At 44.5% G+C, this 72,089-nt stretch overlaps 2 protein-coding genes and 1 pseudogene across 3 annotated transcripts; 2 read left to right on the plus strand and 1 right to left on the minus strand.

Annotated features, from left to right (window-relative positions):
- Positions 1 to 13,246: 13,246 nt before the first annotated feature.
- On the plus strand, positions 13,247 to 18,070 carry LOC123450886 (annotated as a pseudogene).
- A 521-nt stretch (positions 18,071 to 18,591) lies between these two features.
- LOC123450887 lies at positions 18,592 to 19,338 on the plus strand. The gene is made up of 4 exons (XM_045127934.1): positions 18,592 to 18,720; positions 18,881 to 18,959; positions 19,069 to 19,133; positions 19,270 to 19,338. Exons 1-4 carry the CDS (start codon positions 18,607 to 18,609, stop codon positions 19,336 to 19,338), a joined length of 327 nt encoding a protein of 108 aa, XP_044983869.1. The 5' UTR covers positions 18,592 to 18,606.
- An 846-nt stretch (positions 19,339 to 20,184) lies between these two features.
- LOC123447449 lies at positions 20,185 to 21,332 on the minus strand. Of its 2 annotated transcripts, none has more exons than XM_045124053.1 (3): positions 21,078 to 21,332; positions 20,820 to 20,888; positions 20,185 to 20,719 (listed from the first exon to the last, which is right to left on the minus strand). In XM_045124053.1, the coding sequence occupies exon 3, from the start codon at positions 20,702 to 20,704 to the stop codon at positions 20,378 to 20,380; it is 327 nt and encodes a 108-aa protein (XP_044979988.1). In that variant the 5' UTR covers positions 20,705 to 20,719; positions 20,820 to 20,888; positions 21,078 to 21,332; the 3' UTR covers positions 20,185 to 20,377. The 2 variants fall into 2 exon arrangements, with proteins under 2 accessions (XP_044979988.1, XP_044979987.1); XM_045124052.1 differs by having other exon boundaries at positions 20,185 to 20,706; positions 21,078 to 21,330.
- Between the last annotated feature and the right edge of the window lie 50,757 nt (positions 21,333 to 72,089).

Here is a 72,089-nt window from a genome sequence, read left to right on the forward strand (position 1 = left end):
CCTTCGACTTTCTCGCACATGCTATGTGGGTGAAATGATGATACCATGCCAACTTGGAACCTTTTCAGAGTTTATTTCAAATGCTTTTCAATTTCATGGTCTTATAGCTCAAAATAATCAATAAATGCATGAAAAATAACAAATTAAGTCAGAAAGGGTTGTAAATTGATGAAGTGGCTTTGAATGGTGCATTTTGAACACAGAAAAACTATGGAGTTCAAATAAGTTCAAAAAAATGAAATCCCCTTGTAACAGGCGAGTTTCCGTATGAAACCCTGATACTTTGAAAGAGATTGTCCGTTTTGTACACGAAGTGCATCCAGTTTTTGCCGTAACCCTCACAACTTTCTCGCACATGCTATATGGGTGAAATGATGATACCATGCCAACTTGGAACCTTTTCAGAGTTCATTTCAAATGCTTTTCAATTTCATGGTCTTATAGCTCAAAATAATCAGTAAATGCATGAAAAATAACAAATAAGTTAGAAAGGGTTGTAAATTGATGATGTGGCTTTGAATGGTGCATTTTGAACACAAAAAACTATGGAGTTCAAATAAGTTCAAAAAAATTAAATCCCTTTGTAATAGACGAATTTCCATATGAAACTCTGATACCTCGAAAGAGATTGTCTGTTTTGTACACGAAGTGCATCCAGTTTTTTCCGTAACCCTGTCAACTTTCTCGCACATGCTATGTGGGTGAAATGATGATACCATGCCAACTTGGAACCTTTTCAGAGTTCATTTCAAATGCTTTTCAATTTCATGGTCTTATAGCTCAAAATAATGAGTAAATGCATGAAAAATAACAAATGAAGTCAGAAAGGGTTGTAAATTGATGATGTGGTTTTGAATGGTGCATTTTGAACACAGAAAAACAATGGAGTTCAAATAAGTTCAAAAAAATGAAATCCCTTTGTAACAGACGAGTTTCCGTATGAAACTGTGATACTTCGAAAGAGATTGTCCGTTTTGTACACGAAGTGCATCCAATTTTTGCCGTAACCCTCTCAACTTTCTCGCACATGCTATGTGGGTGAAATGATGATACCATGCCAACTTGGAACCTTTTAAGAGTTCATTTCAATTGCTTTTCAATTTCATGGTATTATAACTCAAAATAATGAGTAAATGCATGAAAATTAACAAATGAAGTCAGAAAGGGTTGTAAATTGATGATGTGGCTTTGAATGGTGCATTTTGAACACAGAAAAACTATGGAGTTCAAATAAGTTCAAAAAAATGAAATTCCTTTATAACAAACGAGTTTCCGTATGAAACCGTGATACTTCCAAAGATTGTCCGTTTTATACACGAAGTGCATCCAGTTTTTGCCGTAACCCTCTCAACTTTCTCGCACATGCTATGTGGGTGAAATGATGATACCATGCCAACTTGGAACCTTTTCAGAGTTCATTTCAAATGCTTTTCAATTTCATGGTATTATAACTCAAAATAATGAGTAAATGCATGAAAATTAACAAATGAAGTCAGAAAGAGTTGTAAATTGATGATGTGGTTTTGAATGGTGCATTTTGAACACAGAAAAACTATGGAGTTCAAATAAGTTTAAAAAAAATGAAATTCCTTTATAACAAACGAGTTTCCGTATGAAACCGTGATACTTCCAAAGAGATTGTCCGTTTTATACACGAAGTGCATCCAGTTTTTGCCGTAACCCTCTCAACTTTCTCGCACATGCCATGTGGGTGAAATGATGATACCATGCCAACTTGGAACCTTTTCAGAGTTTATTTCAAATGCTTTTCAATTTCCTGGTCTTGTAGCTCAAAATAATGAGTAAATGCATAAAAAATAACAAATGAAGTCAGAAAGGGTTGTAAATTGATGATGTGGCTTTGAATGGTGCATTTTGAACACAGAAAAACTATGAAGTTCAAATAAGTTCAAAAAAATGAAATTCCTTTGTAACAAACGAGTTTCCGTATGAAACCGTGATACTTCCAAAGAGATTGTCCGTTTTGTACACGAAGTGCATCTAGTTTTTACCTCTAGTATTATTGAAACTAAAATTATATAGAATGTTGTTACAAACTTTAATAGCAAAAAGAATTATCATAAAAGAAAATAAATAAGTAATTAGAATTTTGTTCAAAACATTAAAAGCAAAAAGAATTATCATAAAAGAAAATAAATAAGTAATTAGAATTTTGTTACAAACTTTAATAGCAAAAAGAATTATCGTAAAAGAAAATAAATAAGTAATTAGAAATAAAAAAGAAAGCAAAAAACAGGAATTTTTTTTTAAAAACAGTGCCACCTACAGGGCCACCACGACCTGCATACGACTAGAAACCCATTACTAGGGCCAGGATGCAGGCCCGCTATAGGCCCAATAGGCCCACAAGCACAGAGAGTGATTTCAGGCCCGTAAGCCTGCAGTAGAGAGGAGCTCGAAGTGGTTGGTTCGGCAGAGCTTATAAACCACGCCGAGCCCTCTCGGCTAGCGAGGTGGGACTAAACATAGCACCGCACCGCGCAAGGCCTTTGGTCATGGTTGGTGGCACCAATCGGGACTAAAGGGAGGCATTGATACCGGTTTGTGCCACCAACCGGTACCAATGCCTCTGCTTCCCGCCCTTTGGACTGCTGAAAAGAGACCTTTGGTCCCGGTTTGTGCCACCAACCGGTACCAATGCCTCTACTTCCCGCCCTTTGGGCTGCTGAAAAGAGACCTTTGGTGGGGCTATATAAGCGTCAGTTTAGAAATTTTGATCACTCCCCCTCTCTCCATTCGATCCCGACGCCGCCACGCTGCCCGTCTCGCCGTCGACGTCGTCGTCGTCGCCCCGCGCCATCCCGCGCCGCCCCGCCCCGACGCCGTCCCGCGCTGCACCTCGCCGTCGCCGTCGCCGTCCCCGACACCGTCGCCGTGAGCACATATTTTTTTTTTCAAAAATAAGGTCAACTCAGATAGGCCCGGTGCTCTTTGTATGTTAACTCAGGTAGCAGATCAATCTTCAGAGTAGATGTAGGTCAACACAGGTTTACTTTTATGGTCCGTGCATGGTATAGATTTAGGGTGCTCAATGTTTATGGTTGATATATTAAATAAATTGACTACAATTTGAGATTTAGTTTAAAATTTATGCTTCTGGCTACATTATGTTTCTCTATTATTGTGTCTCAAGGTACTTTAATGCTTATCCCGCCAAAAAGTACTTAAATACTTTATTTATGGATATATTTTTTTATTTTTTTGCAAACGCTATTTTTGAAATATAGCACGTTATTAGCGCGCTATAACTTGTGTAGCATTTGGAGAAGGGCCTTGCTATATTTTGTAGCATGCTATTTTTTTCGCTGATATATATGCAAAGATCGAATATGTCAAATTTTTAAGATTTTTTTTTCTGTTCATAGAAATTTTATGATTTTTTTCTGTGGTAATTTTGTTCATAGAATTTTAATGATTTTTTTGTTCATAGTATTTTCTTTGTCAATTTATGTATATGTTCATATTGTGTATGTATAGGAAAATTGTGCATGATCAAAGTCATTTATGAATATGTTCATATTTAGAATAGAGGAAAAAGGAAAAAATAAGAAGAGAAAGTGTTTAATACAATTAGTTAGAAAAATAATAGAACTATAGTTAAACTAGTTTATTTTTAGTAAGTACTACTTTATTTTATTTATAGTAAGTGCTTCATATATAGTTGAACTAGCTAGTTGATTTAATAAACTACTTTATTTTACTATATATAGAAGTAGTTTGTTTTTAGTAAGTACTACTTTATTTATTTATAGTAAGTGCTTAGTAGTTGAACTAGTTGATTTAATTAATAAAACTACTTTATTTAACTATATATAGAAGTAGTTCCCGCGTCGACGTCAACTTGTTGTTATATATAATCGTGACACACTTTATTTAACTATGTATGATGATGATTAATTAGTAGGACTTGTTGTTATATATGATGATGGATGATTCGAGCATGAAGAGTTATTATATATAGATGTTCAATTCTTTCGATATATATAGGGTGTCACGATTATATTGTTGTGTACACACATTTACCACATTAAAACAGGAAATGTCTAATATTGGATATTGGGAGTGTGAATATTGTGGCGACTCTCGGGGTATGTGCGACATGCCTCACCTGCGAGACGATAGGGTCTTCCGCATGAAGCTTGACGAGAACGGCGATATGTACCTCCCTTGCCATGCAAGAAGATATGTGTTGGAGAGGCTCGATTTCGAAGACCACGAGAGAATTGAGACGAGGAGCGCTAAGCTGAGGACTATACATGGTCACACATTTGTTATCCAAGTATTTAATTCAGTTTTTCAAACAGAATTTGAGTGCCCAAAGTGGGAAGATCTTTGCAAGACATATGGATTTCAGAAGGGAATGGAAATCACCTTCGATCTTCGTCCTGAAGATAATATGCGAGACAACATCGACATTTGGGTGGTTGTCGATGATATGCTTCCTGTTTTACCTCCATGTGAGTTTCTCAACCATATTTGTCAAGTAATTTGCATTTATATTTATAAATAGTTGGTGTAGTCAACCTGTTTTCCTCTCGCAATTTACATGTCATGTGGTGTTCATCGTCTATTAAAACTTTGGCCTCACGTTGCAGGTTCCTAATTATTGGGCCATAGTTATAATTATATCATGTTACATGTTGTACAAACAACAACAACCCAAATTGTCCTTTGAATGATCGTAGCACATGTGGTTGTTTTGAATGGTTTATATAATGCCCACATCTTGTGTACAATTACAAAATTTCTAAGTATTTTTGAAACATTAAATTATTACAAAATTTGGGTGGTTGTCGATGATATGCTTCCTGTTTTACCTCCACGTGAAGTAATTTGCATTTATATTTAGAAATAGTTGGTGTTCATCTATATACTAAATTTGTTAAATTATAATTTACAGCTTATTTCATTGCTTCGACTGAATTACGAAAATTAATTGACATGACACACTACACGTATGGATCACATCTAACTTGGAAGGAGAAGGATGATCTTCTCCACTTTCTTGTTGCTGGTGTTCTGACTTCTAGGGATACCTTCCCTATCATTTTGGAATTGGCCAAAATTATTCATTTTACATGCCACTAGTGCATAAGTTGAGTCCAGATGACATTCGCCGAAATGTCTTGGTAAGAGTTTCCTAATTAAGTACGCTCCACTATTGCATAAATGGTGTTGATTACATTGCTAACTAGGTTATTATTATGTTCTTCAACAGTAACTGCCACATGATGTAGTGCCTCCGTTAATGGACCCAGAAGGTAAAATGAGAATTAGAAGCCCGCTGAGGGCTGAGTTCTATGGTCCATACTTGATTAACTTCAAATCAAGATAAAAAAGACTCCAAATTGAAGCATGGAGAGAAATAAAGAAGGTTCGCAAGCCACAAGCTAGAGACCGTTGGATCTCTGTGATTCATCATGGAGCCATAGGTATTATTCTGTTTTATGACATTATATCTAAGAGCGAGGACTAGGTCTTATGAGAGACAAATTATTCTAGTTTATATTATTACTTGACATGATCGATTAATTAGGATGCATGATGCATATGATGACTATATATATATTATGATGTTTCTCTGTTTTATTTTATGTGTATCATATGATAACTTGGTATATGATTAATTTGATGATGAGTTGTTAGATAATCAATTAGAATACTATTGTCATTCGAAAATGATATGAAATGATATAGTGTAAAAAAGATGCATATATGTGCATGTAACTCGTGTCTACATTTTGTAAATATGTTCGACAAAGCACGACGGATGACCAAGCACGGAGATATATAAGAGAGGACACTTTTCTCTATTAGCTAGCTAATAACGACCTAAATTAACCCCTAACCAGCCCCTTTAAAAAAAACCTCAGCTCCAGCGAGGTGCTGACGCGTGGATGCCTTTTAGTCCCGGTTGGTGTCATCAACCGGGACTACAGGCCCCCTGCCTGGCCTGGCCGCAGCGGGCACGTGGAGGCCCACCTGTCCCGGTTCGTGTAAGAACCGGGACTAAAGGCAAAGGCCATTAGTAACGACCTTTTTGTTCCAGTTCCAAAACCGGGACAGAAGGCCCTTATGAACCGGTACAAAAGGCCCTTTTTCTACTAGTGGTGTGTGTCTCTTTCTTCACATAACATGAGAAATCCAATTTCTTTTTCCCCTGTGAGGTTTGGTAGGCGTGCATGAGAGGTTATAGATGGTTTCTTTATTCTCCAATATGGTTTTGCTTAGGTGTTGATTTCCACTCCGAATATACACCCGTACGAAAAAAGACAAATCATGCATTATTTATTGATACCACGTGACCAAAGATCAAAAACACTGAAAGAAGTGTCAAAAACTACATCTACATACTTGCATTCACTCTTCCCCGCTAACCCTTGACTTTCACTTTACTTATAAGATCTTTGTAGGAGTGTGCTACTAAGTGATGAAAATGATTCTGGTCTTTTGTTTTTTAAGTTGTTTTGTGCTAGTGCTGGTGAAGGTTGATTCCATTTTTTTTAGATTACGTCGGTTCCATTTCATGAATAAGGGTGGCTAATGTTTTGAGACCATTTATGTTATCTGTTTCATACCCATGAAAATGATTAAAAAGATGATCCCCACTGATTTATTTATCTTTACATGCAAATATGCCACCTCAACATGCGATCATTCATGGAAGAAGGTTCATCTCAACATGTAACCATGCATGGAAAATGCACACACCAATGGATGGAAAATGCACACACCAATGGTGTGGCGAATCTTAGAAGAAAATGAAGGGGGTGCTCAAAGTTAACAGCGAGTTGAAAGAGTAAAAGACTCTCAATCCTTTAGTCCAAATAAGGTCAAAATTACAATATGAATACGACTAGTTTTTCTTTTCCAATTTCTGAAGGGGGGTTCGAGCCTGTAGAAGCCCCCGCGTAGATTCGCCATTGCACCAATGCAACCATGCATGAGAAAAAACACTCATTCTATTATGATACTTATATTCAACAAATGTTTTAAAGCTATATAAAAATTAAAATACAACAAATCATTAGTATTTGCAGTTTTCTTTCTAACATTACTATTCTAATATTCATGTTCCATACAATTGTATCCCACCGAACTAATATATCGTTATCAATTTCTGCAATAATGCATGGGTATGACAGTCCTTGGGTGTCCCTTCGTGCAGCCATGAGTCCCGCCCATGACTCTTGGTGGACCGTGTAATTCCCATGAACATATGCAGGATGGACCATGCATACCCACTACAATTGAAGCATGCATGCATGTCACTCCCTTTGTTTCTAAATATAGGTCTTTATACAGATTTCACTATGGGTTAGAAAATCTACAAGCGGGCCTTAAAAATCCGGCCCCTCGAACATCCGTGGACGCGCCCGGTGAGTTACCGGACGTGTCCCCTATTTATCCTTCCGTACAACCACACTCCTTATTTTTTTTATGTCCGGTCACTTACACTTGATTGGTGGACTTACACTTGATTGGTGGACAGGAAGAGAGAGAAAGAAAAAAAAATAGAAAAAGTAAAGAAAAAGGTGGTCCAAACTTGGGTCGCGTCTATGTGGCGTACTGACCGGACGTGTCCGGGCGCGTCCGCGAACCCAAATATCCTTCCCATATTTGAGATGAATATGAGGGTTCGCGGACAGCCCGGACATATATGGACGATGTGAGAGTCCGGTTAGATCAGTTTTTTTCTTCTCTTTCCTGTCAGTCACTGACCGGACGCGTCCGTGAACATATGAGGGGTTATTTGAGGAATCCGGTTGTAGATGTTCTTATATACAGAGTAAAATTGATGAATCTACACTTTAAAGAATGTCTCTATATATCTATGTGTAGTTCGTAGTGGAATGACTAAAAAGATTTATATTTAGGGACGGAGGAGTTTTATTATATGTTCGATTTTAGGATATGTTTTAGGGATGTGGCATTAGTCACAAGATCTTTGTAGGGGAGTGGTTGTTTTTGCTTTGTATGATAAAAGTGGGGAATGTTTCAGGACCACCTGTGCCATCAGTTCCATATATAGCCAGGAAAGAGATACTATTGCTTGTTTGCTACACATATTTACTACATATGGCCCCTAGGCGGTGCCCTTCTGCCATGACTACACTGCATGCATGAGGCACGGCCGGCGTACTCGGCCGTCCGTTGCTGCAGCCATGACTGCTGAGTGCTCAACTGCTGATGAGCCGCGTAATTTCCATACATGTGCAGATAGACCACGCATAGCATAGCCACTAGTCGGTCGATCGAGTTATGTACCAGTGGATCAGGAACTCTGTTCATTCGAGCGTCCGGTAGATTTTGTGCCAGGCGATCGGCAACGACGACGTACGGACCGGGGATCGATCGAGGTGACTAGCTCACTGATCCCAATATTAATCACCGTACCGCCATAACGACCTAACTGGCATATATGCTCGATCAGTACGACGTAGAGAGACAGGGAAGCCGCCGTGCATGCATAAATCTCTGCAACGCGCACTGCCTGTGCCTCTACTACGCGGCTAGCTCCAACTCATCCAAGAGTATGGTGGTCACCGACGTGCACGCGCTGGGGGAGGAGGCGATCGCCGTGGTGCGGCAGGCGGTGAGCCTGGCGACGGGGCGGGGGCACGCGCAGGTCACCCCGCTCCACATCGCCAACGCCATTCTCTCCGCCAAAGCCTCGGCCCCGGCAGGCATCCTCCGCGCCGCCTGTGTCCGATCACAATCCCACCCGCTGCAGCACAACCTGCTCGACCTATGCCTGGACCTCGCGCTCGGCCGCCCGGCATGGTGGCGACCCGGTGCCGTCCAACGCATTCGTTGCCGCGCTGAAGAGGGCGCAGGGGCATCCGCACCGGCGCACGGGCGGGGCCGGGGGAATGCTCCAGCTCGGGAAGCTAATCGTCTCCGTCCTTGACGACCCCAGCGTCGACCGCGTCATGCGCGCCGCCGGCTTCTCGAGCTCCCAGGTCAGGGCCAGCGTCGTCGCTTCGTTGGAGCAATCATCTAGGGCAGGTTGCGACGTCGCCGTGACTTCTCCAAATCCGGCTGGAGCTGGAGCTAGAGCTAGAGGTGGACAACCATCTCCCCAGACCGTCCCGGGTGGAAGGTAGTACATGCATGCTGGCATTGGCGTTTATTGATCTGATTGGCGTCTTGTTTTGTGTAGACGAATGTTTAGCTTTGGTTCCCTCTTCTTACCTAGCTAGGGCATGCATGGTGTGTTCTGCTGTCATGGTGGCGCCAAATGTGGTACAAGAAATAAGCTGAAATATAATTAAGTTATTAATTATATATAACTCGCATGACTGAAAAATTGTGTATCAAAACTATCAATATCGATGTGACTGACATTTTGTTCTGTGTAGATGAATTTTAGTTTGTTTATCTCTTCTTAACTAGGACATGGTGTTCCCTTTCTATGGCCATGATGATAACACCTAGGCTAGGCTGAAGGTCTTAACAACACAAAACCTCCACCCTTCCTTGCGCACACGCACACATGGTTTTAAAAACATCACATGCGCACATACACTGATTATCAATTTTGATATAAAAGTTAATTATTGCTTGCCTGCCTTTTTAAAAAAAATATATGAAACTTTTAGTGAATCTCTTTCATTTTCCTCTTAGCATCGTTGCTGTCTCTCGCCTGTTATGTTTGACAACACTCCACTGGATAAAAGCCTTCTCTATACACCTCACCTCCATTCCCCTCTCACGGCTTAGGTGAAATGCCCTAACCTGAACTTGGACTTGCCCTAACCCTAGCTTGTTACGTCTAGTAGCGGTTTTGAGGACTATGCAAATGTCAAGGAAAAACGTTTATGTGGCCTTATCCTTTAGAAAAAAGTTTTCTCTTACAACAACAACAATAATAGCAATTATTTCCCTTGGGAAGATAAACACCCACTTCATGTGTAAATAAATATTCTTTCTGCTATTGGCATTTGTCTTCAAGATGCATATTGGGCAGTTATATTTGATAACTAGTATATGTTAGCTACTCTTTTTATGATATGAATGTATGAATGTTTTATGAAATATCTCTTTTTATGATAGACCTAGTGGTATTATTTTCACTTTGCCATTGTAAATATGTTCATATAGTTGAAAAGTTTTTGCACACACTTTGTACAGCATCCGTGGTGCACCTAGGCATGCATAAGCCAAGGAGGACGTTATCAAAGGTTAGCAAGGGTTGCCTCACAAAAAAAGTGGGGTGGGGGTGGGGGTGGGGGGAGATTAGGAAGGGCTGATTTTGAGAATTTTTTTATAAATCTACAATAAAATCGATTGTTATAAGAAACAAATGTGTGTTCCCTGTCTGCTTGCCCCGATGTGATCTTTCCATCTGCTTGGGCTGCACGGTTCCCTTGCATACAAGAAACACATTTCTGTCTTCCATTTGCATTCCACACACACACACAAAAAAAAAGGATTCCATTAGCATGCAAAGAGAGTCACATCATCCTACCAAAAAAGCTGACTTTGTAAAGCTAAAATATATTGTAGCTTACAATGTTTCTCCAGTGATAATTCGTTTTCACTGTTGGCTTTACATCGGCAAGGGCTACAAAACAGGATTCCCTTTAATCTGAAGAAAATAAAATCCCACTTTGGTATGTTCCATAAAAAAGTCTGAACCCTTTTGTCACAACAGTCGGTTAATAATTCGTCAACTGTAGGTTCAAGCTAGCATGCATGCAGATTCATTATTTTAACATCTCCAAGAAGTTCGCTGGAAGGTAAACATCTGGACGCACGCACGCTAATTTTCCCTGTGCCATTTTTGCAGTGAGTGCCAAACTAGCAAAGGGAAATCAGGAGCAGGGCGGCCGGCCACCTTTGGTGGGACCAAGCTAGACGCAGCGACGTCGGCGAGCATTCCTCCATGGTTCCTCCTCTACAGAGATACTAGTACAGCATACTGTGGAACCAGTCTGCAAGCAGACGTACGTATAACAGATTTGCAGATAGATGCATCATACTCCTCAAGTAATGCTACGACTAATTAATTACCCTGGCATGACGCATGCAGGCTGCTTGCCGCCGGCCCAAGTTCACGGAGCTCACCGCGACAAATCTCAAGATCATGTGCGACGCGCTCGAGCTGCGCGCTCCGTGGCACAGGAGCATCGTCCCCGGCATATCGAGCACGGTGCTCCGGTGCCGGTCCGGCGTGGCGAGGAGGAGGACGTCAAGCTCGTCGTCGTTGACGGCAGCGACCTGGCTGCTCTTCCTAGGAAGCGACGTCGGCGGCATGATGGCGGTTGCTCGGGAGCTCGCGAGGCTCGTGTTTGGCTCCTACGCCGAGTTCACCGCCCTGCAGGTGCAGTGTGACACCGACATTCCCGCACGCAGTGGCAAGCTCGACCTCAAGAGGCAGAGATCACGGGACAACGGCGATGGTGGCGACGTCGGGGCGAGGCTGTTCGAAGCGGTTGCGGAGAACCCTCACCGCGTTATGCTGATCGACGGCGTCGACCGGCTGGATCGTGATTCAGAGATGCGCTTCAAGAACGCCATGGCGGGGGGAGGAATGGTGAGGGGATGCAACGGCGACGTTGTTGGTTTGGAGGATGCCATCGTAGTGTTGAGCGCCTCTGGCCTGTTGGACTCAAGGTACGTGGATTCATCTTCCTCCCCGCGGGTGAAGCGACGCCTTAACGAACAAAACCGTGACGAAGGTGACGCCGCGGAGATGGAAGGAAGATCTCGTCTTCGCCATAGCTGGGATCTGAACGCCTGTGCAATGGATGGGGAAGGGGAGCTGGAAGACGGTTTGGTTGGAGATGAGGGGATCATGGATGCCGTGGGTGGTATTTTCCTTTTCAATCAGTAGAGATTATTTTTGCAGAAATGATAAATCCTGTACGTTTGGATTTTAAGTATGACAATCCGAACATTTTTCATGGCAACTTTAATTCATGTGAGGTTGAAAAACACGACAATTTTCTGATAAAAAAATAAACTGAAACAAAATTATCGTGTTTTGACAATTAAAATTGCCACCTCGCGTCCACTAAAACTGCCATGAAAAGCCATTCGGTATGACATGCTAAAAATCCGAACGTTTGGGATTTATCGGGGTCCTATTTTTATACAATTCTAGGTATTTTGAATGGTTTTGAATTGTTGGTTTCATCTTTGGAATTTTTAATTTCAATTTAAAGCGACTTCCTTTTTAAAAGGCCAGTAATGGGTTTCGGCGCGTCGGCCGCAGCGCGACCGTCGGATCTGCGAGGGACACCGTTAGATCTATCCATGCAGCAATTTTTTCTCGATGCAACAAATTTTGTTCACGATGCAACAATTTTGTCAACGGTTGCAAAATAAAAGTTGTAGGAAAAATAATATCTACGTGATCGTAGCAAAAAAAACGAAGCTGATGATGCGTGGTAGCAACATAAAAAAAAGGGTTGTAGCAAAACAATCCGATGAACTCGGCTTGCAACTCTGCAAACGTGTATGCAACTTTTTAGTGAACGGTTTCAGCAAAAAATAATACCGGTTGTAGCAAAAATCAAAAAACACCCGTTGTAGCGAAAAAACCGACGAAGTCAAGTTGCAACCAAATGTGAATGCAACTTTTTAATGGACAGATGTAACAAATGGAAAACACTAGTAGCATATTTAAACACTAGTTGCAGCAAATTTACACGGAATAAAAGTTGCATACCCTGACCAGCGAAGCGTGCGCGTGCGAAAAATGTTGCATAGCCCGCGCGAGACAACGAGCGACCGGCGCGTCGGTTCCGCCGGCGCGCCGAAGGGAAACGTGTCCCTTTTTAAAAGGAACGAAAAGGTGTGACCGCTTTCGAACGTAGCCACACTACTTATCTAATTTTCATTTAAGAAGATCAAGAAAAAACAATGTTTTACATGGAGCCATATATGCTAGAGTTGCCTGATCCCTTTATTGCTTTCAATTACTTTTATCTACACCCTTGGATCAACATCCAATGGCCCTTTTTCTACTTACTTCCTACCTACATACCACCTCGTTCCTGAATATAAGACATTTTAGCGTACAAATCTGTAAAATGTCTTATATTTAGGAACGGAGGGAGTATTTTGCTTCTTTATTCTTGCATCACAAATATTTCTTCGAGGACTTATACCCCAGCTAAAGCGAAACTGTTTACTACCATCAGTCGTGGCCAATCTCTCCCTAATAATAAAGCATGGCCAATCTCAGCGAAGTTTCCCTTCCGCCTCACCAGATCGAGAAAAGGCAGGCCGGAATCGATAGTTAGGTCGACCGCGATGGCGCCCGGGCCACTTAACCTTGTGACGGTCATGGAGCAGTTCCATGTCTCGCCGTCGCCGTCACCACCGGCCGAGATGCCACGGGCGCTGCCGCTCACCTTCTTCGACCTCGTACTCTGGGACGTCCCGTCCGTGCAGTGCCTCTTCTTCTACGACAACGCCGACCTCCTCGGTGCCCCCGAGTTCCTCCTCCACGAGCTGCCTCTGTTCAAGAAGTCCCTGGCCGCCGCGCTGCACCACTTCTACCCCTTGTCCGGGACGCTGGTCCGCAGCATACCGGAGGCGGGACGCCCGAGGTCGTTTTCTCAGAAGGCCACTCTGTCCGCCTGATGCTTGCGGTCGGCGGCGACGACTTCCAGGACCTCGCCGGCGACCACGCGCGCGACACCGCGAGGCTCCATCCGCTGCTGCCTTTCCTGCGGGGACATGGCCACGGCGGTGGTTCTCGGTGCAGCACTCAGGACGTCTTTGCCGTCCAGCTCACCCTGTTCCCTCACGCCGGTTTGTGCATTGGCACAACGCTACACCACGCCGTGGCCGACGGTTCCAGTTATGTGCACTTCATGAGGACGTGGGCAGCCATCCACCGCCTCGGCCCCGAGTGCGGCGGGAAGTGGGCCGTGCCCCCGCTGCTCGACCGTAGCGTCGTCCGAGACGACAACGGGCTTCGCTAGGTGTTTCTCTGCGACCACCGAACTCTCGCGGCGGCCGGCGGCAAGCGGCCCCACGACTAGGACCTCAGTAAACGTCCGGGCGCCGCTGACCTCGCGACGTTCCGGTTCACGGACAAGCTGCTCCGTGGGCTCGGAAGGCAGGCGGAGTCCGAGACCTCGGCACGGCGGTGCTCGGCCTACGCGCTGGCGTGCGGTGCGGCGTGGGCAGGCATCGTGCACGCGCGCGGCAGCAACGCCAGCTTCGGGTTCGTGACGGGGTGCAAGCCCCGCGTGACCCCGCCGGTACCGGGAAACTACTTCCGCAACTCCCTCGGGCTCTGCCGCGTGAAGGAGGCGAAGGTGAACGGCGACCTCACCGCGGCCACGACCGCGGCGGCGATCTGGCGGGCGATCGAGGGGCTCCAGGAGCAGGGGCGGGTGTTCCAGGACGCGCGCGGGTGGGTGTGGCTGGTGCGGGAGTACGCGTCCGCGCGCGCGGTAACCGTGGTCGGGTCGCCGAAGCTGGGCGTGTACGCGGCGACGGATCTCGGAGCGCCATGGGGACGGCCCCGGGGGGTGGAGATCGTCTCGGTGGAGCGGACGGGCGCGCTGGCGCTGGCAGAGAGCGGCCACGATGGGGACGGTGGCATCGAGGTCCATCGTTGTCTGTCGGACAGCTACCGGAGCCGTGACGTTTGCTGGGGCAGTAATCTTTTTAAATTTTTCTCTCACTAATAATAAAGAAGAGTTGAGAGAGTACAACAATGGTGCTTGCTCGAACTGGGTCTGAAGGAGGGGTTGCGTCCTGTTTTGCCCCGCATGCCGGCCGGCTAAGGAGAGAGAGAGGTAGAGGGCATGTGGTCAAAATGTCCTCGGTCCTTTCGTGCACCATCTCCATGCATGTGGCTACAGGCTACTCCCCTCCCTCGTACCATCTCCCCTCAAGTTCTGTATGTCCTAATCCTGATCTTGTTCAAGCCCTCATGATGGTGTCAAGGGAAGTAGCCGCACATGCAAACTCTGAAATTTATCTCATACATGTTGCAATGCACGGGCTCTTTTACTAAAATGTTAGCTTTTATTAAAAAAGAAATTCCCACTTTAACCATATTATCAATGTTTATTAAAAATAAATAAAAGAATACTGCACAATGACATATGAAACAGGTTATGTTTATTTTTTCGTCGGATGCAACGCACGGGCATTTGTACTACAATCCATCCCTCCTCAAGCGGCCACCTCCTCCTCTCTGCCGCCTTTACTGGTCATCCCATTGACCCCCACCCCTTCCTTCCCTATCCCCACCGACCTCATCACTCTTTTTTCTTGGTGACAGCTTTCCATCCTGCACCCCGAACCATCAACTTCCGATTTCCCCTCCATCACGAACGTTGTTGCTACATTATACTCCGCGTCGGTCGCTCACATGGCTTCACCGACGATATCATGGCTCATTAGTAGCTCGCCGTAGTGCCTCCGTGTTTTTCTCAGGGCTTTGCGCTAATTGGCGGGTACGTCAAAATATTGCAAGCAACTAGACTGTATTTGGTTCAGTTTTTTTACCAACTTATGTTTTAAAAAGCTAAAAGCTAACCAAAGAGATAAATGCTCAAAGCAGCTTTTGAGAATCTGTAGCTTCTTTCGAGTGTAAATTTTAGCTGAGGTATCCAACTTTTCAACTTTGAGCTTTTTCATAATAACTTTTTTACAGCAACTTTTTTAGAATCTGCAGCTCAACCAAACACAGTCTAAAAAATAGCAAAATTGATTTAACAGTAATCACATTCACGCACTCGACAACACATATGTTTCCAAGTAAAGTTCTGGGGAAACCACTTCGACTCAGCAGCCGAGCAGCCATCTTATTACACACCCTCAGCACGACAAACGTACTTTAAACGAAGACATCCACCTGAGTGCCAGCAACATATAATCACCTTACACCAATAACATTGTTAGCCCCAGCGTCGACTCTTGGTTAAGAAATTAGTCGCCATATTAGAAACCAGCCTGATCAACCCAGTAGTACAAAACTTTTTTTCAAAACAGTGGCATAAACTTTGAGTGATCTATGAGCTAAGAGCATCTCCAACAGGCGTCCAAAAACTGCACCGCGCGTTAAAAGATTCATTTTTTGGCGCCGGACTGCTCCAGCAGAAATTGTAAAACGCTGCGCACCCTAAAAACTTCTGAGCGCGCGCTTAAAAACGCTATCGCGCGCAGCATATTTGGTGCGCTGGCTTGCGCGCGCAGCAAACTCTGAGCGGATGCAGATGGGACCGCTGGATCGGACTGGATTGAGCGCCGCACTAGCGCGCGTCTGTTGGAGATGCTCCGTTCCCCGCGCTTCAAAACTGCTACAGTAACGCGCTAAAAAATTTATTTGGCACGGATTTTTTGCGCTGACGTTGGAGATGCTCTAATGTTGCGAATATACAGCCCACGTTCATTCCCATTCAGAATTTACACGAACGCTTGGTTTGCGCGAGCGCGCACCCGTACGGCTATGTACCGCCAACTGCGAGGCACACCGTTGCGAGAGCTTCTGTTCGCCGCTTCACGCACCAAGAAAGCTCCCTGGCGCCCCACACCGGTGCTGGTTAGACGGCCCATGTACCGCTTCACATTTATTTAAGGAAAAAATCGCCGAAAAACGAATATTTTGTGAATTGAAAAAAATCTCTTATTTCGAAAAAACATCATGAACCTGAAAAAAACTGCATTTTTTTAAAAGTTCATTGAATTTTGAAAATTTCATCGAATATAAAACAATGAAGCATGTTTAAAAAATGCCCATAAATTTTTATATAAGTTTACCAAATTGATAATTAATTTCATATATTTTGAAGAATTTTCTTTAAAATTCATCGATTTTTATAAACAAAATAGCTATTTTTAAACAATTTCATCAAATCCTGTCAAAAGTTCACAATTTTGAAAAATTCCATTAAGATAACTTCACCGATTTGGAATAATTTCACGAAATTTAAGTAAAGAAAGAATAAAAAAATAAATTAATACAAAATAGATAACAGTCCGACACAGCTTGGAGGGTTCAGACGACAGTTTGCAAAATGCGAGGTAACGGACGTGTCTGAAGCGTCAAATAGGATATACCCACCACTGCCTAGCCTACAGGGCGCGGTGATGGGCTGAGCCAGCAGGATGGGCTCGTAGATGCATCATACCTACGTCATTCGAATATTCAAATTATCTCCCTCCGTCTCAAAATTCTTGTCTTCAGTTTGTTAAGAAATAGATGTATCTAAATATTAAAATGTGACAAGATAAATTTACAACTAGACAAATCTAAGATAAGAATTTTGAAACGGAGGGAGTACTAGTTAAATTATTCATGCTATTATTACATTTTACATTTACCCATACTTACTGAAATATCCATACTATCTAAAATACCCTCGTTATTCAAATTATTCATATCAACAGTTGATATGTGCTTCGAATATTTTAGCTTTTTTGGTACCCCAATTACCCAAACAGAAATTTTCAATAATTTGGGTTCGGTTATTTTTTGACAGAAAAAATTTTGGTTTTCATTTTTAATACCAGAATTACCCAAATCAAAATAACCAAAATACCCAAACTCTCAGGCTGACGGTTGACCGCCTAAGGTGGCCCACATGCCAACGCCACGTTGTGTATTGTCGAGGTTAGTCAGGCGACAATTTTTTTAAAGAAATGACAATTATACCCTTCTCTGTTGAAAAAAAAAAGTCGTACCCTTTTTCTCCCCTAATAATAAAGCGTAGAGCGCTTCTGTCGTCCGTCGTGATGTTTTTGCAGAAGGGTCCCTATGGTTTCTTGTAATAGAACCTGCAGTCCTTAAACGTTTCGTTTTTACGTAAGCGCCCCCCTGGCTTATCCATTCCCGTCCTCAACCACAGGGCTGACGGGCGAGGAGGCGATGGAGCTCGGGGCGGGGCCTTTTCACCGGCGACGCGAGGCCGAGGGGGCAGTGTGCGGACGCGAGGAGGCGGGGTCAAGGAGGGATGGCGCGCGGGCGCAGGAGGATGAGGAGGCGGGGTCTAGGAGGGCGGCGTGCGGGCGCAGGAGGATGCCGGTCGCCGGCTTCCGGTGGGGAGGCGAGGGAGCTCCGGCTGAGCCTTGACGCTGGTGACGCGAGGCCGAGAGGGTGGCGTGCGGGCGTGACGAGACGGGATCGAGGAGGCGCAGGAAGACACCGTAGGTGGATGGGGGCTTGGCAAGGGCGCTGGCGGTCGTGACAGTGCGGGCGGCGGCCAACGTGCTCGCTTGGTAGGGGCGGGCGGCGGATCGAGCGGGTTCTCGCTGGAAGATTAGATTTTTTTTCCGCCTTGTTTTTATTCACGCTCTCTTCTTCTCAGATCTCAAATGCCCTCTGTTCCTGATCCGTTTCTTCTCACCGATTTCCTCTGGCTCACTTTCCTCCCTTATCTGTTGACTTCATTATGCAGATGGCGGCTAGGAGATCAGCGAGGGCGCTCCCTTTCCGGATCAATCTTGTTTAGAATTTTAAACTGCTTATTAAGCTGCTTATGTAAAGTTTTAGAATTTGTTCACATAGGCAGCGTGATTGGGGGCATATTTGTTGCTTCCCAAGGTAGTTAGTTTACCACACAGGCATGTTAGTACTAAACTGCAGAAAACTATTAAGTCATCCAATTCATGCGGTGTTCATCACGATCTGTATTGTGCAGGCTGCATATGAATGGAGCATCCTTGTGCTCATGTCATCTTGCTTGTACACACCCTTCACATAAGATGGATACAGAGACTATGGTATCTTGGGTTTGCATTAAATTGAAGAATCTTTTTGCTAAGACCATGTTCTTTTTGACATGTGCATCTCAATCTTAGCCTGAAATTAATGTCAATTATGCCAACTGAAAGGTGATAGGCTTCCGATCTATTGAATCACAGTGGATATATTTATCTGCAGACAATGGCAAAGCTCCGTCAGCGTTATGATGATCTGAAAGAGAGGTATGCAGTTTCCGATGTTACTGTTTCACTACAGAGTAAGCAGACAAGATCCAACATCATTTCTTCACTTTTAGCATAGATGGATGGATGTATTTCAGTCGGGGGAAACCCTATTGACATTCTCTTGAACTGAACACCTTCCAGATGTGGCTTCTCAGCTAGGCTACAGCAGCATCGACTCTTTGAGGCTGGAGGACATGGTCGTTGAGGTATTGCAATATAAGCATACCAGACAGAAGTGTGCCTACACTATTGGACACAAATTTAGGACTTTGTGTGTGTGAATAACTTATCATGAATATAGCTAATGGTGACGTTGGACACATTTTGATTTTCTTTTTTCAGATTGTGAGTCGGATTGAGAAGCTGATGCAAGCAAAGACAATGATGGAAGCTGCTGGGAAGCCTGAATGATTCGAGCCCCGACTGAGGTCCGAGGAATCAAGTTCATAGCTTGATTTCAATATTTTTTGCAACATTCCATATACATAGTGTGTACGTATGAAGGCTTTGAGGGCATGCGCCATGTCGTGTAAATGAGTCTTTCACGACATTATAGTAACACGCTTCCTTGCTGCAAGTTATTCATGCGGCCAGTTGTAAAATGTACATGGCTCAATGGCCGAACATTAATCAGGAGATGTTTTTTTCCAGTGAGTAAGAAAGAAGAAGGGGAGCGCCATTTCACTCTTAATGAAAATATTTTAGTATGCCGATCCCTTGTTTGCCTGATTTTTTTATGTTTAATGATCTCAAGAGGGCTACTGAGGCATGGAGTCACCATCTGGATCGTTGTTCCCCTCAAGTCAGCGGCAAATGATATGTTGTAGGGCATGGGGGAAAAACTATTTCAGGCCCTGATTCCTTTTCTCATTTTCTTCTTTCTCTTCATATTTCATCATTCATATTCTCTCTTCTCGGACTGGAATTTGAGTTCATGGTAAAATTCCCACGACATTTCTCATGTTAATATTGTTATTAACAGGAGGTCTCCCCTTTCAAAAATTTGTAGACCTACACAATAGCAAGTTATATATCATTGTGTTTTGCCATCTAATTCTAATTAATTTTAAATACACATTAATTATATCTCCCGTTGCAATCGCACGGGCATTTTTACTAGTATTACAAAGAGGAATAGAGAGATCTGCCGTTGACAGGAGGTCCTACCAAAGAAGTGGTTGTTTAATCCTCTCATACTATCTCAGTTGAGCAACGAGAGGCTACTCATTAATCTTTATGATAATTGAAACAGCTGAATTCCCATTTGACAGCGCGCTCGAACAGCGAGCAGCGGCATTTGAAGAACAAGACAAGGTACGGCCGGCCTAAGTTACGGCGCGGGACGATCAGACCAGCATCACAACTCCAACACTACTACATGCATCCTGAAGAAACTCCGAACCTCACCCACAGTTCACGGCTACGGGTAAGGGGGTAACTCCCTCCTGAACTAGACCAGCGTCACCACCAGCACAAGGAGGCTGGACAGCGCCATCGGCCACACGGCGGCGGCGGCGGCGGCGCGCATGCCATGTCCGGCACCAATTGTGTAGACGGAGACGCAGAAGGAGCAGCGGCAACCCATATCGCAGCAGTCGTAGTCGCCGAGACGCACCTGCTGCAGGCCGCCGTCGGTCGAGTTGTTGGACAGCCTGAACATCCAGTCGCAGGTGGCCTTGTCGATTGGTCCCGGGCGGGCGTACACCGTGCAGACCCATATCCCGATCCCGTGGGTGTAGTGCTGAACGTCGTCCTCTGCCGCCGCCGGCGTCGCCATGCCTGAAATTCAGTTCTTTTCGTGTGTCAGCATTCAGCTACTCTACTATGTGGGTAGGCAGTTGGGCGTGGGTTGGAGATCAACAAGTGGGGTGGGGTTACATTGCACTACGTACCGGAGGGTGGCAGCAGCAGCAAAAGGGCTGCTAGGCTGAAGACGGCCATGGCTAGTCCAGTCTTCATCTCTGTTCGTCACCAGTTCATAGTAGAAGAACACAATGTCATATGTATATCAGTAAAAGGAATAGAAAAGAGGGGCAGAAGAAGAAATAATCCTCTCTTATATCTGTTTATTTACGGAGGGAGTACTAATTAACTGCTGAAAGTAGTACTGTTGGTGCGGCGAAATCACGCACAAGCAGGCAGCCACTAACCTGCAAGTAGGCAGGCAGCCACTGGCCTGCAACTCTGCACAAGCCGGCACGGACGGACGGACGGCAGTGGAGTGAACGATGGTGAACGTCAAGCAGAGATCGATGAGAGAGTGCTCGACGGAGGTGCGTTCCCTATTTTATATCGACCCCAACTCCATGGGCGGAAGCAGTGCAAGCTCCTCCCTCTGTACTCGAGTACTCGACACGTAAGTAGACTGCAGGGAGAGATGAGGTCGAGTCTGAAGCCGGCAGTGCCGATCTGGGAGCCTGTGGAATATCACTGCCTAGCTGAGGCTGGCAGTGCCAAATCAAGCTCAGTAAGCAACAAGACGACTAGCTAGACGAGATTGGCAACTGTGCCGGTGCAGATCCAATTTGGGCACATTTTGCATTAGTTTTGGTCCATGTGGCGTGGTGGCAATGGCCACTTCTTCTCTTGCATTAGTGTTATTTCCATGCATCTGTCCATCGAGTAACTGCCACCACGCGGTCTTAAAGAACTTAAAAAAAAAAAAGAGACTGCGGCTGATTTTTTTTAAAGATTGATCGGACATAGGCTTTATTGCAGAAAAATTTCTGTAACAAGGTCTTGTTGCATAATTTTTCTGCAACTAGGATTTTATTGCAATTTTTTTGCAGCACGAGCTTTGTTTGCACACTTTTTTTTCATTTTCATATATTTTTACTGCAATTGAGATTATATTATAAATTATTTTTGCAGCAAAGGCTTTGTTGCAGATTATTTTTTTCATCATCTTTCGGCAATATACTTAATGTTACAGAAAAAATTGTGCAACATTAATAATGTTGCAGAAGTTGTCCAAAAAATAGTCAAAAGCCAGCAGCATATCACGTGAGACACGTATTGTGCCAGCGAGCCGATGGATAAAATCTAAAAGGTTAGCCGGTTGAAGGGAATGATTTCCCAAAAGAAAATGTCATAAAAAGATGCACTTTACCACAATTATATAGGTCGATTTGTATTACTACAAGTCTACAACAACGAATGCACTTGCTAAGACCTGCAACATTGTAAAGTTTGGGCGAGGGGCCTGAGCGGCGGAGAAAAAACTCAAACGGTCGGGGCAGCGTTGAACTTATTTGCAATTTGCAATATTTAAAGCAACGGGGTCATGATCGATGAAGACTGAGGATGAAGGGTGGCCGAGAGGACGGGGATTGGGGATGAGCGGCAATCAAATGATGGGAATTCCGAGGAGAGGTAGTTAGAGCATCTCCAGCCGCGCCCTCAACATGCTTTTTTTGATCATTTTTTTGTCAACAGTGCAAAACCGATCCAATCGGGTCTTCGGGAAACTTTTTTGCCGGTTAAGGCTGAAATTAGACCTGCGGTCCCAGGTTAAATCCAACGCGCTGGGTTGGGGGCGTCGGCGGAAACATTTTTGGCGGAAAAAACTCTGAACCTGCCGAGTCAGCAACTGGCGTACGGTCGTCGCCTCATTTCCTTGTTTCAATCAATGTGAAGGTTGCGTCGTCGGCCAGCCTTCCCTTGATTCATGGGTGGCACAGTGAAGGCGCGGCGACGAACGTCCCGTCGGTTTCTGGCACGCATTCACATGGCGCCGCTCCCCGTGCCCACCCGCAGCTATTTAAGGTGCCCTCTCACTGCCGGTGGCCACACACCTCTCTTGCCGGAATCTCGCCGTCGACACCCTCTCCTCTTCACCGGCGCCTCCTCTCCCACTTTTTTTCCCAAAAATGGTTGAACGCTTCCCCGGCGACGGAGCGTCAGCCAATGGCTTCGGCCGCCGTCACCTCCACGAGGACTAGGCGCGCCTTCTCTACGAGACAGACTACTCGGCGCCGCCAGACATGCGGGTGCCGGGATCGTGGAGGCTGATCGTGGAGTCTATACTGTGTCATCTCAACAGAAATACGCGGTGCCTTATTTAAAGTGAATGCGGTTGTCTCTAATGCATAACCCATAAACGATAGTGGTAATTCGATAAGAGACATCATAGCAAGCACCATACCAAATAGTGTGTGGCAATGACGTTCAGACAAATCATCACACTATGATGTTCCAGGTGGCATGAACTGCGAAACAATTTCCACATTGTCTTAACTGCGTACCAAAACTCGTAACTCAGATATTCATTTCTATGATCATATCATAGACAGTTTATCCTCTTGTTACGACGAACTTCACTCCTGAAACAGAATTGAACTTTTCAATATTTCAGACTTGTGATTCATTAAGTAAATACTCTTGTATCTACTCAAATCGTCATTGAAGTAAGAACATAATGATATTTACTACGTGCCTCAGCACCCATTGGACTGCATACATCAAAATGCATCACTTCCAAGAAGTTACTATCTTGTTTCATCTCAATGAAAACAAGGCCTTGCTCATGTGGTATGATTTGCATGTCACTAGTGATTCAAAAACAAGTGAGTATAAAGATCCATCAGCATGGAGCCTCTTCATGCAATTTATACCAACATGATTCAAGCGGCAGTGCCACAAGTAAGTGGCACTATCATCATTACCTCGTATCTTTTGGCACCAATATCATGAACATGTGTGACACTACGATCGAGATTCAGTAAACCATTGAAGGTGATTATTCAAGCAAATAGAGTAACCATTATTCTCTTTAAATGAATAATCGTATTGCAATAAACACGATCCAATCATGTTCATGCTTAACGCAAGCACCAAATAACAATTATTTAGGTTTAACACCAATCCCGATGGTAGAGGGAGTGTGCGACGTTTGATCATATCAACCTTGGAAACACTTGCAACATGTATCGTCACCTCGCCTTTAGCTAGTCTCCGTTTATGCCGTAGCTTTCATTTCGTGCTACTAATCACTTAGCAACCGAACCGGTATCCAGTACCCTCGTGCTACTAGGAGTACTAGTAAAGTACACATCAACATCATGTATATCAAATATACTTCTTTCGAATTTTGCCAACCTTCTTATCTACCAAGTATCTAGAGTTGCTCCGCCTCAGTGACCGTTCCCCTCATAACAGAAGCACTTAGTCCCGGGCTTGGGTTTAATCTCGGGTCTCTTCATTAATGCAGCAACTGCTTTGCTGTTTCACGAAGTATCCCTTGTAGCCCTTGCCTTTCTCGAAACTTAGTGGTTTTACTAACCATCAACTATTGATGCTCCTTCTTGATTTCTACTCTCGTAGTGTCAAACATCGCGAATCGCTCAAGGATCATTGTATCTATCCTTGATATGTTATAGTTCATCACGAAGCTCTCACAGCTTGGTGGCAGTGACTTTGGAGAACCATCACTATCTTATCTGGAAGATCAACTCCCACTTGATTCAAGCGATTGTCGTACTCAGATAATCTGAGCACACGCTCAACGATTGAGTTTTTCTCCTTTACTTCGTGGACAAAGAATCTTGTCGGAGGTCTCATACCTCTTAACAAGGGCACAAGCATGAAATCACAATTTCATCTGTTTAGAACATCTCTGATGTTCTGTGACGTTTCAAAACGTCTTCGGCGCCTCGCTTCTAAGCCATTAAGTATTTTGTACTGAACTATCGTGTAGTCATCAGAAACGTGTATGTCGGATGTTCACATCATCTATAGACGACGCTCGAGGTGCAGCACACCGAGTGGTGCATTAAGGACATAAGCCTTCTGCGCAGCAACGAGGACAATCCTCGGTTTTACAGACTCAGTCTGCAAAGTTTGCTATTATCAACTTTCAACTAAATTTTCTCTAGGAACATATAAAAATAGTAGAGCTATAGCGCAAGCTACATCGTAATTCGCAAAGACCATTAGACTATGTTCATGACAATTAGTTCAATTAATCATATTACTTAAGAACTCCCACTCAAAAAGTACATCTCTCTAGTCATTTGAGTGGTTCGTGATCCAAATCCACTATCTCAAGTCCGATCATCACGTGAGTCGAGAATAGTTTCAGTGGTAAGCATCTCTATGCTAATCATATCAACTATACGATTCATGCTCGACCTTTCGGTCTCATGTGTTCCGAGGCCATGTCTGCACATGCTAGGCTCGTCAAGCTTAACCCGAGTGTTCCGCGTGTGCAACTGTTTTGCACTCGTTGTATGTGAACGTTGAGTCTATCACACCCGATCATCACGTGGTGTCTCAAAACGAAGAACTGTCGCAACGGTGCACAGTCGGGGAGAACACAATTTCGTCTTGAAATTTTAGTGAGAGATCACCTCATAATGCTACCGTCGTTCTAAGCAAGATAAGGTGCATAAAGGATTAACATCACATGCAATTCATAAGTGACATGATATGGCCATCATCATGCGCTTCTTGATCTCCATCACCAAAGCACCGGCACGATCTTCTTGTCACCGGCGTCACACCATGATCTCCATCGTCATGATCTCCATCAACGTGTCGCCATCGGGGTTGTCGTGCTACTCATGCTATTACTACTAAAGCTACGTCCTAGCAATATAGTAAACGCATCTGCAAGCACAAACGTTAGTTTAAAGACAACCCTATGGCTCCTACCGGTTGCCGTACCATCGACGTGCAAGTCGATATTAACTATTACAACGTGATCATCTCATACATCCAATATATCACATCACATCGTTGGCCATATCACATCACAAGCATACCCTGCAAAAACAAGTTAGACGTCCTCTAATTGTTGTTGCATGTTTTACGTGGTGACCATGGGTATCTAGTAGGATCGCATCTTACTTACGCAAACACCACAACGGACATATATGAATTGCTATTTAACCTCATCCAAGGACCTCCTCGGTCAAATCCAATTCAACTAAAGTTGGAGAAACCGACACTCGCCGGTCATCTTTGAGCAACGGAGTTACTCGTAGCGATGAAACCAGTCTCTCGTAAGCGTACGAGTAATGTCGGTCCGAGCCGCTTCGATCCAACAATACCGTGGAATCAAGAAAAGAATAAGGAGGGCAGCAAAACGCACATCACCGCTCACAAAAACTTTTGTGTTCTACTCGAGAAGACATCTACGCATGAACCTAGCTCTAATACCACTGTTGGGGAACGTTGCATGGGAAACCAAAAAAATTTCCTACGCGCACGAAGACCTATCATGGTGATGTCCATCTACGAGAGGGGATTTCCGATGTACGTACCCTTGTAGATCGCACAACAGAAGCGTTAAGAAACGCGGTTGATGTAGTGGAACATCCTCACGTCCCTGGATCCGCCCCGTGAACCGTCCCACGAACCGTCCCGCGATCCGTCCGACGATCCGCTCCGATCTAGTGCCGAACGGACGGCACCTCCGCGTTCAGCACACGTACAGCTCGACGATGATCTCGGCCTTCTTGATCCAGCAAGAGAGACGGAGAGGTAGATGATTTCTCCGGCAGCGTGACGGTGCTCCGGAGGTTGGTGGTGATCTAATCTCAGCAGGGCTCCGCCCGAACTCCGCAGAAACGCGATCTAGAGGTAAAACCGTGGAGGTATGTGGTCGGGCTGCCGTGGCAAAAGATGTCTCAAATCAGCCCTAAAACCCCACTATATATAGGAGGGAGGGAGGGGAGGAGGCAGCCTCAAAACCTAAAGGTTTGGCCGAAACTGGAGGTGGAGGAGTCCTACTCCAATCCTACTTGGAGTAGGATTCCACCTTCCCACTTGGAAACTCTTTCCACCTTGTGTTTTTTCCTTCTCAAACCTTATGGACCTTAGTGGGAACTTATTCCAACCCAATAGGGGCTGGTTTATCTCTTCCCATAGCCCATGAGACCCCTTGGGGCGTGACACCCCTCCTGATGGTCCCCGGCACCCCTCCCGGCACTCCCAGTACACTACCGATGAGCCCGAAACTTTTCCGGTAATGCACGAAAACCTTCCGGTAACCAAATGAGGTCATCCTATATATCAAGCTTCGTTTCCGGACCATTTCGGAAACCCTCGTGACGTCCGTGATCTCATCCGGGACTCCGAACAACATTCAGTAACCAACCATATAACTCAAATACGCATAAAACAACGTCGAACCTTAAGTGTGCAGACCCTGCGGGTTCGAGAACTATGTAGACATGACCCGAGAGACTCCTCAGTCAATATCCAATAGTGAGACCTGGATGCCCATATTGTATCCTACATATTCTACGAAGATCTTATCGTTTGAACCTCAGTGCCAAGGATTCATATTATCCCGTATGTCATTCCCTTTGTCCTTCGGTATGTTACTTGCCTAAGATTCGATCGTCAGTATCCGCATACCTATTTCAATCTCGTTTACCGGCAAGTCTCTTTACTCGTTCCGTAATACAAGATCCCGCAATTTACACTAAGTCACATTGCTTGCAAGGCTTGTGTGTGATGTTGTATTACCGAGTGGGCCCCGAGATACCTCTCCGTCACACGGAGTGACAAATCCCAGTCTTGATCCATACTAACTCAACGGACACCTTCGGAGATACCTGTAGAGCATCTTTATAGCCACCCAGTTACGTTGTGACGTTTGATACACATAAAGTATTCCTCCGGTGTCAGTGAGTTATATGATCTCATGGTCATAGGAATAAATACTTGACACGTAGAAAATAGTAGCAACAAAATGACACGATCAACATGCTACGTCTATTAGTTTGGGTCTTAGTCCATCACATGATTCTCCTAATGATGTGATCCCGTTATCAAGTGACAACACTTGCTATCGTCAGGAAACCTTGACCATCTTTGATCAACGAGCTAGTCAACTAGAGGCTTATTAGGGATGGTGTTTTGTCTATGTATCCACACATGCACTGTGTTTCCAATCAATACAATTATAGCATGGATAATAAACGATTGTCATGAACAAAGAAATATAATAATAACTAATTTATTATTGCCTCTAGGGCATATTTCCAACATAGACGTCCCCAGCCGCGCATTGGAGGCCATCCTCGAGCACATCGAGGGCGACAACTCGCCACGGTTCGAGTACCCACCGCCACCCACCTTCTCCTGCCACCGCGGCAACTCCTGGACGCCTAGGTGGATGCAGACGGCGTCGTCCTCCTCTTCCGGCTTTCGCTCCCGCTCCTCCGGGCCGACGCTCCTCCCCGTTAAGCCGGAGACATAGGAGACGCCGCTGGGGCGGTGCACGCGCAGCGGTGGCATCGTCATCAACGAGCCCGACGCGTCCTCCAGCCTCGTCAGGCCGAAGACAGAGTCGTGGCTCCTCCCCGTCAAGCAGGAGCACCTGACCAGGGCTGCCGACGACGAGACAACCCTCAAATGGACACGGGACGACTACGTCCGGGAGGAGATGGAGCGCCAATGCCGCGCCCTTGGGAGATCGCTGCCCGGCGCCGTGGCTGCGAGGAGGGCGGCATCGTCATCCTTGACGACAGCGACAAGGAGGCGCACGGGCCTTCCAACCCCGTTTGCCACGGTGACCCAGGGCAGGGGTGCAGCAAGGACGGCGGCAGAGCGCAGGGCGACGACGGCCGTGACTACACGAATTTCTACAAGCTTCTAGCGTCGGGTGGCGGCGACGTTGTTTAATTATGTTTTTATTTCACTTCTGTACAAATTTTAATGAAAAACTATTAATTTTCTTTGAATTTGAGTCGTTTTTATCGAACTTGGACCAAGTTTTTTTTCTTCAAAAACCAGTTCCGACGATCTTTGGGGGGCAACTGGGAACACGAGCCCCCCCCCCCCGCCGCCGCCGATTTTTTCCGCAGGCGCGCTCCCAGGCGGCGCTATTTCACGTCCGACCGAACGGCTCGAGATGCTCTAAAAACTTAGAAAACAGAAGTCATAGTAAAAAAAAGGTATGCCAAGTATCACTCTGTAAAAGAATATGTAAGTGTTTAGATCACTCCGTAAGTAGAGATCTAACCATTCTTACATTTCTTTATGGAGGGGATACTTGTAATATATTTCCCCTTCTGGTACGTGAGCAAGTTTTTGCATTGCGGTCAGTGTGATATTCCCCTTGTGATACGTGAGTAAGGTTTTGCTTAGCGGTCAGTGTGATATCCCCTTTTGGTAGCTGTTCTATCCGTTTTTTCCTTTTTGCGGGTGAACTGTTCTATCCCCTTGAGCTGTAATTTAGAGGAATCATAACTCGCGACCGTCAGATATTTGGGTGTTCCAAGCGAACTACCTCCTAGCCACCGGATCAGAAACAAGGATCTCAAAGAACCACAGGTTGCCACGTCAAGTCAAGGAGCCTAGATCGTTCGTTGGGAGTGCGACCGCTGCAAACATGTACGCCTCGATCTCCCTTCCTAGAGTGTCTCTGACCGGTAAAGCCACGTCCCGCAAAATTCATTTACAAGAGACCTACTCCCTCCGTTTCTAAATACTCCCTCCGTAATGAATGTAATAAATGTATCTATAACTAAAATAAGTCTAAATATATTTATCTCTAAGACAAGTATTTTTGGACGAAGGAAGTATAAGTCTTTTAAGATATTTCACTAGAAGTTTACATACGGAACAAAATGAGTGAATCTACACTCTAAAGTATGTTTATATACATCCATATATAGTCCATTAATGAAATCTCTTTAAAGACTTATATTTAGAAACGGAGGGACTATAATTTTATTTTTATTTACGGTACTGTGAGGTCTTTGACGAAACAAGTCCTCTAACTCGTCTTGCGGTACCGCAAGGTCTTCGCGAAACATGTCCTCTAAATGCGTTGGGGTAGAGAATATATTCCGCTTCGGAGGCTTCATGGTACCGCAAATTTTTCAAAGCTTTGCAAATTCTTGATTTTCAAAAATATAAACCGAATAGAGTGAAGTGGTGTTTTCGCACATAGGTGTAGATATACCGATTATGAAATATATATTAAAACATATTAAAAAATGTTAAAAAATCAAACAATAATTTCGCGTGTACATCTGAACATTTTATGTTTGCACGTAAAATTTCGCAAAGAATGAACATTTTTTGTGGCATGAATAAAAAGGATAAAAATTGTCTTATGAATAGCTATGCTTAAGCATCAAAAGTTGTCTTTTTACACAAGTCATAAAAAATATACTTTTACACCAAAACTTTGTACATGAACATATAATGTTCGTTTGTACATGTGGGATTTTTTCTCGATTTTTTTAACTTTTAAAAATATGCATTTAAACAATAGGCGTATCTACACCTATGAGTTAAAGTGAATTTATCGAATAGAATCACAATATAAATTAAACATATGAATACAGATTATCCAAAGGGCAATTCACAATACAACAATCGTCTTCATTACAAGAATTGTTAAATTGAAATAGTTATTATAACAACAAATTGTTCAAATCTCACACAAATACAACAACATATTGATCAAATTAAAATAATAGTCTATCTCCCATAGAGTTGCCACTCATGCTCAACAAGATCATCACGCAGATGGTGGTGTGAAGCATTGTTCTCAATCTTCCGGTAGGTGTCAAGAAATGGAGTGATCTCATCTGCGTCCCCGACAGGCTTCACACGGCTACCGTCGTTGTCATAATAAAAATTTAAGTTCAAATCCCTTCCATCTTCGATGATCATATTGTGTTACACAATTAGTCATGATCTTTCTGAGGGATTTCTTATCCCGGAAGCGAGTGGGACCTCGAACAATGGCAAACCGAGCTTGCAACACACCAAATACCCTCTCAATATCTTTCGGCATGCCTCTTCTGCTTCGGCAATTTTTATTGTAATTCTTGATTTTGGGGTTGCTAGTGGTCTTCACAAATGTTGCCCATGGAGGATAAATACCGTCGGCAAGATAGGACCCCGAGTGCCGGTACAGTTGCATGCCGGAGCTTTTCCATTAGCTAGCTAGCTCAGCAAAAGGATGAGATTGTTGCAAGACATTGATATCATTGAGGGACCCAGCAACCCAAAGAAATGTTGGGTAACGTAGCATAAATTCAAAATTTTCCTACGCCATATTCAGATCTTCCTATGGAGAGACCAGCAACGAGAGAGGGGTAAGAGCATCTTCATACCTTTGAAGACCGCTAAGAGGAAGCGTTACTAGAACGCGGTTGATGGAGTCGTACTCGCAGCGATTCAGATCGCGGTGTAATTCCGATCTAGTGCCGAACTACGACACCTCCGCGTTCAACACACGTGCAGCCCGGTGATGTCTCCCGCACCTTGATCCAGCAAGGAGGAGGGAGAGGTTGGGGAAGAACTCCAGCAGCACGACGGCGTGGTGTCGATGGAGAGACGAGGTCTCCCGGCAGGGCTTCGCCAAGCACCGGCAGAGAGGAGGAGAAAGAAGGGCAGGGCTGCGCCGAGGGAGAGAGAGAAGTCTATCTCCCAAGGGCCAAAACCCCTCTCTATTTATAGGAGGAGGGGGAGGGGGTGCGCCACCCCTAGGTGGTCCGGCAGCCACCAGATGGAAAAGGGGGGCGGCGGCTAGGGTGGGAGGGGGTGGCGCACCACCTGGTGGGCCTAAGGCCCACCTGCGCCTAGGGTTGCCCCCTCTCCCCACCACTTGCGCATTGGGCTGGGTGTGGGAAGCGCACCAGCCCACCTAGTGGCTGGTTCCCTCCCGCACTTGGCCCATCTAGCCTCTTGGGGTCGTTGCCCCCCTTCGGTGGACCCCCGGGGCCACCTCCGGTGGTCCCGGTAGTCCCGGTACGTTACCGGTGATGCCCGAAACACTTCCGGTTTCCAAAACCATTCGTCCTATATATCAATCTTTACCTCCGGACCATTTCGGAGCCCCTCGTGACGTCCGGGATCTCATCCGGGACTCCGAATAACTTTCGGCAACCTCGTATAACAATTCCCTATAACCCTAGCGTCATCGAACCTTAAGTGTGTAGACCCTACGGGTTCGGGAGACAGGCACACATGACCGAGACGCCTCTCCGGCCAATAACCATCAGCGGGATCTGGATACCCATGGTGGCTCCCAGTTGCTCCATGATGATCTCATCGGATGAACCACGATGTCAAGGATTCAATCAATCCCGTATACGATTCCCTTTGTCTGTCGGTATAGAACTTTCCCGAGATTCGATCGTCGGTATACCTCTACCTTGTTCAATCTCGTTACCGGTAAGTCTCTTTACTCGTTCTGTAGCACGTCATCGTGTGACTAACTCCTTAGTCACATTGAGCTCATGATGATGTTCTACCGAGTGGGCCCAGAGATACCTCTCCGTCACACGGAGTGACAAATCCCGATCTCGATTCGTACCAACCCAACAGACACTTTCAGAGATACCCGTAGTGCACCTTTATAGTCACCGAGTTACGTTGTGACGTCTGATACACCCAAAGCACTCCTACGGTATCCGGGAGTTGCACAATCTCACGGTCGAAGGAAAAGACACTTGACATTAGAAAAGCTTTAGCATACAAACAATACAATCTAGTGCTATGCTTAGGATTGGGTCTTGCCCATCACATCATTCTCCCAGTGATGTGATCCCATCATCAATGACATCAAATGCCCATGATCAGGAAACCATGATCATCTATTGACTAACGAGCTAGCCAACTAGAGGCTTGCTAGGGACACATTGTGATATATTTATTCACACATGTATTACTGTTTCCTGTTAATACAATTATAGCATGAACAATAGACGATTATCATGAACAAGGAAATATGATAATAACCATTTTATTATTGCCTCTAGGGCATATTTCCAACAGTCTCCCACTTGCACTAGAGTCAATAATCTTGTTACATTGTGATGTATCGAACACCCATAGCATTATGGTGTTGATCATGTTTTGCTCGTGGAAGAGGTTTAGTCAACGGATCTGCAATATTCAGATCCGTGTGTACTTTACAAATATCTATCACTCCACTCTGGACATGGTCTTGGATGGAGTTGTAGCGGCGTTTGATGTGCTTCGTCTTCCGGTGAAACCTGGGCTCCTTGGCTATGGCAATGGCCCCAGTGTTATCACAGAAGAGTGTCATTGGACCCGACGCGCTTGGAACCACTCCAAGGTCGGTGATGAGCTCCTTCATCCAAATTCCTTCATGAGCCGCTTCTGAAGCAGTTATGTACTCCGCTTCATATGTAGATGCTGCCACGACTTCTTGCTTGCTCCTGCACCAGCTCACTGCCCCACCATTCAACACATATACGTATCCGATCTGTGACTTAGAGTCATCCGGATCTGTGTCGAAGCTAGCGTCAACGTAACCCTTTACGACGAGCTCTTCGTCACCTCCATAAACGAGAAACACTTAGTCCTTTTCAGGTACTTAAGGATATTCTTGACCGCTGTCCAGTGTTCCATACCGGGATCACTTTGGTACCTCCCTACCGAGCTTATGGCAAGGTTTATATCAGGTCTGGTACACAGCATGGCATACATTAGAGAGCCCACGGCTGATGCGTAGGGGACATAACTCATCTTCTCTCTATCTGCTGCCGTGGTCGGCGACTGAGTCTTACTCAATCCCATACCTTGCAAAACTGGCAAGAACCCTTTCTTTGAGTTTTCCATATTGAACTTCTTCAATATCTTGTCAAGGTATGTGCTTTGCGATAGACCTATGAGGCATCTCGATCTATCTCTATTGATCTTGATGCCTAATGTGTATGCAGCTTCTCCAAGGTCCTTCATCGAAAAACTCTTGTTCAAATAGGCCTTTATGCTCTCTAACATCTCTATATTATTCCCCATCAATAATATGTCATCCACATACAATGTGAGGAAAGCTACAGAGCTCCCACTCACTTTCTTGTACATACAGGCTTCTCCGTAAACCTGTATGAACCCAAACGCTTTAATCACCTCATTAAAGCGAATGTTCCAACTCCGAGATGCTTGCACCAGCCCATAGATGGAGTGCTGGAGCTTGCACACTTTGTTAGCACCCTTAGGGTCGACAAAACCTTCTTGTTGCATCATATACAACTCTTCCTTAAGGTTCCCGTTAAGGAACGCTGTTTTGACGTCCATTTGCCAAATTTCATAATCATAAAAGGCGGCAATTGCTAACATGATTCGGACTGATTTCAGCTTCGCTACGGGAGAGAAAGTCTCTTCGTAGTCAACTCCTTGAATTTGTCGAAAACCCTTTGCGACAAGTCGAGCTTTATAAACGGTTACATTACCGTTTGCATCAGTCTTCTTCTTGAAGATCCATTTATTTTCTATGGCTCGCCGGTCATCGGGTAAGTCCACCAAAGTCCATACTTTGTTCTCATACATGGATCCTATCTCGGATTTCATAGCTTCAAGCCATTTGTTGGAATCCGGGCCCGCCATCGCTTCTTCATAGTTCGAAGGTTCACCGTTGTCTAACAATATGATTTCCATCACAGGGTTGCCGTACCACTCTGGTGCAGAGCGTGCCCTTGTGGACCTTCGTGGTTCAGTAGTAACTTGATCCGAAGCTTCATGATCATCATCATTAACTTCCTCCTCAGTTGGTGTAGGCGCCGCAGGAACAACTTCCCGTGCTGCGCTACTATCCTGTTCGAGAGGGGGTGTAATTACCTCATCAAGTTCTACCTTCCTCCCACTTACTTCTTTCGTGAGAAACTCGGATCTAAGATAGAAGGTATACCCAATAGTTTCCTTAGGGTATCCTATGAATACGCATTTCTCCGCTTTGGGTTCGAGCTTTTCTCGTTGAAGTTTCTTCACATAAGCATCGCAGCCCCAAACTTTAAGATACGACAACTATGGTTTCTTGCCAAACCATAGTTCATACGGTGTCGTCTCAACGGATTTAAACGGTGCCCTATTTAAAGTGAATGCTGCAGTGTCTAATGCGTATCCCCAAAATGATAGCGGTAAGTCGGTAAGAGACATCATAGATCGTATGTCACGCCCAAGATGCGACCCTATCCTTAATTTGGCACGAAGGCCTCGTCGGGGATAGAAGCGCATCACGTCGTGTCGCAAGAATGGATATCGTTACTGTTGGAAATATGCCCTAGAGGCAATAATAAATTAGTTATTATTATATTTCTTTGTTCATGATAATCGTTTATTATCCATGCTATAATTGTATTGATTGGAAACACAATACTTGTGTGGATACATAGACAAAACACTGTCCCTAGTAAGCCTCTAGTTGACTAGCTCGTTAATCAAATATGGCCAAGGTTTCCTGGCCATAGGCAAGTGTTGTTACTTGATAACGGGATCACATCATTAGGAGAATCATGTGATGGACTAGACCCAAACTAATAGACGTAGCATGTTGATCGTGTCATTTTGTTGCTACTGTTTTCTGCGTGTCAAGTATTTGTTCCTATGACCATGAGATCATATAACTCACTAACACCGGAAGAATGCTTTGTGTGTATCAAACGTCGCAACGTAACTGGGTGACTATAAAGATGCTCTACAGGCATCTCCGAAGGTGTTAGTGGAGTTAGTATGGATCGAGACTGGGATTTATCACTCCGTGTGACGGAGATGTATATCGGGGCCCACTCGGTAATACAACATCACACACAAGCCTTGCAAGCAATGTGACTTAGTGTAAGTTGCGGGATCTTGTATTACGGAACGAGTAAAGAGACTTGCCGGTAAACGAGATTGAAATAGGTATGCGGATACTAACGATCGAATCTCGGGCAAGTAACATACCGAAGGACAAAGGGAATGACATACGGGATTATATGAATCCTTGGCACTGAGCTTCAAACGATAAGATCTTCATAGAATATGTAGGATCCAATATGGGCATCCAGGTCCCGCTATTGGATATTGACCGAGGAGTCTCTCGGGTCATGTCTACATAGTTCTCGAACCCGCAGGGTCTGCACACTTAAGGTTCGACGTTGTTTTATGCGTATTTGAGTTATATGGTTGGTTACCGAATGTTGTTCGGAGTCCCGGATGAGATCACGGACGTCACAAGGGTTTCCGGAGTGGTCCGGAAACGAAGATTGATATATAGGATGACCTCATTTGATTACCGGAAGGTTTTCGGAGTTACCGGGAATGTACCGGGAATGACGAATGGGTTCCGGATGTTCACCGGGGGGGGGGGGCAACCCACCCCGGGGAAGCCCATAGGCCTTGGGGGTGGCACACTAGCCCTTAGTGGGCCGGTGGGACAGACCAAGAAGGCCCTATGTGCCATAGGAAGAAAATCAAAGAGAAAAAAAAAGGAGGAGGTGGGAAAGGGAAGAAGGACTCCACCCACCAAACCAAGTTGGACTCGGTTTGGGGGGGGAGACCTTCCCCCCTTGGCTCGGACGAAACCCTTAGGGGTCCTTGGACCCCAAGGCAAGGCTCCCCCTCTTCCCCCTATATATATGGAGGTTTTAGGGCTGATTTGAGACGACTTTTCCACGGCAGCCCGACCACATAGCTCCACGGTTTTTCCTCTAGATCGCGTTTCTGCGGAGCTCGGGCGGAGCCCTGCTGAGACAAGATCATCACCAACCTCCGGAGCGCCGTCACGCTGCCGGAGAACTCTTCTACCTCTCCGTCTCTCTTGCTGGATCAAGAAGGTCAAGATCATCGTCGAGCTGTACGTGTGCTGAACGCGGAGGTGCCGTCCGTTCGGCACTAGATCGTGGGACTGATCGCGGGACGGTTCGCGGGGCGGATCGAGGGACGTGAGGACGTTCCACTACATCAACCGCGTTCACTAACGCTTCTGCTGTACGGTCTACAAGGGTACATAGATCACACATCCCCTCTCGTAGATGGACATCACCATGATAGGTCTTCGTGCGCGTAGGAAAATTTTTGTTTCCCATGCGACGTTCCCCAACAGTGGCATCATGAGCTAGGTTCATGCGTAGATGTCTTCTCGAGTAGAACACAAAAGTTTTTGTGGGCGGTGATGTGCGTTTTGCTGCCCTCCTTAGTCTTTTCTTGATTCCGCGGTATTGTTGGATCGAAGCGGCTCGGATCGATATTACTCGTACGCTTACGAGAGACTGGTTTCATCGCTACGAGTAACTCCGTTGCTCAAAGATGACTGGCGGGTGTCAGTTTCTCCAACTTTAGTTGAATCGGATTTGACCGAGGAGGTCCTTGGATGAGGTTAAATAGCAATTCATATATCTCCGTTGTGGTGTTTACATAAGTAAGATGCGATCCTACTAGATACCCATGGTCACCACGTAAAACATGCAACAACAAAATTAGAGGACGTCTAACTTGTTTTTGCAGGGTATGCTTGTGATGTGATATGGCCAACGATGTGATGTGATATATTGGATGTATGAGATGATCATGTTGTAATAGTCAATATCGACTTGCACGTTGATGGTATGGCAACCGGCAGGAGCCATAGGGTTGTCTTTAAACTAACGTTTGTGCTTGCAGATGCGTTTACTATATTGCTAGGACGTAGCTTTAGTAGTAACAGCATGAGTAGCACGACAACCCCGGTGGCGACACGTTGATGGAGATCATGATGATGGAGATCATGGTGTGACGCCGGTGACAAGAAGATCGTGCTGGTGCTTTGGTGATGGAGATCAAGAAGCACATGATGATGGCCATATCATGTCACTTATGAATTGCATGTGATGTTAATCCTTTATGCACCTTATCTTGCTTAGAACAACGGTAGCATTATGAGGTGATCTCTCACTAAAATTTCAAGACGAAATTGTGTTCTCCCCGACTGTGCACCGTTGCGACAGTTCTTCGTTTCGAGACACCACGTGATGATCGGGTGTGATAGACTCAACGTTCACATACAACGGGTGCAAAACAGTTGCACACGCGGAACACTCGGGTTAAGCTTGACGAGCCTAGCATGTGCAGACATGGCCTCGGAACACATGAGACCGAAAGGTCGAGCATGAATCGTATAGTTGATATGATTAGCATAGAGATGCTTACCACTGAAACTATTCTCGACTCACGTGATGATTGGACTTGAGATAGTGGATTTGGATCATGTACCACTCAAATGACTAGAGAGATGTACTTTTTGAGTGGGAGTTCTTAAGTAATATGATTAATTGAACTAATTGTCATGAACATAGTCTAATGGTCTTTGCGAATTACGATGTAGCTTGCGCTCTAGCTCTACTGTTTTTATATGTTCCTAGAGAAAATTTAGTTGAAAGTTGATAGTAGCAAACTTTGAAGAGGACTGTCCTCATCTGCGCAGAAGGCTTATGTCCTTAATGCACCGCTCGGTGTGCTGCACCTCGAGCGTCGTCTGTGAATGCTGTGAACATCCGACATACACGTTTCTGATGACTGCACGATAGTTCAGTGCAAAATACTTAATGGCTTAGAAGCAAGGCACCGAAGACGTTTTGATACGTCACGGAACATAAGTGATGTTCTAAAGAGATGAAAGTGTGATTTCATGCTCGTGCCCTTGTTGAGAGGTATGATACCTCCGACAAGATTCTTTGTCCACAAAGTAAAGGAGAAAAGCTCAATCGTTGAGCGTGTGCTCAGATTGTCTGAGTACGACAATCACTTGAATCAAGTGGGAGTTAATCTTCCAGATGAGATAGTGATGGTTCTCCAAAGTCACTGCCACCAAGCTGTGAGAGCTTCGTGATGAACTATAACATATCAAGGATAGATACAATGATCCTTGAGCGATTCGCGATGTTTGACACTGCGAAAGTAGAAATCAAGAAGGAGCATCAATAGTTGATGGTTTGTAAAACCACTAAGTTCCAAGAAAGGCAAGGGCTAGAAGGGATACTTCGTAAAACGGCAAAACAGTTGCTGCACTAATGAAGAGACCCAAGATTAAACCCAAACCCGAGACTAAGTGCTTCTGTAATGAGGGGAACAGTCACTGAGGCGGAGCAACTCTAGATACTTGGTAGATAAGAAGGCTGGCAAAAGTCGAAAGAAGTATATTTGATATACATGATGTTGATGTGTACTTTACTAGTACTCCTAGTAGCATGAGGGTATTGGATACCGGTTCGGTTGCTAAGTGATTAGTAACACGAAATGAAAGCTATGTCATAAACGGAGACTAGCTAAAGGCGAGGTGACGATACGTGTTGCAAGTGTTTCCAAGGTTGATATGATCAAACGTCGCACGCTCCCTCTACCATCGGGATTGGTGTTAAACCTAAATAATTGTTATTTGGTGCTTGCGTTGAGCATGAACGTGATTGGATCGTGTTTATTGCAATACATTATTCATTTAAAGAGAATAATGGTTACTCTATTTTCTTGAATAATCACCTTCAATGGTTTATTGAATCTCGATCGTAGCGTTACACATGTTCATGATATTGGTGCCAAAAGATACGAGGTAATGATGATAGTACCACTTACTTGTGGCACTGCCGCTTGAGTCATGTTGGTATAAATTGCATGAAGAGGCTCCATGCTAATGGATCTTTATACTCACTTGATTTTGAATCACTAGTGACATGCAAAACATACCACATGAGCAAGGCCTTGTTTTCATTGAGATGAAATAAGATAGTAACTTGTTGGAAGTGATACATTTTGATGTATGCAGTCCAATGGGTGCTGAGGCACGCAGTGGATATCATTATGTTCTTACTTCAATGACGATTTGAGTAGATACTAGAGTATTTGCTTAATGAATCACAAGTCTGAAATATTGAAAAGTTCAATTCTGTCTCGGAGTGATGTTCGTCGTAACAAGAGGATAAACTATCTATGATATGATCATAGAAATGAATGTCTGAGTTACGAGTTTTGGTACGCAGTTAAGACAATGTGGAAATTGTTTCGTAGTTCATGCCACCTAGAACATCATAGTGTGATGATGTGTCTGAACGTCATAGCAACACACTATTTGGTATGGTGCATGCTATGATGTCTCTTATCGAATTACCACTATCGTTTATGGGTTAAGCATTAGAGACAACCGCATTCACTTTAAATAGGGCACCACGTATTTCCGTTGAGATGACACGGTATAGACTGAGGTTTAGAGAAATCTAAACTGTCGTTTCTTGAAAGTTTGGGGTTTCGACACTTATGTGAAAAAGTTTCAGTCTGATAAGCTCGAACCCAAAGCGGATAAATGCATCTTCATAGGATATCCAAAACAGTTGGGTACATCTCCTATCTCAGATCCGAAAGCAAAGTGTTTGTTTCTAGAAACGGATCCTTTCTCGAGGAAAGGTTTCTCTCGAAAGAATTGAGTGGGAGGGTGGTAGAACTTGATGAGGTTATTGAACCATCACTTCGACCAGTGTGTAGCAGGGCGCAGGAAGTTGTTCCTGTGGCGCCTACACCAATTGAGGTGAAAGCTGATGATGGTGATCATCGAGCATCGGATCAAGTTACTACAAGCCTCGTAGGTTGACAAGGTCGCGTACTACTACAGAGTGGTACGGTAACCCTGTCTTGGAGGTCATGTTGTTGAGCAACAGTGAACCTACGAGTTATGGAGAAAGCAATGGTGAGCCCAGATTCCGACAAATGGCTGGAAGCCATGAAATCCGAGAGAGGATCCATGTATGAAAACAAAGTGTAGACTTTGGAAGAACTACTTAATGGTCATAGGACTATTGAGTAATGATGGATCTTTAAAAGGAAGACAGACGATGGTAGTGATAAGTCACTATTAAGAAAAGCTCGACTTGTCGCAAAGATGTTTCCGACAAGATCAAACAGTTGACTATGATGAGACTTTCTCACTCGTAGCGATGCTAAAAGTCTGTTAGAATTATGTTAGTAGTTGCTGCATTATTTATGAAATATTGCATGTAGGATGTCAAAACATTGTTTCCTCGACGGTTTCCTTGAGCAAACATTGTATGAGATATAACCATGAGGTTTTGTCGATCCTAAAGATACTAGCAAGTATGCAAGCTCCAGCGATCCTTAAATGGACTGGTGCAAGCATCTCGGAGTTGGAATATACATTTTGATGAGATGATCAAGGATTTTGGGTTTGTACAAGGTTTATGAGAAACTTGTATTTCCAAAGAAGTGAGTGGGAGCACTATAGAATTTCTGATAAGTATATGTGGTTGACATATTGTGGATCAGAAGTAATGTAGAATTTATGTAAAGCATACAAGGTTGTTTGAAAGGAGTTTTCAAAGGAATACCTGGATTGGGCTACTTGAACGTTGAGCATCAAAAGATCTATGGAGATAGATCGAAAGCGCTTAATGGAAGTTTCAACAAGATGCATGCCTTGACAAGTTTTTGAAGGAGTTCAAAATAGATCAGCAAAGAAGGAGTTCTTAGTTGCGTTGTAAGGTGTGAATTTGAGTAAGACTCAAAACCCGACCACGGCAGAATAAAGAGAATAGACGAAGGTCGTCTTCTATGCCTTAGCCGTAGACTCTAAAGTATGCCATGCTGAGTACCGCACCTGATGTGTGCCTTGCAGCAAGTCTGTTAAGAGGTACACAGAGTGATCCAGGATTGAATCACTGATCAGCGGTCAAAGTTATCCTTAGTAACTAAATAGACTAAGGAATTTTTCTCGATTATGGAGGTGCTTAAAGAGTTCGTCGTAAAGTGTTACGTCGATGCAAGCTTTGACACTAATCCGAATAACTATGAGTAGTGGAACGGATTCGTATAGTAGAGTAGGTATTTGGAGTATTTCCGAATAGCACATAGTAGCAGCATCTATAAGATGACATAAAGATTTGTAAAGAACACACGGATCTGAAAGTTTCAGAACCGTTGACTAAAACCTCTCCCAAGAGCAAGACGTGATCAGACCCCATAACTATATGGGTGTTGGATTCGTTAGAATCACATGGTGATGTGAACTAGATTATTGACTCTAGTGCAAGTGGGAGACTGTTGGAAATATGCCCTAGAGGCAATAATAAATTAGTTATTATTATATTTCTTTGTTCATGATAATCGTTTATTATCCATGCTATAATTGTATTGATTGGAAACACAATACTTGTGTGGATACATAGACAAAACACTGTTCCTAGTAAGCCTCTAGTTGACTAGCTCGTTGATCAAAGATGGCGAAGGTTTCCTGGCCATAGGCAAGTGTTGTTACTTGATAACAGGATCACATCATTAGGAGAATCATGTGATGGACTAGACCCAAACTAATAGACATAGCATGTTGATCGTGTCATTTTGTTGCTACTGTTTTCTGCGTGTCAAGTATTTGTTCCTATGACCATGCGATCATATAACTCACTAACACCGGAAGAATGCTTTGTGTGTATCAAACATCGCAACGTAACTGGGTGACTATAAAGATGCTTTACACGTATCTCCGAAGGTGTTAGTTGAGTTAGTATGGATCGAGACTGGGATTTGTCACTCCGTGTGACGGAGAGGTATCTCGGGGCCCACTCGGTAATACAACATCACACACAAGCCTTGCAAGCAATGTGACTTAGTGTAAGTTGCGGGATCTTGTATTACGGAACGAGTAAAGAGACTTGCCGGTAAACCAGATTGAAATAGGTATGCGGATACTAACGATCGAATCTCGGGCAAGTAACATATCGAAGGACAAAGGGAATGACATACGGGATTATATGAATCCTTGGCACTGAGGTTCAAACGATAAGATCTTCGTAGAATATGTAGGATCCAATATGGGCATCCTGGTCCCGCTATTGGATATTGACCGAGGAGTCTCTCTGGTCATGTCTACATAGTTCTCGAACCCGCAGGGTCTGCACACTTAAGGTTCGGTGTTGTTCTATGCGTATTTGAGTTATATGGTTGGTTACCGAATGTTGTTCGGAGTCCCGAATGAGATCACGGACGTCACGAGGGTTTCCGGAATGGTCCGAAAACGAAGATTGATATATAGGATGACCTCATTTGATTACCGGAAGGTTTTCGGAGTTACCAGGAATGTACCGGGAATGACGAATGGGTTCCGGGTGTTCACCGGGAGGGGGGGGGAGGGGGCAACCCACCCCGGGGAAGCCCATAGGCCTTGGGGCTGGCACACCAGCCCTTAGTGGGCTGGTGGGACAGCCCAAGAAGGCCCTATGCGCCATAGGAAGAAAATCAAAGAGAAAAGAAAAAAAAGGAGGAGGTGGGAAAGGGAAGAAGGACTCCACCCACCAAACCAAGTTGGACTCGGTTTGGGGGGGAGACCTTCCCCCCTTGGCTCGGCCGAAACCCTTAGGGGTCCTTGGACCCCAAGGCAAGGCTCCCCCTCTTCCCCCTATATATACGGAGGTTTTAGGGCTGATTTGAGACGACTTTTCCATGGCAGCCCGACCACATACCTCCACGGTTTTTCCTCTAGATCGCGTTTCTGCGGAGCTCGGGCGGAGCCCTGCTGAGACAAGATCATCACCAACCTCCGGAGCGCCGTCACGCTGCCGGAGAACTCTTCTACCTCTCCGTCTCTCTTGCTGGATCAAGAAGGTCGAGATCATCGTCGAGCTGTACGTGTGCTGAACGCGGAGGTGCCGTCCGTTCGGCACTAGATCGTGGGACTGATCGCGGGACGGTTCGCGGGGCGGATCAAGGGATGTGAGGACGTTCCACTACATCAACCGCGTTCACTAACGCTTCTGCTGTACGGTCTACAAGGGTACGTAGATCACACATACCCTCTCGTAGATGGACATCACCATGATAGGTCTTCGTGCGCGTAGGAAATTTTTTGTTTCCCATGCGACGTTCCCCAACAGTTACAAGTACATGTACTGAAAAGATGAGATATAAATAGAATCGGCTTACACTCGCCACAAGCTACATCAGAGTCACATCAGTACATTACATATTCATCAAGAGTAAGAACAGGGTCCGACTACGGACGAAAACAAACGAGAAAATAAGAACGTCGTCCATCCTTGCTATCCCAGGCTGCCGGCCTGGAGCCCATCCTAGATCGATGAAGAAGAATAAGAAGAAGCAACTCCAAATGTACAATCAACGCGCTCGCGTCAAGTAACCTTTACCTGTACCTGCAACTGTTGCTGTAGTAAAATGTGAGCCACACGGGACTCAGCAATCTCATTTCCAAAGGTATCAAGACTAGCAAAGCTTTATGGGTGAGGTTTGGTTAAGTGGTGAGGTTGCAGCTGCGGCTAAGCATATATTTGGTGGCTAACTTACGAATACAAGAAAATAAGAGGGGGGAAGATCTACGCATAATGGACGTGACTACTGATGATCAAATGAATGATCCTGAACACCTACCTACGTCAGGCATAACCCCACCGTGTCCTCGATCGGAGAAGGAACTCACGAAAGAGACATTCACGGTTACGCACACAGTTGGCATGTTTTAATTAAATTAACTTCAAGTTGTCTAGAACCAGTGTTAAACAAAGCTTCCACGTTGCCACATAACCGCGGGCACGGCTTTCCAAAAAGATTTAACCCTGCAAGGGTGCTCCAACTAGTCCATCACAAATTACCACAAGCCGCATAGAAATCCTCAATCACGAAGCTCGCGATCCCGTCGGATTCCCTAGTGGAAAACCTCAACTCTGAGATTACCCAAAGCATCACCAGAATCCCGATGCACAAGATATTCCGTCAAAGGTAAAACTAATCCAGCAAGGCCGCCCGACGTGTCGACGATCCCGATAGGAGTCGCGTACCTCGTTCTCAGGACACGGCGGATGAGCTAGACGTCGGGATCGCTAAACCTACGGGTGACCAGAGGGGCGCCGGCCATCGCTCAGGTGGGACCAACACTCATGAGGAGCACTGGCCCGGGGGTTGATTAAAATAGTCCGCGGGTGCCGGCGGGTCCCTATGCATTATTATTAGGTTATTAGGCAAATGTAGTACCAAAGTTGGGCCTTGCCAGACCAGTCTTAATCTAAAACAAATTATCAAGGGGGTCCCCATAACAACCCCGATCGTGTTAGGAGCGCTCATTTATGGAACATAACACCGGTAGTCGGAAACTAAGGGGGCAAAGGTGGAACAAAACACCAGGCTAGAAAGGCCGAGCCTTCCACCTTTTACCAAGTATATAGGTGCATTAAATTAAATAGCATTTAATATGGTGATATAACAAGGAACCCATGCTTTCACATTGAAGCAATGCACCTGCAACTAGCAACGCTAACAACATGGTTAAGCAAGCAGTAACATAGCCAAATTATGGTTTGCTAGGTTGAACAGGTTGAAGGTTTCATGGCATTGTTGAGAGGCTAATATTTAACATGTGGTAGGCAACGAGACATAATCGATAGAAGCGATAAAACTAGCATGGCAATGATAGTAATGGTATCTGGGAAAATGATCATCTTGCCTGAGATCCCGCTTGGAAGAAGAATGCCTCCGTGAAGCAGACGAACCGACGTAGTCGAGCGGGTCCTCACACCCGACACGCTTGCGGAACTCTATCGAGACGGGGAAACCCGAAAACAAGCATCAACACATGATATTCACCACACGATGCACAACACAAATGATGCATGAACAGCTGAATACATGCAAGTCACGACATGACAATTCACACAATCAAACACTACACATTAAGTGAAGTTCAATATGCAACGAGTTGCATATTGACGAAACTCCACGTTAATTATTTGGTTCTATCCCGATTAGGTACACGACAATATTAAATGTGGTTAAACATGGCGAAAGGTGAGGCGTAATTAATCTACCTATCTAGGGATTTTAAATGAGGTCGGAAATGACATATAATATGTCCGAAACGACCTCACATGCTAATTTACAATTCTGACCAGATCTGTACTAACACATTTAATTGGTTGTTAAACAGCAAAACAAATAGGTTCACGTGCTTCTACGCGTCATTTCAAGCAATCTACACATAAAGAACATATCCAACGGAGCTACGGATCAAAAGATACAAGCACCGCAAGATATGATGGCATGAATGCAATATGTGTGCAACGACGGTCACGAGCACTTCAAAACATACAACCAGCAAGGGAAAATAAAACTACACGAGATTCTAAGCAAGTTTCATGTAGGACACGATCAAATCGGAGCTACGGTTCAACAACTACGAGCAAAACAAGAAATCTCTACAATCTGCCAAAATCAGCCACATAGCATCTTCTACGTCCCACAACTACGGCTACACAACTCCGATAAACTCAAGCAAGGCATGGAACGAAAGAGGGCAAGACGCACTACTACAAACAACTAACAACGTCTAGCATGGCAGAAAGGAGCACTAGGAAAAGAAGACACAAAATGGCATCTCACACACTATTTTAGACTTAGTGAAAATTACACCTCATGAGAGTGCAGTTTTCGATCTGAAGCAATCTTGACAGCAACAAAACATATAGCTACAGGCCTCCAAATGGCATGACAATTCACAGCATGCTAGAGAAACACAAGGGGTACAACTAACTCCATTGGACCAACCTCAAAAGAGCTACAGATCACAAGATAGAAGCAAAACAAAACAGCAACAAATATAACAGATTCCAGACTTAGAAATATTTCAGCACGTCCAAAACAGCACTATTTCTAGCAACTTGAGGGCAATCAAACCACACCTAAACATGCATTTATATTGCAACCAAAAATACCAGGGGCTAGTCTAAACACCCAAGAACAACTCCCTAGTTGACAACTCCTTCAAACGAAGCACGGAATAAATCCTACGAATTAAACAAAAGGGCATCACGGCAAAATATCTCGCAAACTAACTTGCTCAAAAGCTAAAACTAATTGCACAGAAAGATCCCATGGATTTTTCTACCCCGAAAACATATAAAATATGTGGGGTTGCAACACAAAAATAATGCCACACATAAATGCGAGAAAATAACCTATACACGGGAAAATAAATTAGCGGCAATTCCCTACGCGCAAAAGTTCCAATGACCGCTCTTAAATACATGCAAAAATGGTTCCTAAAACATAGGCATTTTACCTAAGGCATACGAGCAATCCGGGCACACGCGAAAAAATATCTACGGGACGAAACAATATAGACAGCACACATTTCTAGGCATATGGTATGCTAAACAAAGTCAAACAATTATGCATGTTTTATATTCGGATTCTACGCGAGAAACTACATGAAAAACATATCTAATACGTCGCGAACCGACTAACGGTTGAAAAGATACACGCGTTTTAAAACACGTCTACATCCTGAAAAAAAAAACTAAATTCGTAATAAATCCTAAAAAACTATTGGGCCGACTCTAACTATTGGGCCTACAGTACACGGGCGTGAAAAACTAGACAACGCCCTAGGCGTACAATAGAGGTGCAGTGGGGGGCTAGTCACCTGATGGGCTGGCTGATGGAGAGGTGGAGCAGATGGGGCGGTAGGCCGGCCCACCTGGTGCTGGCCCACGCGGCGGCAGAGGCCCAGGCGGGGCGACGCGAGCACGCTCGCCACCAACCGCGTCCCCGATCCAGATCGGGATCGCGGGCGGGGGGGGAGGAGCTGGGGCTGCGCACTCCGGCGGCCGGCGCGGAACAAGGCCTGACGGGACACCGGCGAGCGGCGAGGGCTCGAGGACGCGGGGCGGCCGGGGCTGGGCGCCGGCGGTTGCTGGCGAATCTGCACGGCTCCGGCGAGGTGCTGCACTCCGGCCAGATCAAAGGGCGTCGGGAGGCCAGCGGCTCGGCGGCGGCCTGGCACGGGCAGCGGCGACCTCCCGCGAGGGGCGAGATGGCTGTCTCCTGCTCAGGCGACGGGAACGGCGGGGCGCCTCGGGAGGCAGGGAGGAGCTCGGCTTGCTGCTGCTCGGGTAGGCGGCGGCGGCGGATGGGCCTGCCCGGGCCCGATCTGGGCTCGGCGGGCCTACGGCGGCTGGTGGGAGGTGGGAGGAGAGAGAGAGTGGGGGGCTAGGGTTTCGGGCGCGGATCCCGAGGTGGAAGGGGGGTTGTCTAAAAATGCACACGGGGACTATTTATAGACAAATGGGGGGGCTAGGTTTAGCGAAATTCCGCCCCGGTTTCAACCGCGCGGTCGGATTCGACTAATTCCGAACACAGGAACGGTTACGAGGCCGTGTAGAGGGGATATCCGGGGACAAGAGGGAGAATGGGCGGCGCGGCAACGATTTTTAAATCACTGACAAACGTCCGACGGTATACCAAATACGGTGCCTCTACGGACGACCGTTCGGGTACCAGACGAACTCCGATCGCGATGAAATTTGACAGGCGGCCTAGCTATATTAAAATGATACCGCGCGTCAAATCTCAACCCGATCAGAGAAAGTTTTACGCACACTTTTAAAACAGGGTTTCGACGGTGCCGCGGGCGCGTGCGTGTGCGGTCAGGCTCGGAATGAACAACGACGATAACCGGCAACTAACAACGGATGCAAGTTTTTTTGAAAACTGGCGGCAACAGGATGCCGATGCAATGCTGATGAGGCAACTGATGCGATGATGATGCGACAAATGAAAATACCCACACGACGAAAACGGAAAGAAAGGGGAATCTTCTGGAACGTCGGCATCGGGCTGTCACAACTCTCCTACACTACAAGAGGATCTCGCCCCGAGATCCAAGAATGAAAGGGGGAGACGATGAGAAAGCAGGAGGTAAAACTTAATTGCTTCTTTGACAAACGGGTGAAAGCAACGATCCTTGAAGGTTGCAAGCGATGAGGAATGATATGAGAGAGAAGCAAGAATTCACGGAAAATTTCGGCAGCACTTCGGTAGAAAAATGGGACAAATTTTTTGGTAAGATGGAAGAAATAGACAATATTGCTAACAAACAAGTAAATAGAACAAGGGAACACCATGATCTTGATAGAACAAGAAGCTAGACCCAAAAGATCAACATCACAAAGCCTCCGGAACAATAGAATAGGAACTAGCTCATACGGAAGAGAGAAATGAAGAAAAGAATGACAACTATCATCACAGTGAACTTGACAAGCACCCTTGCGAGAAGAATTAAATGAAGTTGTTGGAAAAACAACAACGAAAATAAGAACACAGTAGTGGGCTTATGAAAATCATCTCAACATCTATGAGGTGACAACCAACCACTACAAGAACCAAGGATAGATGAAAGCAAAGATATGAAAACTTCTTACACCAAGAGGATACATTGAGAACTTGGATTAATGACAAGCACCATGATAGCAACAATCCATAGGAAAAGCTTTAGGTGAGATCCAAACCAAGAAAGATCAATGAAGAAATCATGGGTTGAAAATATCTCATGATCAAAGAATTGGTGGATTAATTGTATCATTCCTGAAAGAAAACTCTTCGAGGCTCCTACACTAACAAGAATGTTATAATACCACCTCAAAGGATAAAGGAAGAACAATTGCACATATAAATGCAAGAGAAAGGATACTTGAGGTTCTCCAACAAGAATCTTGAAGAACACTTGAGAATCGATTGAAAACTTGATGAACCACCATGAAGGACCACCGTATACAAATGAATGATGCAAAGATATGAAGGTAGAAAGAATAAGATTATGAGCTTGCCAAGATTTAGATGAAGCCTCACAAAGATACTTAAAAGAACTTGGAACTCCAGAAAGAAAGACAAGCACAAGAGGAACGAATCGATATCATGAGCCACTCCGGAAGAAGAATTGAAATATCTTGGAAGAAGGAAGAACAAGAATAAGAATTATGATATGCTAATCCTTCACCAAGTTTAAATGATGACAAACAACGGATTTAGCGTAACACTTATTATTCTTGAAAGAAACTAGAAGAGATAGAGAGATAGGCACCACTTGAAGCATAATTGAAGGAAGCACCGGTAAGAATTCACAATTCAATGGGAAAACCAAGAATTAATGGAGATAAATGAAAATGAAGAGATCATGATCCACCTAACAGAAAACTTGAACAAGGCACAGGATAATCGAGAAAAGAACGAAGAGGCAACAATTAGGAAGATTTGAGGATGAAAGCTGAAAGCTCAGAACGAAGAATCTTCTGAAATAATGGCCTTCGGAGGATCGAGAAATAAAAACAACTCATAGAAGCACCGGATAGCAAGAAGGGATCACTCATGATTGACAACAATTGAGAGGATGCACGAAGCTGAAATGATGAATCTCCAAGAGAATGGACCAAGATTCGAGAGAAACACTCCTTCGGATTGCAAGCCGAGAGTGATGACGAGGAACAACACCAATAAAAATTAATGAGACACTCCGGGATAAAGAAGAATGAAAGGTTGAACCAATATGAGAATTAATTCAAATAGATCTTGACGAAGGGATATGACTGATGAAATTCATACTTACGTCATAGTTGAAAAGAATTAAAGATATCCGGAAGATTACAAGAGCTATAACAGATCCTGGGAAAAACCTGTGGGTTATGGGCCCACTCAAAGAAACCACCGTTAAAAGGATTGCTAGAACGAGAGATATTGCACCGGTACAAGAAAACTAGATGAGGTTAGCACCTCGAAATAACTAAAGGAATTGAAAACAAGAATTTCTGAGACAACTTCAGCACTCTGGATAGACTAGAGAGAAATGAACAACAGGATAGGCTCACAAGAAACTCCAACATGGGAAAGAATTTACAAGGATGAAAAGGATATGTTGAACACAGACAACTGAATTAAATTCACCGGTAAGGATGACAAGAATGAACAAATATGACACGAATCTCCTGAGAATCCTCACAATGAAACACCGGATAGGACACGGAAGAAAAGATAGCGGGAGCAACAATGAAATGAAAATTCTTGGATGAAAATTGAATCACTGAGAAAAAGGGCGGGAGGGTGGGGAAAAACAAAGATGACTTGGGACAGATGAGACGAACTCCGGATGAAATGAGAGAACGATCTGCAACAACTGGAGAATATTGAATTCACTTGAAGAGAAGCACACCGGTTAAATGGAATTGATACGATGACTCCGGTTGAAAAGAATTGATAAGAGAATTGATAGAGTAAAAGAATTTGCATTCTCACATAAAAATATGAGAACACCTCTTAGAAAAGATCTGAAATCACCACTTGACATCGAAGCAACTTGAATTACCATATTCCAACAACACAAGGGGCGCGGCTTATGAAACAAGCCAGGACAAACTCATGAGAAAGATTTCGTCCGATATTTTCGTGGACAGGAATCCACTAGATGTCGAACCCCAACCTAACATCATGCATTTGTTGGAAGATTGTCCTATAAGAAACTACTAGAATTCCCACCTATGAATTCCCGAAATTTCTGGTCATGCAATCTGGTACACGGATACAAGGAGTAATATCACACAACTCCTATACTAACCCGTCACGTGTATCACATCCGTCAACACACAACCAGAATCTCGGACCTTCATCTACAACAGACCCTCGTGAATGATACAAAGTATGGCAGTACTCCCGAACAATCTGCACCAGTACTAGGGACATCGGGGTTATCTCGCCACTACTTAGTATTGAAGCAATTACGAACATCCTTCGTTCTGAGATATTAAGAAATCTGAATGATAACGATGTGCTCAAGAATCCCCTGGAGCTCAACTCCCCTGAGACTTAGAGCAGATAGGAGGCACCAAGACAGAACTCCGTCACATCGGCATCATATAGATTCCAAAAATATCCGCGTGATCCTAAATTTTTTTTTGAGTGAGAAGAGGAGTAGAATAAATTATTACGTCAAGATTCCTCACCAGAGCATAGAAGAGGAGAAAAAAAAGAATCCTACTCTCCGATATATAACTAGACTCAAAGTATTTTTTTACTAGACTCGACTCGGCCAAGTTCGGTCAATCAAGGGGGCTCCTAGGTCGGTACTGCTCTGATACAAACTTGTCACGCCCAAGATGCGACCCTATCCTTAATTTGGCACGAAGGCCTCGTCGGGGATAGAAGCGCATCTCGTCGTGTCGCAAGAATGGATATCGTTACAAGTACATGTACTGAAAAGATGACATATAAAAAGAATCGGCTTACACTCGCCACAAGCTACATCAGAGTCACATTAGTACATTACATATTCATCAAGAGTAAGAGCAGGGTCCGACTACGGACGAAAACAAACGAGAAAATAAGAACGACGTCCATCCTTGCTATCCCAGGCTTCCGGCCTGGAGCCCATCCTAGATCGATGAAGAAGAATAAGAAGAAGCAACTCCAAATGTACAATCAACGCGCTCGCGTCAAGTAACCTTTACCTGTACCTGCAACTGGTGTTGTAGTAATCTGTGAGCCACAGGGGACTCAGCAATCTCATTCCCAAAGGTATCAAGACTAGCAAAGCTTAATGGGTGAGGTTTGGTTAAGTGGTGAGGTTGCAGCAGCGGCTAAGCATATATTTGGTGGCTAACTTACGAGTACAAGAAAATAAGAGGGGGGAAGATTTACGCATAACGGACGTGACTACTGATGATCGAATGAATGATCCTGAACACCTACCTACGTCAGGCATAACCCCACCGTGTCCTCGATCGGAGAAGGAACTCACGAAAGAGACAGTCATGGTTACGCACACAGTTGGCAAGTTTTAATTAAGTTAACTTCAAGTTGTCTAGAACCAGTGTTAAACAAAGCTTCCATGTTGCCACATAACCGCGGGTACGACTTTCCGAAAAGATTTAACCCTCCAGGGGTGCTCCAACTAGTCCATCACAAATTACCACAAGCCGCATAGAAATCCTCAATCACGAAGCTCGCGATCTCGTCGGATTCCCTAGTGGAAAACCTCAACTCTGAGATTACCCAAAGCATCACCGGAATCCCGATGCACAAGATATTCCGTCAAAGGTAAAACTAATCCAGCAAGGCCGCCCGACGTGTCGACGATCCCGATAGGAGTCGCGTACCTCGTTCTCAGGACACGGCGGATGAGCTAGACGTCGGGATCGCTAAACCTTCGGGTGACCAGAGGGGCGCCGGACATCACTCAGGTGGGACCAACACTCATGAGGAGCACTGGCCCGGGGGTTGATTAAAATAGTCCGCGGGTGTCAGCGGGTCCCTATGCATTATCATTAGGTTATTAGGCAAATGTAGTACCAAAGTTGGGCCTTGCCAGACCAGTCTTAATCTAAAACGAATTATCAAGGGGGTCCCCATAACAACCCCGATCGTGTTAGGAGCGCTCATTTATGGAACATAACACCGGTAGTCGGAAACTAAGGGGGCAAAGGTGGAACAAAACACCAGGCTAGAAAGGCCGAGCCTTCCACCTTTTACCAAGTATATAGGTGCATTAAATTAAATAGCATTTAATATGGTGATATAACAAGGAACCCATGCTTTCACATTGAAGCAATGCACCTGCAACTAGCAACGCTAACAACAGGGTTAAGCAAGCAGTAACATAGCCAAATTGTGGTTTGCTAGGTTGAACAGGTTGAAGGTTTCATGGCATTGTTGAGAGGCTAATATTTAACATGTGGTAGGCAACGAGACATAATCGATAGAAGCGATAAAACTAGCATGGCAATGATAGTAATGGTATCTGGGGAAATGATCAACTTGCCTGAGATCCCGCTTGGAAGAAGAATGCCTCCGTGAAGCAGACGAACCGACGTAGTCGAGCGGGTCCTCACACCCGACACGCTTGCGGAACTCTATCGAGACGGGGAAACCCGAAAACAAGCATCAACACACGATATTCACCACGCGATGCACAACACAGATGATGCATGAACAGCTGAATACATGCAAGTCACGACATGACAATTCACACAATCAAACACTACACATTAAGTGAAGTTCAATATGCAACGAGTTGCATATTGACGAAACTCCAAGTTAATTATTTATTTCTATCCCGATTAGGTACACGACAATATTAAATGTGGTTAAACATGGCGAAAGGTGAGGCGTAATTAATCTACCTATCTAGGCATTTTAAATGAGGTCGGAAATGACATATAATATGTCCGAAACGACCTCACATGCTAATTTACAATTCTGACCAGATCTGTACTAACACATTTAATTGGTTGTTAAACAACAAAACAAATAGGTTCACGTGCTTCTACGCGTCATTTCAAGCAATCTAAACATAAAGAACATATCCAACGGAGCTACGGATCAAAAGATACAAGCACCGCAAGATATGATGGCATGAATGCAATATGTATGCAACGACGGTCACGAGCACTTCAAAACATACAACCAGCAAGGGAAAATGAAACAACACAAGATTCTAAGCAAGTTTCATGTAGGACACGATCAAATCGGAGCTACGGTTCAACAATTACGAGCAATACAAGAAATCTCTACAATCTGCCAAAATCAGCCACATAGCATCTTCTACGTCCCACAACTACGTCTACACAACTCCGAGAAACTCAAGCAAGGCATGGAACGAAAGAGGGCAAGACGCACTACTACAAACAACTAACAACATCTAGCATGGCAGCAAGGAGCACTAGGAAAAGAAGACACAAAATGACATCTCACACACTATTTCAGACTTAGTGAAAATTACACCTCATGAGAGTGCAGTTTTCGATCTGAAGCAATCTTGACAGCAAAAAAACATATAGCTACAGGCCTCCAAATGGCATGAAAATTCACAGCATGCTAGAGAAACACAAGGGGTACAACTAACTCCATTGGACCAACCTCAAAAGAGAGCTACAGATCACAAGATCGAAGCAAAACAAAACAGCAACAAAATATAACAGATTCCAGACTTAGAAATATTTCAGCACGTCCAAAACAGCACTATTTCTAGCAACTTGAGGGCAATCAAACCACACCTAAACATGCATTGCTATTGCAACCAAAAATACCAGGGGCTAGTCTAAACACCCAAAAACAACTCCCTAGTTGACAACTCCTTCAAACGAAGCACGGAATAAATCCTACGAATTAAACAAAAGGGCATCATGGCAAAATATCTCGCAAACTAACTTGCTCAAAAACTAAAACTAATTGCACAGAAAAATCTCATGGATTTTTCTACCCCGGAAACATATAAAATATGTGGGGTTGCAACACAAAAATAATGCCACACATAAATGCGAGAAAATAACCTATACACGAGAAAATAAATTAGCGGCAATTCCCTACGCGCAAAAGTTCCAATGACCGCTCTTAAATACATGCAAAAATGGTTCCTAAAACATAGGCATTTTACCTAAGGCATACGAGCAATCCGGGCACGCGCGAAAAAATATCTACGGGACGAAACAATGTAGACAGCACTCATTTCTAGGCATATGGCATGCTAAACAAAGTCAAACAATTATACATGTTTTATATTCGGATTTTACGCGAGAAACTACATGAAAAACATATCTATTACGTCGCGAACCGACTAACGGTTGAAAAGATACACGCGTTTTAAAATACGTCTACATCCTAAAAAAATAACTAAATTCGTAATAAATCCTAAAAAACTATTGGGCCAACTCTAACTATTGGGCCTACAGTACACGGGCGTGAAAAACTAGACAACGCCCTAGGCGTACAATAGAGGTGAAGTGGGGGGCTAGTCACGTGATGGGCTCGGCCCAGAACGGAGGTGGGGCGGTGGGCCGGCTGATGGAGAGGTGGAGCAGATGGGGCGGTAGGCCGGCCCACCTGGCGCTGGCCCACGCGGCGGCAGAGGCCCAGGCGGGGCGACGCGAGCACGTTCGCCACCAACCGCTTCCCCGATCCAGATCGGGATCGCGGGGGGGGGGGGGGGAGGAGCTGGGGCGGCGCACTCCGGCGGCCGGCGCGGCACAGGGCCCGATGGGACACCGGCGAGCGGCGAGGGCTCGAGGACGTGGGGCGACGTGCGGCTGGGCGCCGACGGTTGCTGGCGAATCTGCAGGGCTCCGGCGAGGTGCTGCACTCCGGCCAGATCGAAGGGCGCCGGGAGGCCAGCGGCTCGGCCGCGGCCTGGCACGGGCGGCGGCGACCTTCGGCGAGGGCACCGGCGACCTCCGGCGAGGGGCGAGATGGTCGTCTCCTGCTCAGGCGACGGGAACGGCGGGGCGCCACGGGAGGCAGGGAGGAGCTCGGCTTGCTGCTGCTCGGGTAGGCGGCGGCGGCGGATGGGCCTGCCCGGGCCCGATCTGGGCTCAGCGGGCCCGCGGCGGCTGGTGGGAGTTGGGAGGAGAGAGAGAGAGTGGGTGGCTAGGGTTTCGGGCGCGGATCCCGAGGTGGAAGGGGGGTTGTCTAAAAATGCACACTAGGACTATTTATAGACAAATGGGGGGCTAGGTTTAGCGAAATTCCGCCCCAGTTTCAACCGTGCGGTCGGATTCGACTAATTCCGAACGCGGGAACAGTTACGAGGCCGTGTAGAGGGGATATCCGGGGACGAGAGGGAGAACGGGCGGCGCGGCAACGATTTTTTAAATCACCGTCAGCGTCCGACGGTAGACCGAATACGGTGCCGCTACGGACGGCCGTTCGGGTACGAGACGAACTCCGAACGCGATGAAATTCGACAGGCGGCCTAGCTATATTAAAATGATATCGCACGTCAAATCTCAACCCGATCAGAGAAAGTTTTACGCACACTTTTAAAACAGGGTTTCGATGGTTCCGCGGGCGCGTGCGTGTGCGGTCAGGCTCGAAACGAACAACGACGATAACCGGCAACTAACAACGGATGCAAGTTTTTTTGAAAACTGGCGGCAAGAGGATGTTGATGCAATGCTGATGATGCGAATGATGCGATGATGCGACAAATGAAAATACCCACACGACGAAAACGGAAAGAAAGGGGAATCTTCTGGAACGTCGGCATCGGGCTGTCACATCGTACCATATCTAATAAAGTGCGATTACGACGTTCAGACACTCCGTTGCGTTGCGGTGTGCCAGGCGGCGTCAGTTGTGAAACGATTCCACACTTCCTTAGGTGTGTGCCAAACTCATGACTCAAATATTCTCCTCCACGATCAGATCGTAGACACTTGATTTTTCTGTCACGTTGATTCTCGACCTCACTCTGAAATTCCTTGAACTTTTCAAATGTCTCAGATTTGTGCTTCATCAAGTAGATATACCCATACCTACTCAAATCATTGGTGAGAGTGAGAACATAACGATAGCCACCGCGAGCTTCAACGTTCATTGGACCACACACATCAGTATGTATTATTTCCAATAAGTCGGTTGCTCTCTCCATTATTCCTGATAATGGAGTCTTAGTCATCTTGCCCATGAGGCACGGTTCGCATGTGTCAAATGATTCAATGTCAAGAGACTCTAATAGTCCATCAGTATGGAGCTTCTTCATGCGCTTAACGCCGATATGACCAAGGCGGCAGTGCCACAAGTATGTGGGACTATCATTATCAACTTTACATCTTTTGGTACTCACACTATGAATATGTGTAACATCACGATCGAGATTCATCAGGAATAAACCATTCACCAGCGGAGCATGACCAACATATCACTCATATAAATAGAACAACCATTATTCTCTGACTTAAATGAGTAGCCGTCTCGCATTAAGCAAGACCCTGATACAATATTCATGCTCAAAGCTGGTACTAAATAAAAATTATTAAGGTTTAAAACTAATCCCGGCGGTAGATGTAGAGGTAGTGTGCCGACGGCGATCACATCGACCTTGGAGCCATTCCCGACGCGCATCGTCACCTCGTCCTTGGCCAGTCTCCGCTTATTCCGCAGTTCCTGCTTTGAGTTGCAAATGTGAGCAACAGCACCGGTATCAAAACTTGATTCTTATTCCGCAGAAATGGCTTTGCCGTCTTTCTTGAAGTTCTTCTTACCCTTGCCCTTCTTGAAACTAGTGGTCTTGTTGACCATCAACACTTGATGCTCTTTCTTGATTTCTACTTCTGCAGACTTGAGCATCGAGTACAACTCGGGAATGGTCTTTTCCATCCCTTGCATGTTGTAGTTAAGCACAAAGCCTTTGTAGCTTGGTGGGAGAGACTGGAGGATTATGTCGATTATAGCATCATCCGGAAGCTCGACTCCAAGTGAAGTCAGACGACCGTGTAACCCAGACATTTTGAGTATGTGCTCACTGACAAAACTGTTCTCCTCCATCTTACATCTAAAGAACTTGTCGGAGACTTCATATCTCTCGACACGGGCATGAGCTTGAAAAACTAGCTTCAGCTCCTGGAACATCTCATATGCTCCGTGTTGCTCAAAACGCCTTTGGAGCCCCGTTTCTAAACTGTATAACATTCCACACCTAACCAAAGAGTAGTCATCACTCCGCATTTGCCAGACGTTCAGAATGTCCTGGGCTGCTGCGGGAGCGGGAGGTTCACCTAGCGACGCATCAAGGACATAAGCCTTTTTAGCTGCTTCAAGGATGAGCTTCAAGTTGCGAACCTAGTCCGCATAGTTGCTACCATCATCTTTCAGCTTGTTTTTCTCTAGGAATGCGTTGAAATTGAGGTTGACGTTGGCCATCTACAATATTTATAAAGACAACTTTTAGACTAAGTTCATGACAATTAAATTCATTTAATCAAATTAAGTATGAACTCCCACTTAAATCGACATCCCTCTAGTCATCTAAGTGATACATGATCCATGTTGACTAACCCGTGTCCGATCATCACATGAGATGGACTAGTCACCATGGTGAGCAAATTCATGCTCATCGTATTCAACCATACGACTCATGTTTGACCTTTCGGTCTCTTGTATTCGAGGTCATGTCTGTACATGCTAAGCTCGTCGAGTCAACCTAGGTGTTTTGCGTGTGTAAATCTGGCTTACACCCGTTGTATGCGAACGTTAGAATCTATCACACCCGATCATCACGTGGTGCTTCGAGACAACGAACCTTCGCAACGGTGCACACTTAGGGGAATACGTTCTCGAAATTTTAAGAGGGATCATCTTATTATGCTACCGTCGTTCCAAGCAATAAGATGTAAAACATGATAAACATCACAATGCAATCATATAGTGACATGATATGGCCATTATCATCTTTGCTCTTTCGATCTTCATCTTCAGGCATCGCATGGTCATCATCGTCACCGGCGTGACACCATGATCTCCATCATCGTGTCTCCGTGAAGTCGTCACGCCAACTACTACTATCACTACTACTATAGCTAACCGTTAGCAATGAAGTAAAAGTAGTAAGCACATGGCGTTGCATCTCATACAATAAATTAAGACAACTCCTATGGCTCCTGCCGGTTTTCATACTCATCGACATGCAAGTCGTGAAACCTATTACAATAACATGATCATCTCATACATCATACATGCAACATCACAACTTTGTCCATATCACATCACATGTCAAACCCTGCAAAATCAAGTTAGACGTCCTCTAATTGTTGTTGCAAGTTTTACGTGGCTGATTTGGGTTTCTAGCAAGAACGCCTTCTTACCTATGTGACAGCCACAACGATGATATGCCAAAGCTATTTACCCTTCATAAGGACCATTTTCATCAAATCTAATCCGACTAGAGTAGGAGAGACAGACACCCGCTAACCACCTTTATGCACGGTGTGCATGTCTGTCAGTGGAACCAGTCTCACGTAAGCGTACGTGTAAAGTCGGTCCGGGCCGCTTCATCCCACAATACCGTCGGAAAAGAATAAGACTAGTAGCGGCAAGCAAATTGACAAATCATCGCCCACAACTTTTGTGTTCTACTCGTGCATAGAATCTACGCATAGAAAACCTGGCCCGGATGCCACTGTTGGGTAACGTAGCATAAATTCAAAATTTTCCTACGCCATATTCAGATCTTCCTATGGAGAGACCAGCAACGAGAGAGGGGTAAGAGCATATTCATACCTTTGAAGATCGCTAAGCGGAAGCGTTACTAGAACGCGGTTGATGGAGTCGTACTCGCAGCGATTCAGATCGCGGTGTGATTCCGATCTAGTGCCGAACTACGGCACCTCCGCGTTCAACACACGTGCAGCCCCGTGACGTCTCCCGCACCTTGATCCAGCAAGGAGGAGGGAGAGGTTGGGAAAGAACTCCAGCAGCACGACGGTGTGGTGTCGATGGAGAGACGAGGTCTCCCGGCAGGGCTTCGCCAAGCACCGGCAGAGAGGAGGAGAAAGAAGGGCACGGCTGCGCCGAGGGAGAGGGAGAAGTCTATCTTCCAAGGGCCAAAACCCCTCTCTATTTATAGGAGGAGGGGGCGGGGGTGCTCCACCCCTAGGTGGTGCGGCAGCCACCAGATGGGAAAGGGGGCCAGTGGCTAGGGTGGGAGGGGGTGGCGCACCACCTGGTGGGCCAAAGGCCCACCTGCGCCTAGGATTGCCCCCTCTCCCCACCACTTGCGCATTGGGCTGGGTGTGGGAGGCGCACCAGCCCACCTAGGGGCTGGTTCCCTCCCGCACTTGGCCCATCTAGCCTCTTGGGGTCGTTGCCCCCCTTCGGGGGTCGTTGGCCCCCTTCGGTGGACCCCCGGGGCCACCTCCAGTGGTCCCGGTGGTCCTGGTACGTTACCAGTGATGCCCGAAACACTTCCGGTGTCCAAAACCATCCGTCCTATATATCAATATTTACCTCCGGACCATTTCGGAGCTCCTCGTGACGTCCGGGATCTCATCCGGGACTCCGAACAACTTTCGGTAACTTCGTATAACAATTCCCTATAACCCTAGTGTCATTGAACCTTAAGTGTGTAGACCCTACGCGTTCGGGAGACAGGCAGACATGACCGAGACGCCTCTCCGGCCAATAACCATCAGCGGGGTCTGGATACCCATGGTGGCTCCCACTTGCTCCACGATGATCTCATCGGATGAACCACGATGTCAAGGATTCAATCAATCCCATATACAATTCCCTTTGTCTGTCGGTATAGAACTTTCCCAAGATTCGATCGTCGGTATACCTATACCTTGTTCAATCTCGTTACCGGTAAGTCTCTTTACTCGTTCCGTAGCACGTCATCGTGTGACTAACTCCTTAGTCACATTGAGCTCATGATGATGTTCTACCGAGTGGGCCCAGAGATACCTCTCCGTCACACGGAGTGACAAATCCCGATCTCGATTCGTACCAACCCAACAAACACTTTTAGAGATACCCGTAGTGCACCTTTATAGTCACCCAGTTACGTTGTGACGTTTGATACACCCAAAGCACTCCTACGGTATCCGGGAGTTGCACAATCTCATGGTCGAAGGAAAAGACACTTGACATTAGAAAAGCTTTAGCATACGAACAATACGATCTAGTGCTATGCTTAGGATTGGGTCTTGTCCATCACATCATTCTCCCAATGATGTGATCCCGTCATCAATGACATCTAATGCCCATGATCAGGAAACCATGATCATCTATTGACTAACGAGCTAGCCAACTAGAGGCTTGCTAGGGACACATTGTGATCTATTTATTCACACATGTATTACTGTTTCCTGTTAATACAATTATAGCATGAACAATAGACGATTATCATTAACAAGGAAATATGATAATAACCATTTTATTATTGCCTCTAGGGCATATTTCCAACAAGAAGCAGTATCAAATCCATAGATCGCGTGATACCATGACTTCAAGCACAATGGTAGGTTTACGTTTGTGGACGGTGTATTGCCATGCCCAAGCCACCGAGCAATTTTTCCACCTCTAATGCATGCATTCGTTACTAGCAAGCATGCCTAGCCATCCCCTCTCGCCATTCATCGCCATCAACTTTTTTGTGTCCTCCTCACTTGGAGCTCCAAGATACCCCGAGATGAAAACCCCGATCATTGCCTTTGCAAACATTCGCACGCACTTGATGGTCGTATCATCGCCAATGCGAAGATATTTATCGGCATAGTGGCGGGAAGGCCTTATACAATCACTCTCATTGTCACTGATATTTTTTTATATGCACTAAACCCAAGAAAATGGGCGGCATTCCTCGGGCGAGTGAAAAATGTTATTTTTGCTCACGAGATTCAACGATGGGAACAAAAAGAGACCTACACATTCGATATCGCCTATGGAAAAGGTGAGGCTGGTATGTCAGTACCTCGGCGAAGTAGTCCTTCATGAGTATCTTATCACCGATAGTTCGATTGCGCAGAATGCATAGCCGACCAACCATGGATCTGCAATGAATTTTCTTCAGACCCCTCTCAAATTTGTCCATGAGATGGGACAACACTAGGTTGTCGACATCATCATCCAAAATTGGTACGTGGACTCTGGAGCCACAAACCACATCACCAATGAGCTTGAGAAGGTGACCATGAGCGAGAAGTATCAAGGCCATGATCAAGTCCACAATGCCAACGGTGAAGGTATGAAGATTGATCATATTGGTCATGCAATTTTTCATACTCCCCGTCGTAAAATTCATCCAAGAAACTTCTTACATGTTCTTGAAACATAAAAAAACTTCTCTGTGTTCATCGTATTGCCCTTGATAACCAAGTGTTTCTTGAGTTTCACCCTTATTTATTTTTGATCCAAGATGGGGTCACGAGGAAAATTCTCTACCGAGGTAGATGTGTGCATGGGCTCTATCCATTGATCCCCTAATTTAGAAGGTTCAATAAACAAGTTTGTGGTGTCATCAAACTTTCCTCCAAGCGGTGGCATGCAAGATTACGCCATCCCTCCTTTATTATTGTTCAGCAAGTGCTTAGGAATTATCAGCTCTCATGTGTTGGCGAGCATAGTCTTGAAACTATTTGTGACTCTTGTCAGCAAGCAAAGTCTCATCGGTTACCATATCCAATTTCTACTAGTGTTTCTACTAAGCCTTTGCAGCTTATTTTCTCTGATGTATGGGGTCCTTCCCCTATGTCTGTTGGACGTCATACTTACTATGTTAGTTTCATCGATGATTTCAGCAATTACACTTGGATATATCTTCTTAAAATATGTTGTGACGTCTTCCAAGTTTTTCAAAACTTTCAAGCACTTGTTGAACGCTAATTTGGTAGCAAAATCATTGTCGTTCAATATGATTGGGGTGGCGAATATGAGAAATTAGACTCATTTTTCAGACTTTGAGTGTCTCACACCATGTGTCATGCCCTCACGCTCACCAGCAAAATGGCTCCGCCGAGCGCAAACATAGACATATTGTTGAGGTAGGGCTTGCTTTGCATGTCCGTGCCTCCATACCTCTCAAGTTTTCAGATGAGGCGTTTCTCATAGTTGTTCACCGCATCATCATGTTGCCTAGTCGTGTTATTCCAAATGATACACCCATGCACAAGCTTCTCCATACTCGACCAGATTATACTTCTCTTCGTGTGTTTGGTTGTGCTTGCTGGCCTAACTTACGCCCTTACAACAATCGCAAACTCATGTTCCGCAAAAAACAATGTATTTTCCTTGGCTATAGTGCAAAATATAAAGGGGTCAAGTGCCTAGATGTGTCTATCGGGCGTGTATATATCCCTCGTGATGTTGTCTTCGTTGAAACAATATTTCCCTTTGACCATCCACATCCCAATGCTGGTGCCTTGCTTCAGAAAGAAATCCTCCTCTTACCCACTCATCTCACCGGTTCTCATCATGGGGATGACACTTGTACTGATCATATGATTAATGCTTCTAACCGCGTACATGAGCCTTGTGATGATGCAGGACAAACATGACAAAATTCAGTGCAAAACAATGGAGAGATCATCATCAGAGGTTGTTATATGCAGCCGCAACAGGACACAGCGATAGGATCCTCCCTGGGATCAGCGACGTCAGAACAGGTGAACCTTCTTCGGGATCGGAGCCTCGTCAATCCGCACACGACGTGCATCCAACGAGCCACGACGGTGCAACCCCACGCGTCTACGTCAGACGCGTGAGTTGCCTATCAGGACCTCATCAAGACGTGATGGAGTGTGGCTCTGGCGCCACTGAATTCTCTATGCCGGCCGCTCCACATCCGCCTATTGATTTGGTCACACAAGACCCGACCAACAGTACGTCAGGATCACCTACTGCAGATCTGTCTCCAGGATCTGCTGTGCAGGACGATGCTACTACAATCCAGTCGGTGAACACTCCACCACGAACAAGGTTACGAGCAGGAGTCATTCAGCCCATTAATTATAAAATCAAGTTTGGTTTAACTTGTTCTACAAGAGAGCCTAGTACGTTCCAAGACGCATGCAAAGATTCAAAGTGGAGACAAGTTATGGAAGAAGAATTCCAAGCCCTTGAGAAGAACAAAACATGGCACCTAGTTCCACCACACCAAGGTAAAAACTTGATTGATTGCAAATGGGTGTTCAAAATAAAGAAAAAGTCAGATGGTACCATTAATCATTACCAGGCAAGACTTGTTGCAAAGGGGTTCAAGCAGAGGTATGGCATAGACTATGAAGATATATTTAGCCTTGTTGTTAAAGCTGCCACTATACACCTTGTTTTGTACATTGTTGTTTCTAGAGTATGGAGCCTCACACAGCTAGATGTGCAGAATGTGTTTCTTCATGGTGTTCTCGAAGAGGAAGTGTACATGAGACAACATCCTGGTTATGAAGATAAGAATAAACCCTTTTATGTATGTAGGCTTGATAAATCTCTCTATGGACTCAAGCAAGCTCCTAGGGCATGGTACTCTAGGTTGAGTTCAAAGCTGCAATCACTTGGTTTTGTTCCTTCAAAATCTGACACATCTCTATTCATTTACAACGAATCACATACATGTATATTTGTGCTTATATATGTTGATGATATCATTGTCACTGGCTCATCCAATGAAGCAGTAGCGGTCGTGTTGAAGGATTTGAACTCGGAATTTTCTCTCAAGGATCTAGGAGACTTGCACTTCTTTCTTGGAATTGAGGTCAAGAAACAGGGAAGGTGGTCTTCATCTTTCCCAAGAAAAATATGCCACTGATCTTTTGTGTAAAGCTGGAATGCATGGTTGTAAACCATCACCAACACTAGTGTCTCCATCAGAAAAATTGTCTCTAACAAAAGGTGACCCTTTAGACAAGAGGATGGCAGCAGGTACAGAAGCTTGGTAGGTGCACTTCAATATTTGACCCTCACTAGGCCAGATATTTCATTTGCTATAAATAAGGTATGTCAGTTCCTTCATGCACCTACCACTGCACATTGGGCTGCTTCCAAACGTATACTAAGATATGTGAAAAATACATTGAGTGTTGGGTTGACATTTAGCAAGTCATCATCTACCTTGGTCAGTTCTTTTTGTGACTCTGATTGGGTAGGATGCCTAGATGACAGACGCTCAACAGGGTTTTTTGGAGTGTTCTTTAGACCAAACTTAATCTCATGGTGTGCAAGAAAACAGGCTACAGTCTCAATGTCTAGAACTGAAGTAGAGTATAAGCATTAGCTAATGCAACTTCCAAAATTATTTGGGTAAAGTCCATGCTAAAAGAACTAGGAATACATCATACTCAAACTCCCTGTCTTTGGTGTGATAATCTTGGTGCTACATATTTTTCAACTAACCTTGTTTTCCATGCAAGAACAAAACACATTGAGATTCACTATCACTTCGTAAGAGAAAGGGTTGCCAACAAGGAATTGGACATTCGGTTTGTGCATTCAACAGATCAAGTTGTTGATGGGTTCACAAAGCCATTGTCTACAAAACTCTTTGAAGAATTCAAGCGTAATCTTAACTTGGTCAAGTTCTGATTAAGGGAAGGTGTTAAACAGAATGTATTGACAAGTTCACTTATGATATTATGTACCGGCGCCGGGTCTGTTGAGGCATTATGCGCCAAGTCTATCAGAGAGGTAGTTAGTTGTTTAAGCTATATTTGCTTTATCTTTATTCTATTAAACCTCCCTGCTATATCTCTACAAATCTGTAACCTATTGAGAGATGGGTCTCTCCCAATTAATATAAAGACCGCGTGGCCCTCTGTATGAGGGTTGAGACGCTTTCATCATATTTTACATTGGAAAGTAAGTGGGAATCAACTCTGTAGGGTAGTTCAATACCGGCCCATCATGTGAGAGAGACCTGTTGGAATGTGTCTCATGTTGGGTCAAAGTATTGCATATGCTTAATTTTTTAAACTCCAATGTTGCAGAGGGCAAGTATCTTGTTAAGTTATTCACTTTTTTCTTTCATCTACCTCATTTGCAGCTGCAATTCAATGCCATCTTCTTCAGCAATCGTTGGCTCGCTATTTCATCTTTCCCACTGGCAATCATCACTGCAGGCTTTGGCCATCGGATAGTCCAACCACACACTGCAAATTTTAGGTAACTACATCTCTCCAAACTCATGGTGTGAAATTGTTTTCAAATTGTCGAACTGTATAAGTGGTAATATCTATTGGATTGATTGATATCTTCGTTCACTCCGGTTATCATGCTAGCTAGCTATTGGCATCTCGGAAATTCTCTCGAGTGCTAGTGAGGGTCACCTAGGAAGAAAACTATTTCCAAGTTCTGACAATGCAATTCCCGTTTTACAAGAGTATAGTTAACTAGGGGCCGAGATATGTTGTCCATCAAGAGAGAGCTGGAATAATGGTGAGTGTTTCTACTAGCGTGGTGAACTCTTTGTTGGGTAAGCTCACAACCCTCATAGGAAAGGAGTTTGCGAGGTTGAATAACCTGCGAAAAGAAGTGAGTTCCATTAGCAATGAGCTTAGACTCATAAAGGATGATCTTGATGGGCTTTCAGTGCTAGATGAGCTAGATCCACAAACCAAGAGGTGGAGAGACATGGTGAGGGAGATGTATTACTACGTCGAGAACATCATCAATGACTTATTGCAAAGCACTCGTGAGAATGATAAAACTACTGGACTTGTTAGAAATATTGTTCAACTAAGGAGTGAGGGCTCCTCATCGGATTGCTGGACAGATTGAGAGGTCAAAAAACTTGTGCTTTGTATACCCCCATCAAGTGATGTTGACATTGCTACATGAGTCGCTCCACTCTATACAGAAGCAGTTGACCTTGTCGGTATAGAAGGGCCAGAGAATGAGCTTTTGACTTGTCAGTTGGTTACTAGATGAGGGAAGGCGGTATCAATTGTGGGATTTACAGGTCTGGACAAAGGGACACTTGCCAATGAGGTATATCGTAGGGTCAAGGGAGAATTTGACACGGATGCACTTGTGACGGTGTCTCAAAGCCTAATATTCCAAAACTTCTCCATACTTTACTATCCAAACTCGACACAATGACATCTATTCGCACTTGCGAGTCACATCTTATGGACATGCTTAGAGAACATCTCCAAACTAATAAGTACACCTTCTTGTGTTTGATAATAGGATTTCTCAAAGATATGCATAACTCAGTCTAAAGAAGAAACAGAAATATGCTAGACAAGTACACCATGGGGGATCATCATTAGATGACCTAAGAAATGCAAAGAAATATTGTTTAAAATGCATTACTTAGTTTGATTTAATGAACTTGTACCAGATTAATCAACTTAGTTTCATAGTTTTTTAATCGGTTCCTACTTTCCTTACAGTGAAAAACATTTCTGAAACAAAACATGTTAAATAATTTCCTTCTATAGATGTTATGATGTTCCCATAAATTTACTTTGCTAAAAATCATCCTATAAGTAAAGAATATATTTTGTTATTAAGCTACGGCTAATATTTGAGTGGACAGTGTTAATATTTCTTGTTCAACCTTTATATATTATTTGATAAATTTCTGCTACCTGACTTAACATTATGCTTAATTCGGGCAGATACTTGATTATAATTGATGATCTATGTGATTGCATTTTACAAATGAAGCCCCTCAGCAACGAAGACTCAACAAGGTTGTTTTCAGTAGGATATTTGGCTTGAAAAAAGCTTTGCCCAACCGAGCTTAGAGATGTTTCTGTTGAAATTATCAAAGAATGCGTTGATTTATCTCTTGCAGTTATTAGTATATCCAGCATGCTAGCCAATAAAGGTTGCAACCGAAAGGAAAGGCAGGTGAGATGCTCCACGTGCCTTTACAAGACCGCAATAATGCTCGTCGGCTGTCTATGACAACTTTTAAACTTTTAAGGAACTGGAAATTTTAAATCAACATATTCAGAAAAACATAAAATGTTTGTGAATTCAAAAACTGCTCGGGGTTTTTGTTAAAAATGTTTGCATATACAATAAAATGTTTGCAAGTTTGAAAAGATGTTTGTAAAATAAAAAAAGTCCATGGTTTCCAATCAAATCCCATGTGTTAAAAATTATTAAAGGCATTTAAAAAAATGTTTTCTAATTCAAAATATGCTAATGCATTTAAAAAATGTCCTATAATCTGAAAAAAGTTAATGCCTGCTTTTATAGTTTCATTTTTTATTTTAATTGTCTGTTCCATTTTTTTCTAGTTTAAATAATTTAGAATTACAAAAAACTTTTGCAATTCAAAAAAACAAGGAATTTTGAATTAAAATGTTGACGAAAACATAAAATGTTTGTGAATTCAAAAAAATCTCGGGATTTTTGTAAAATTTTCGCATATTCCAAAACAATGTCCGTGCATTTAAAAATAGATTACTGATTTATAAAAATGTTTGTTTATTCAGAAAATTTTGACACGTTTCAAAAAATGTTCTTTCATTTAAAAAAAATCCTCCAACTTAAAAAAATATGTTCGTCTATTCTAGAATTGTTCGCCAATTCAAAAGAAAATACTTAAAGCCTGTTCAAAATATAAAAAATATTCACGATTTTTAGTAAATTTTTGTAAATTATAAAAAAAACACTTGATTTTAAAATTGTTATCCTATTTGTAAAAATGTTCACAACTGATCTAAGGTATGTAGTTAAACAGTAATGCTTCTAAGTCTTTGTGACAATATACCCGTATGAATTTTGAAGAATTAACTGTCGGGTGGATCGGATTATTATTGTATGTTTTCTAAAAATAATCTTAAAAATTCAGAATAATTATTTGAAATACCAATATTTTTAACAGCCATGATGTTTTTTTTTAAATGTGAAGATTGTTTCAACTTGTGAATAAATTTAAAAGAAGAAACATTTTGTTGCATTTGTGCATAAAATTTAAAATCAAGCGATGATGGGTGAACATAATGTGGTCATTATCATTGGAGATTATGATTTTTTTCTTCCGTTACAACGTACGGGCCTTTTGGTAGTAAATAGTTAAATACTACTGAGAAACAATAGTATGTCACAGGTTCGGTCGGTTATGTTCTTTGGGAGCTCTCAGAATACAACTCCTTTGTCAGAGTTCAAGTTCCTCCGAGTTGTTCATATTGACCTCGACTATGGTACAGTTGACCTCACTGGATTGTGTAAACTTTATGAGCTGAGGTATTTATGCATCAGCTATAGTCGTTTGTATCAGCTACCAATGAAGATTAGAGTGCTTCAACACTCGCGGACACTTGAGCTGTTTAGTTGTGACAGGGCTCCGTCAGATATAACTCATCTCCCCCGCTTGATGTTTCTGAAAGCTTGGACAAGGCCACCTGATAGGATTGGCAATATGAAATCCCTACGGCATCTGTTTGGATTTGATTTTGCTTTGTACAAACTAGATAATATCAAGGGCCTTGGTGAGCTTACCAATCTGAAATTTCTATTCTCACATGTGGAATTCGTAAGGATGACTGGGAAGGATGCATGGATGCTCTATACTCTTCTTTGGGAAACCTATGTCACCTTGAGAACCTGTTTCCTCCCCCAACTCATTACCACCTTGAGGGACTTACCATGCAATGGAGGTTCTGGTTTTCCAGGGTCCCTAGCTCTGGATGGGGGAACTCCATAGCCTTTGCCAGTTGAAGTTCAAAGTTGATGAGTTGCTTACTGATGGTGTTGGTATCCTTGCAGAGCTGCCCGCCCTCACTCGACTCAATGTAGATACTGGAAAAGCCGCACACAAAAGAAGTGAAGAGTCTGACTTGAAGAGTGTTGCCGACATGCTTCCAAGCCAACTTCTAGTCAAAGTCAGCTATGAAGATGTTTGGAACTTTGGTTTTCGTGATGACTAGCTAGTATGGTGGCTAGACGGAGCGATGTCGTTTTTTCCCAGCTGGAAAATCGAGCTGTGGGCTTGCTTCTTGGCTTCTTGCTATCTCATTTCGTAGAGCTGTTTCTTCTCCCTTTTCAGTCTGATGAAGTTGTGAACCATTTTTTCGTCGGGATGCTTGTTACAAGGACGGGGTTGGTGATCTTGCAGGAGGTTGCACTGATCGATGTTGCCTCTGAATTAGTCAGTGCTTACTGTTCTCTTATTAAGCCAAATAAAAATGCTCCCTGTATTTAAGATCCATGGTAATAAAACTCACCAAAAGGACAAGTATGATGTTGTGTTGTGATACCTTTCATAGTCAGTTCAGATGTAACTTTCCTATGACATTGCTTCACTCGCTTTTGTTGTTGGACATTTCATCCAAGTTGCCAGGAGCTACTTAGATGATCTTTTCCTAGCAAGTTCATAATAGGTTAGTGTCGTCATTGTAGACGAGACGACGAGGACATAATTTGTGTTACGCGAAATCAAGTTGGGAAGACTATTGCATATTTGCATTGCATCGTGGATTCGTGGGGCAGCTAGCTGATGCGACCCTCTTCCGTGTTTGTTTCTCCGGTTCTATCTATCTATCTACTCCCTCCATTCCTAAACATATTTTAAAAAAAAAATTATAGATTATATACAGGTATATATAAACATATTTTAAAATGCATATTTACCTCTTTTCGTATGTAATTTTCAAATAAAATTATATTTAGGATTCTCGGTTCGACATCTTTCACGTGTCACATCATTCACCTACCCGAGATGTGATGGAAATTAATGGTTCCCACGCTGACAAGACGATTAGAGGAGCCGACTTGTATTAATATCTCTGCTGATGCGACCTTGTGTGTTCGTCCATGGTTGCGCTTCTTTCTTTCTTTTTCCTTTGGTCTCTCTCTCTCTGTCGTGAGGCATGAGCCGTCACAGAGCACATGAATACGGCACTCGAGATGTGATAGAAATTAATGATTCACACCCGGACAACATGATAGTACACTATGTTTTTCCTCGAAAGTTACAAAACGATGGAATTTGACTCCGTCTCTGTATAATACTGCTAGTACTGCAGCATGTTGATGAAGAAGCAAGAATGTCGCCCAGCGCCACGCAAGTGTCCTGTTCAAGAGAGTTACCCCATGGATCGACGGTGACAGCAGCAGCAACAGCAACAGCAACAGCTAGCAGAGTGGATCGAAACATACGTAATCAAAGAATTACAGTTTTCTTTTTAACACGCGTCATACTTACTTCTTTCATTCTTTGGCCAAGAGATTGATTATCAGCCGCGGCTTAGGCGCGAAAATGACTCCCAAGTTTGTTCGGTTGGCCACCACCCGTGGAAGAAGTGCAGCCAGCCAAAAATGCTACCAGTACTTGATGCCCACCAGTCTTTAGTGCTGTTGTTGAGAAATGCAAGTTCTTTTTTCTTTAGCGGAACACTAAAGCTTATATACAATTCCCTCTGTTTTCAAATATAAGTTTTTTTTAGAGGTTTCACTAGAGGACTATATACAGATGTATATAGACATATTTTAGAGTGTAGATTCACTCATTTTGCTTCGTATGTAGTCGTCTAGTGAAATTTTTAAAAAGACTTATATTTAGAAACGGAGGGAGTAAGTAGCATGGCCTTAAAAACATCAAAAAACTGTTTGGTTGCTTGCATTTGGTCTGTTTGTTGCCTCTCGAATTGATAGTTTTCTCAGTAGCTAGGCTTAGCGCAGCCACACGCGGCTCTTGGCTGCACGCTCCACGGAGCACGGGAGACGGACGAACGTCTCATAACTTCCTTTCTTTCTCTTGTGTCACCGCCCGCACCTCCTTTCACAACATTCTCCCTCACTCTTCACGTCGTTTGTTGCTCTCACTCCTCTAATGACTCACCCGCCGCCGCGCCGTTTGCTCACATTCATCAGCGCCGGCAGCAACCGCATCCAAGAGCGGTGGGTTGTCGTCCTCGTGAACATGGGTGTCGACATAAGGGCGACCCTCCGCGCGCCATCATTGTTCTGCACCAGGCCCGCTCTTCCGTCCAATGCGGTATCGGCCGCTACGGCTCCGTCGCTGTAAACGGTCCTCTTGGTCATGTGTTCGGTGGCGTCGCCGGAGCGGGTGGTCACCGCGTTGCTGCTTGGCACCCGTCTGGGCGGTTTTTTTTTACCCTCACTCGAGGGTTTTCTCCGGGCGACGCGGCAATCCCATGGACAACGTCGCCCTCTTCGTCGACCTCACATGTGGCCACGAGCACCGGGGTAATGAACACAAATTATGTCCTCCTTCGCTTCGCCCGCCATCTCCTTCCCGTCGGGGTTTTCTCACTAGCCCGCGTAAGCTCCAACTCCACCCGCTCCGGTAAGTTACAAATCTCCCCTCTCCTCATAGACGTAGATTAGGGTTTTGTACATTAGGCATGAGAATGTAGACGTAGATTAGGGTTTTGTACATTAGGCATGAGAAGGAATCAATTGGATTGGATTCGGTTCGATTCCAATCG

The sequence above is a fragment of the Hordeum vulgare genome, chromosome 4H (genome assembly GCF_904849725.1).
Source record: "Hordeum vulgare subsp. vulgare chromosome 4H, MorexV3_pseudomolecules_assembly, whole genome shotgun sequence".
NCBI lineage: Eukaryota > Viridiplantae > Streptophyta > Magnoliopsida > Poales > Poaceae > Hordeum > Hordeum vulgare.

What these genes read in the sequence shown, in the direction of transcription:
- LOC123450887 (XM_045127934.1), top strand. Translation starts at nt 18,607, where the DNA reads ATGCGGTGTTCATCACGATCTGTATTGTGCAGGCTGCATATGAATGGA. An exon ending in TGTTACTGTTTCACTACAGA is followed by an intron (nt 18,960 to 19,068) that starts GTAAGCAGACAA and finishes AACACCTTCCAG; the next exon opens with ATGTGGCTTCTCAGCTAGGC. An exon ending in TGGAGGACATGGTCGTTGAG is followed by an intron (nt 19,134 to 19,269) that starts GTATTGCAATAT and finishes TTCTTTTTTCAG; the next exon opens with ATTGTGAGTCGGATTGAGAA.
- LOC123447449 (XM_045124052.1), bottom strand. Translation starts at nt 20,886, where the DNA reads ATGAAGACTGGACTAGCCATGGCCGTCTTCAGCCTAGCAGCCCTTTTG. An exon ending in GCTGCTGCTGCCACCCTCCG is followed by an intron (nt 20,707 to 20,819) that starts GTACGTAGTGCA and finishes ACTGAATTTCAG; the next exon opens with GCATGGCGACGCCGGCGGCG.